Here is a 72,089-nt window from a genome sequence, read left to right as displayed (position 1 = left end):
ACTGTCTGATTGCTACTAAACCTTTTATATTTTCGTCATAACCCTGACAGTCCTGCTAACACTAATACTAACGTAATCCTATGTACCCTTTTTCCTATAATCTTACAATCTATAAATTTGCAGCCATTTAGGCGCCAACATGAAACATAAGTCGAAAAAAAGAGTAGAAATGGAATTCGAACCACGTGCGATATCATATTTTTGTAGTTCAATCTTACATTTATGGGCACAAAAAACACAAAATGGATTGAAGCAAAAGTGAACATTTCATTTTTAATGTTTTTAAGTACGCAATTGGGATTGGATCTAAACATGCTGTATATGAATTAGCGGCACCCTAATTTTTTAATCCACTGCACATCCATACATTATTCAATGAACACGTTGTTGAGGTTACTACTTAGCTATGCTTTCCATAAAATCACGCCGATAACTAAAAAATGATAATCCAAAAAATATACATTTATGTCAACAAATGCCTCTGAACGTACTGAACAAATGCCAAATGAACGTATCAGTTTGAAAAATACAAAATTGCATGACTTGGCTCAAAAGTAGCCTCATCGATATTTACCGGTTCTGCAAAGTACAGTAAGAACTGTCCAGGAAGTTACAAGGTTAACACATTCGTGGTGTAACACATAAGAACAAATAGGTGTTTGAGTTATGGTTGTTGCCACTGAACGTGGAGAGTTTGAAAATAATTCGAAATTTGAAATCACTAGCAACCAGAACCAGAAGTTCAACATAAACAACTAAAGCCCGTGTCTGCACCTCATGAAGTCGAACGCGCTGATAAAATTTTATATGCAATTTGACAGATAATGTAACTCGGCGCTCTAGCAGCAATAGAACTCGACATCGAACAAGAAAAATGTATAGGACTTCACATGTTCGATTTGTGGGTTATCACATCGAACATGTAAAATCCCATATATTTTTCATGTTCGATGTCGCGTTCGATTGCTGCCAGAGCGTCCCAATCATTTGTTGGGTTAAATTCCCTAGTACAATGTTCAGATCGACACTTCAGAAAGGCCTTTTGGCTACCAGAATAAACGGTAGACCATTTTTAGATTTTGAGATTGCCAAGATTTATTTAACTTTGTCGAATGGTTTATAAAATTGGATGTGTTGATGACAGCGCCGCATAATTAGGTCATCACGGCCTGGGAACTGACCGACCGAACGAAGGAAAGGAAAGATGTTGGTCATAAAGGAAGGATGTTGGTCAGTCGTGAAAGAAGAGAAACCGGAACCAATAACGGCAGCTTGGAGTAAACTGGACGAGCTGGCCATGGCTCATATCGGATTATGCGTGGAAGACAACCAGTTGATTCATATAAAAAAGGCGGGCAATGCAGCGGATGCATGGAAGAAACTGGAAGACTTCCATGTGAAGAAAACTATGACGTCGAAGGTATCAATAATGCGAAAAATCTGTGGCTCGCGTTTAGAAAAAGATAGCAGAGAAAATTGGGCATTTACAACCAGAAAAATATCTCTGTCAGAGAAACTGTGGCTACTAGATTCGGGCGCTACTTGTCACATCTCGAATGAAAGAAGTTTTTTTTGAGATTTTGGATGAAACTTTCGATGAAGAAGTAAGCGTAGCGAATGGAATGAAATCAAAATCAAAAGGACGTGGATCAGGTAGGCTGATCGTGCTGGATGGAAGCGGAAATGAACGAATTGTGACGTTGAAGGATGTGCTATTCGTGCCGAGTATGAAATCGAATCTAATATCAGTGAAACGTCTAGTGCAAGAAGGATACACCATTACATTTAACCAGGCTGGTGCACAAATCCAAAGTGGTGGAATAATTGGTGCAGTAGCTAAGATTTTTGGTAATTTGTTCGTATTATGCCTAGGAAGAGAAGAAAATTCAGTAGCTATGGTTAATTCAACTGACTGTATACACGTTTGGCATCGTCGTTTGGGACATGTTGGATGTCATAGTATTTTAAAAATGACGGAACTATCAAGAGGAATTATATTCAAGAATTGTACTTGTTCGGATATTTGTGAAATTTTCCTGAAAGGAAAAATGCAGCGAATTCCGTTCCCGAAGCAATCTGAACGAAAAACAAATGCAGTGATGGATCTAGTTCATACAGATATATGTGGACCTATGCGCAATGCCACTTTGGGAGGAAAAAGGTATTTATTAACATTTATAGATGACTATAGCAGATATACAGTCATCTATATGTTACATAAAAAATCCGAGGTAATACAAAAATTTGAACAATATGTTGAACTGGCCAAGACTCAATTCGGCAAGAAGCCCAAAATATTACGATCTGATCGCGGTGGTGAATTTACTGGAAACATTTTCAAGGATTTTCTTGCAAATCAGGGAATAATTCAGCAACTAACAGCCCCTTATTCCCCGCAGCAAAATGGTGTAGCGGAAAGAAAGAATCGCACGTTAGTTGAAATGGCAAAATGTATGCTTATTGATGCAGGTTTGAACGAATGTTATTGGGGTGAAGCAATTACACCTGTTTCCATCTACGTTCGAATCTCGTGCCGTTTGTATCGAATCGCAAACCGCCTGCTTCGAATCGCATGCCACTACGATCGAATGCGTGCACCCATGGTTGAATCGCGTGCCAGTACGGTTGAATCGCATTCCACTATGGTCGAATCATATGCCACTACGATCGAATCGTGTGCCGCTACCATTGGATTTCTGAAAGCAAGAGCATAGTGAACTGTTTGTTTACGTTGGAAATCTGTTTCCTTCTTCGCGACGGCATTTCATTTGTAAAATACTAATAAATGGGATTTATTCTCTGATTATAGGTAAACCCCACGAATATTGGTTGAAACCAAGGATTTTACCATCAACAACGAACACCGAATATTAGTTGAACACAAGGATTTTACCATCAACAAGGGACCACGATATTCGTCGATAACAAGGATTTTACGTGTAATCAGTGAATAACTGCCTTTTATTAGTACTATTTTACAAACGAAATGCCGTCGGCGAAGAAGGAAACAGCTTTCAAACGTAAACAAACAGTTAACTATGCTCTTGCTTTCAGAAATCCAATGGTAGCGGCACACGATTCGATCGTAGTGGCATACGATTCTACCATAGTGGAACGCGATTCAACCGTACTGGCACGCGATTCAACCATGGGTGCAAGCATTCGATCGTAGTGGCATGCGATTCGAAGCAGGCGGTTTGCGATTCGATGCAAACGGCACGAGATTCGAACGTAGATGGAAACAGGTGTAATACAGCAAACTATTTACAGAATCGCCTACCAAGTAAAGCTATAGAGGATACCCCGTACTATAGGTGGTTTGGACGAAAACCTGATCTTGGACACGTGCGAGCATTCGGAACAGAAGTATATTGTCATGTACCAAGTTTGCATCGTGGTAAATTGCATGATAAGGCGGTAAAGTTAAGACTGATGGGCTATAGTGTCCAATCAAAAGCTTATCGTTTAATAGATACTACAACTGGTAAGATTACTATAAGCCGTGATGTTAAATTTATAGAATCAAACAATTACCAAATACCTAAACCCAATTTAGAAAAATCAAAAAATAGTAATGAAGTAGTAGTGTCACTACTCGATAATTCTCAGGAAACTAAATTTCAACCTAATGAAGATGATGAAGCTCAAGGGGATGTAATACTAACTGATAGCGAGACGGACTACGATACTATATCCGAATCGGAAGAAAATTATTCAGATGAAACGTCAAATGAAGAACAATTGCGTCGATCTACAAGAGTTACACGTGGACTTCCTCCAGCACGATACGCATGTACAGTGAAACCAGAAGAAAAAGAACCACGAAATTTTAAAGAAGCTCTTGAATGTGACGACAAAGAAGAATGGAGAAAAGCAATGCTAGAAGAACTAAATGCATTGAAAACTAACGACACTTGGGATTTAGTTGAATCACCAAACAGAAGACGTCCAATTGGTTGCAAGTGGGTATATAAGATAAAACGAGATGAGAAAGGTAACATTTGTCGATACAAAGCACGATTGGTGGAAAAAGGTTTTAGTCAGCGTTATGGAGTAGATTATGATGAAGTTTTTGCACCAGTCGTTCGGCAAACTACTTTTAGGACATTCTTGTGCATTGCCGGAAAAAGACGAATGCTTGTAAAGCAATACGACGTAAAAACAGCTTTTCTACATGGCAACCTTAAGGAGGAGATTTATATGGAACAGCCACCTGGCTTTATAATTAAAGGTGAAGAAAATAAGGTATGCCATTTAAAGAAAAATATTTATGGATTAAGGCAAGCAGCTACAATTTGGAACGATCGTTTGAATACAGTTTTACAGCAGGAAGGATTCAGTGCTTGCGATGCAGATCCATGTTTATATCAAAAATTGACGGATGAAATACACTGTTATGTGTTAGTTTATGTTGATGATCTGCTAATTGCTTGTAAAGATGAGACAATTATCAATCAAGTAGCTCAAGCACTTTCAAGATCGTTTGAAATAAGAAGTTTGGGTGACATTCATTATTATCTTGGAATTGAAGTTGAGCGAAATGAAGCTGGTAATTTTTACATAAATCAGAAAAAATATATTAACGAAGTAGTTGTATCGAGTGGATTAGAACAAGCAAAACCTTCGAATATTCGATTGGATACGGGATACGAAAAACACGAACAAGGAGAATTTCTAGAAGATAACGAATTATATCGTAAGTTAGTAAGACAATTGCTGTACATTTCAACCAATACTAGGCCAGATATATCAGCTCCTGTATCGATCCTGAGCCAAAAGATTTCGAAACCCACGAAAAATGATTGGATGGAACTGAAAAGGATAGTGAGGTATCTCAAAGGAACAACTGATCTAAAGTTACGTCTTTCCGATTGCAATACAGATTCTGGACTTTTTGGTTACGCAGATGCAGATTGGGCGGAATGCAAAGTTGATCGGAAATCAAACAGCGGATACATATTTAAATTTTGTGGTGGAACAATATCTTGGAGTTGTAGAAAACAGACCTGTGTTGCGTTATCAACTGCAGAAGCAGAATTTATTGCGTTATCTGAAGCGTCACAAGAGGCAATTTGGCTACAAAAGTTGTTGAAAAATCTTGGAGAAGAACATTTTAACATTATCATGTATGAAGATAATCAAAGCTGTTTGCAGATGCTAGAATCAGAGAAATATAGCAATCGGACGAAACACATTGATACTAGGTACCACTTTGCGAAACATTTGAAGAAACTCGGGATAGTGAAATTTGTGTATTGTCCGACTGAAGAAATGCTTGCTGACATGTTAACGAAACCCTTATCAAGAATCCGCATCCAGACTCTGAGACCATTGTGTGGTTTAGTATTTGCATAGTGAATATTGCAAGTAAGAACACAGCGTTGAGGAGGAGTGTTGGATATATCATAGAGTACAACGTTGTGTTGTTGGATCAAAGTAGACTTTAGTTTAGAATAAAAGGTTTTAGTTTTGTGTGTAACTTAAAAGGATACAGAACAGTTTAAGTTGTGTCAATTATTTTATTTGAAAAATCTAACACAGACTCGGTGCGGAAAATATATGGTGGCTCCAGAGAGGATTAGTAGAGACCTCGCAACGTACAAGTCGGAGGTTAACTTCCGATCTTGAAACCCAGAGTCGGCAGGAACATACAAGTCGGAGGTTAGCTTCCGATCTTGACGAACGTATTCCTGACCGATAGAGAAAAACAACCGGCGCTCCAACGGAGGAAGGTTCGTAAAAGCGGAAAACATCGCGAATGTATAATAGTAGCCAAAAACGTAAAGTGCAACAAACCAAACGAGTGCAAAAAAAAAACGCCTGAAACAGTGCTTAAGAAGTCCAAGGTACAGAGACAGAATTCAGTAAGGCGCCGTGCGATCACCGATATATTGTGATTGAATAAAGACACCGGTGGTAAAAAAAAACGACGTTCGCTATATCGTTTCGGTCGTACCACAGGTTTGTAAACAAAACAAAAAGGGTGTGTGTGTGCAGTGAAACGCAACCTCAGAAAGGGCGTTTAAAACGGAAGACCTGAGAAAATCTGATCGAAAATCATTACGTAGCGTACTAGTAACAAAGTGCAGTGTAAACAATTACGCGTGTGGCACACATTCGCAGTGAGAACGTAATAAAACCCACAAGACGCTAACGACCGCGGTTACGGACGTTCCCGTAAAGCACCGGCAGTGTACTCCAATTACAACAACACAAGTAGATGTGCGGATCAAGAAAAGATCAACAGTTGGGGAGTGTAACAATACGGGACGTGCATACAAAAAAGAAATCTTCGAGCTAAACCGTATCCGGCTTTAGCATTTCCGGGAAACCACAAACATAAAGGTGTTGATAAGAGTGCGAACTAGTGGAGTAGTACGTGTCCAGCTTATTGACGTGTGTTGATACGGTGATCGGTAGCCAATGGTCATCGCCCCGGAAGACCCGATTATCCAACGAAAAAGCGTGGCGGCAATACTACCCAAGCAGCGGATCTGAAGGCGACCAGAAGACAGGGGTACTGACGACACCGCGGGGGATCACCTGAAGACGACCTCGAGCAGGACAAGCAGGGGCGTTGTAAGAGCAGCAACGACACGACGACACCCATCCAGATCGGCAGCGACAGCCCAGTTACTTTATCCACCGGTTACGCAAAGTGAGTAGTATGGATATCATATTTAAAAGCAACCCGAAAGGCAATTGCAAGCTATGCAAGAACCCCGATGAGTGGGACACACAAGTTAATTGTATCGAGTGTGACATATGGTTACATCTCAAATGTCTGAAGCTAGAAGGTCCCGTTAAAAAATATGTGTGTCCAAAATGCTACACAATAGCTGAGGAACGCAAGGGAAATAGGGAGGCCTTAATGTAAACAGAGAGGCTACTAAAAGAAAAAACTGAAGCGGAAAAAAGAACTAGAGAAGAAAACGAAAGGTGTGAGAAGGAAATCGAAAGACTAGAAGACATATTAAGAAATGAAGAAATACATAACCAATCCGACACAACTCACCTACAAGACGACCTACAGACACTTACAACAAACGTAAATAAAATGGCAAACTTGGGTTTTGCTCCACGCAAGAAGACAGTTTTAAAACTTCCGGATTTCTATGGCAATTATAGAACATGGCCTCGTTTTAAACTACTGTTCGAAGAAACCAATCGAACAGAAAAATTTACGAATTTGGAAAACCTTACACGGCTCCAAATTCACCTTAAGGGAGATGCATTGCGATCCGTTAGCGGGTTGATGCTGAACCCAAGTAACGTGGATGCAATCTTGGAAAGCTTGGGGAGGTTATATGGCAACCCAGTTAGCATTTTTAACGCCTTACTAAAAGACCTTATGGTGGTTAAACGGGCATCTTTGGAAAATCCATCTTCGATTATTGAGTTCTGTAACGCACTGAATAACATGTTGGAAAATATGACCATGTTGAACCAAACGGAGTACTTGATGGACCAAAGGCTCCTTACAGATCTGGTCGCAAAACTCTCTCCGGACCTTAAAACCAGGTGGCTCAGAGATTCACTTAACGAGGAAGGTGACAAAATCAAAACCTTGAAAGATTTCAGCAAATGGTTGAAACCAACAGAAGACGTGGCGATCACACTTCTTGCTATGGAAGGTGGTCAAAGAGACAGACCGGCGAGGCTGAATACTCACTATTCAGCCAGCCATCAAATTTCAAATAAAAGCTGTCTAATTTGCAGCCGTCCTCATGAAACCATATCTTGTTACAAGCTAAAGAATGCCTCAGTAAACGAAAGATGGAAAATGCTGAAGGAGAAAAACGTTTGCACTAACTGCTGCAAATTCTCTAACCATGCGGCCATTAACTGTCGCTCAAGGCCGCAGTGTACAGTGGATGGTTGTGGACGACGACACAACACCATATTGCATGAAGGAAAATTCAACTCAATGGGCGCGGCGTCAAAAGCACATTTAAATTTTCATCAAAACTCGGAACAATACCTATTTCAAGTTCTGCCAATAACTGTCTATAACGAAAACAATTCCATCGAAACATTTGCATTGATAGACCCAGGATCCTCAACAAGCCTCATGACAGAAAGCCTAAGACAGAAACTAAATCTGCATGGAAGCCGTTAACACTTTCGTGGACAAATGGATGCAACCAGGTAGAGGATACAAGCACGTCGGTATCTCTGAAACTCAGAGGTCCAAACGGCAGGCTGCTTTATGTCAAGGACATTAGGACAGTAAATGAACTGGACCTACCCACTCAAAGCATCAATGCAAACGTGTTGAAGAGAAAATTTGCCCACTTACAGACGGTAAATATTTCAAGCTACAAAAATGCTAAACCCACCATTCTGTTAGGACTTCCACATGCTTATTACACGTAAGCTGTGGAGTCCAAATCAGGAGCGCCCAATGAACCAGTGGCACACAAAACACACATTGGTTGGGTCGTATTTGGAAAGTGCAGAGATGGTGATGCAAAAGAAAATCAACATCTTTTCACAATACAGGATAAGAAAGAGGAGGAAGAAAAGTCAATGAGGGACCTGATGAAAAGGTTTTTTTCAACAGAAGAATTTGGCGTAAGGGAAACCAAATTCACCCCAAAATCAAAGGACCATGAAAGAGCCCTAAGTGTAATGAATGACACACTGAAATATACAAATAATCAGTATGAGATTGGCCTACTTTGGAAAGATCCCAATGTATCCTTACCAAGCAGCTACGCACAGGCGCTAAGAAGGCTCGAAAGTCAAGAACGGAAAATGAAAGGTAATGACGAGATGAAAACCTGGTATAAAAATCAAATTACTGATTATGTTCAGAAAGGTTACGCTCGTAAACTAACACCATTTGAATTGCTGAATAGAGATCCAAAGATCAATTACATTCCCCATTTTATGGTCATCAATCCAAATAAGCCAACTCCAAAACCAAGACTGGTTTTCGATGCAGCTGCAAAGAACGAAGGGATTTCACTTAACTCTACTCTCTTGTCCGGACCAGACGCCACTATGTCAATTTTTGGAGTATTAATCCGCTTTCGCGAATACCCTATCGCCTGTTCAGGGGACATCAAGGAGATGTTCCATCAGATACGGATCCGCAAAGAAGATCAAGTGGCTCAACGATTTTTATTCAGGGATAATCCACGCAACGAACCCCAAGTATACGTTATGAACGTCATGACCTTCGGTGCCACATGCTCTCCTGCTTGTGCCCAGTTCGTTAAAAATGAAAACGCCTTAAAATATAAAGACAAATACCCCACTGCAGTGGAAGCAATAGTAAAAAACCACTATGTTGATGATTATCTTGATAGTTTTCGGACTATCAATGATGCAATCAAGACTATTAACGAGGTTTGCCTCATACATGATAGAGCGCATTTCTTTATGAGAAATTTCGTTTCTAACTGTCAGGAGGTAATAAGAAGCATCCCAGATGATAGATCCTCACAACAAGAGCTGCTGCACATCTCTAATAAAGATATGAATTTTGAGAAAATTTTGGGGCAATACTGGGACAAAACAAACGATGTGTTAAGGTATAAGCTTAAGCATACCCCGTGTTCCATAATTTCAAAAAGAGAAATGCTAGCCTACTTGATGAAAATATATGATCCATTGGGGCTAGCGGCAAACTATACTACGCAAGCGAAGGTCATCATCCAAGAAATTTGGAAAACAGAACTGGATTGGGATAGCCCAGTACCAGAACGCATAATGGAACAATGGCAAAGATGGAAGGAAAGAATAAAGGAACTAGAACACATACAAATACCTAGATGCTACTCGGTGGCTAGCAATATCGAAGTAACTGAGTTACACACTTTCGTTGACGCTTCGGAGAAAGCGTTCGCAGCAGTAGTGTACTTAAGAACATTAACAGAAAAGGGGATTGACGTAAACATAGTGGCGGCAAAAACGAGAGTGGCACCAATAAAACCACTCTCAATCCCTAAGCTGGAACTTCAAGCTTAGGCAGTACTCGGAGTCAGACTCGCCGAGACTGTTAAGGAGGAATTAAGAATTACCACTGATAGGGACTATTATTGGTCAGATTCCAAAACCGTCCTAGGATGGATCAATGCCGATCCACAAAAGTACAAACAATTTGTGGCGGTAAGAATTGGAGAGATTTTAGATACTACCAATGCTAGTCAATGGAAGTGGGTCTCCTCCGAAAGTAATCCTGCAGATGAAGCAACCAAGGTAGTTACAAGAAAATCTATATGGCTGAATGGCCCAGTATTTCTTAAACAAAGGGAAATTGAATATAGGGACCCCAAGCTAATCATTACTCATGAAGAAATCCGTCCAAATCTTATGATTAAAACCATAGAGAAGAGAACATTCAACTTTATAAAAACCGAATGGTGTTCAAATTGGCTAAGACTGAAGAGATCACTGGCAATCAATTTAAAATATATAGAATTTTTGAAAAGCAAGGTCAAGCGATTAGCATTTTCCCCGATAGTAGAAAAGGAAAACCTGGATAAAGCAGAAAAACTCCTATTGCAAAAGGCACAATGGGAGATATACGAAGATGATTTAGTTCAGCTTTCACTCAATGGACAAGACTCTAAAAACAGCACAATAAAGAATCTCAATCCACAAGTAATAGAAGGACTACTACGAGCAAGGGGACGATTAGCAAATATATGCTACCTCTCCGATGACGTGAAACAACCCATAATATTACCCAAGAGGCATCACGTGACAGAATTGATCATACAGCATTATCATGAACGCTACATGCATAAAAAGATGGAAGCAGTTATTGCGGCAATCCGGCAAAGGTTTTGGGTAATCGACCTTAGGGCCGTGGTAAGAAGCGTGATCAGCAAATGCCAGCGTTGCAAAAATGAACGCGCACGTCCCATTGCCCCGATGATGGTCCCCCTTCCAGAAAGCCGAGCCGCTGTGTTCAAAAAACCCTTCACCCATACAGGTGTAGATTACTTTGGACCCATGACAGTGTCAATCGGAAGAAGGGTAGAAAAAAGATGGGGAGCGATATTCACGTGTATGACAACGCGCGCTATACATTTAGAAATCGCTAAAGACTTAAGTACAAATTCCTTCATAATGTGCCTAAAAAATGTGCAGCATAGGCGTGGAAAGATTTGTCACATATACAGTGACAATGGTACAAACTTCGTTGGGGCAAACAGGCAAATAACGGAACTCATCGAAAGATGTGCAACCAACGGTATCAAATGGCACTTCAATCCCCCGGCCGCGCCTCACTTTGGAGGTGTATGGGAGAGAATGGTCCGAGAGGTCAAGAGCTTGTTGCCAAATAATGATAATGTGCCAGAAGAAGTATTAAGATCGGCCTTTATCGAGATCGAATTTATTCTCAATAATAGACCTCTTACTCACATCCCCCTCGAAACTGAAGACGACGAACCTCTCACACCGTTTCACTTCTTGATAGGGTGTTCCGGAGAGGCCGAACCTACGCCAGCCGGGATTTCAGCAGCTGAAGCTAGCAGAAACAACTGGAAGAAGGCACAAGTTATCACCCAAAACTGTTGGGAACGTTGGTTGAAGGAGTACCTCCCAACATTAGCCAAACGAGAAAAGTGGATAGAACGCTCAGACCCAATACAACCTGATGACATAGTCGTCTTCCCAGACGAACAACGCGTGGGTAGGTGGTTAAAGGGCCGGGTAGTAGAAGTTTATCCCGCTAAAGACGGGCAAGTTAGATCCGCAAAGATTAAAGTTGAAAACGGCGAATACAAACGCCCTGTTATCAACTTATCAGTACTAGAAGTAAAGGGCAAGAAAATTGCAGACGTACCTTCGTGGGGAGTTAAAAGACCGGTCAACATCGCCTTCTTCTTCTTTGGCTCAACAACCGATGTCGGTCAAGGCCTGCCTGTACCCTCTTGTGGGCTTGGCTTTCAGTGACTAATTGATTCCCCCCCATAGCAGGATAGTCAGTCCTACGTATGGCGGCGCGATCTATTTGGGGATTGAACCCATGACGGGCATGTTGTTAAGTCGTACGAGTTGACGACTGTACTACGAGACCGGCTCAACATCGCCTACGTCAAGAAATTAGCTGAACAATTAAAAACTCCTCCTGCAAAAGGAGGAAGCATCTCGTAAAACCTTATAATGGCCCGGTATCTATGCATTATAAGCCTGTTAGCCGCATGGAAACTAACAGACAATCTTTCAGTTAAACCAGTTGAAGAAGCTGGTATATTCTTCGACCACGAAGGAACGCTTCTCTTGAAAAGGGGTGTGTGGGAAACAACCTTCCACACGAAAATACACCCCGAAAATGACACAGAGACTTTACTGACAATGGAGAAAGAGGTGACCACAGTATTCAAGGCACTGAGCGACATGGACACTAATCTTCTAAATTTGAAATTGACATTACAACAATACATTCGACACGCACTTCAACTCTCACAGACTGCAGTAAAAAGACGAACCAAACGATCTAGCGGCATATTTGGATTTTTGAAAGGTATTCTTTTTGAAGAAGACGATATTGACGAACAGTTAGCCCTCTTTAGAGCTTCTGAAGACCAGAAATTGAAACATATATCGGAAGACATGACTAATAAAATCAAGCAGGGTGACAGACTTAGAAACGAACTTAATATGAAAATAGACCACATGAACGAAGGTATTAAGAGTCTTAATAAAAGCTTCAATGAAAACAAAAAAAACGTACTTATAAAGCATGTCACAGAAACAATCATGCTAGCTGAAGACATAGTACAATACATTACGACAAGGTATCTAGAGTTAGAAATCCAGCCCCTTAGCATATTCGACTCGACGAAAATTTCCGAGAAGATACAATCAAGGTTACCCGATGGGTATATAATTCTAGACCACCCCCGAATTTCTAGCAAAGAGTTATTTAGGGGAGAAATAATAGTACATATTGAAAACGTCATCGTTTCGCAAGAGAGATTCGAAATATTCGATATCACTGTAATACCAAACCTAAAAAACTTTACAACTCTGGACTTAGATGAAAATGTAATAGCTATAAACGATATACACTATATATACCCTACAGATATTACGCGATATAATAGCACTCATCACGTGTCCTCCGATGTAGCCGTTAGAAGAGATTTGGATTGTATATCCTCATCTTTCAGACATATAAAAACAGAATGCTTGTGTGGTATAAAACCAATTAAAAACTCAATAACCAAATTTGTAAAGCTCTCCCAGCCGAACAAAATCCTATACTACTCTTCTCATCCTAACGAAATATACCTCAAATGTAACAAAACACTGACACATCCCGCGTATCAAGCTGGGGTAATAACACTTAGCCAAGACTGTAAAATACAGACCAAGAACATAGAAATCCAGCCAACCATGAAAATTGAAGCTGTAGAAACAAAAATGTATTTCAAGCCGCTGGCCAAAATACTGAATTTAAGCGCAGAGCAAAAAGAAGAAACAAATAGGGATCAGCTCTACTTCATAATAATTACAAGTACAATAGCCTGCGTCGCCACTTTAATATTATGAATAACCATAGCATGTATTATCAAACAAGTACGAGCTAAAATGTACACTTTACGCCCCCCGCCGTTTAAACCGTCACCAAATAGTAACCCCTCTACGAGGAATTACGGGGGTCAGGATGTTGATGACAGCGCCGCATAATTAGGTCATCACGGCCTGGGAACTGACCGACCGAACGAAAACAATTGTAAGCAAATCTAATGTAAACAATATCGACCAAATAAAAACTGCTGATCGCGATCGATAAGCAGAAAATTAGTATATAAGTTAGGAATAAGCATGAATAAATCGACTTTCAAGCACAAGAACTCAAAGACTAAGTTGTTTGTCTGTTCCAAGCCAAGTCGGACGGTAAAATCCTCCTGTCTTGGCGCTTCCCAACGAGTTCAGACTCGGTGCGGAAAATATAGGATGTGTCTTTGAGAAGAGAGTAAAGGGAAAAGAGATCGCGTATAGTGTTCGCTGGGTTTTTATAAAAGATGAGGCGGAAGTGTATTGCGCGGCCTCGTGGCTTATGTCACGTTGACGTCTTTGGTTAATCCGTGCGCGGTGTATGTCAGGCTGACGTTTCCTGGATTAACCGTGTGCGGTGTGTACAACCGGAGGTCAGCTCCGAACAGTGGTAGGGCCACACCGTGGTCGCCACAGCCTCATGTGACCGCTATGAACCAAATCTAAACTATCACCTTTTAATAAATGAAAGATGTTATTTTCTCGTGCTGCTCTTCATGAGACAGATTAGCTTCCATCTCCCCCCCCCCCCCCCCGCTCAACACTTCAAAGCCTACCGAAAACTACTGAAAAATCTTAAACTCCTACCGAAAACTACCGATACAATTTTTAAGCGCCTACCGAAAACCGCAAAAATAATCTGGCCACTCTGATTATCTCAGCGAAAACGGCACATCTTGGTTTGGAAATGTGCAGTACCCATAGCTTCGTACGTCTCCAAATAATCGACGGCTTCATCCTTCGACTTCATCACATAAACAATGACTGAAGTCGTCCGTGAAAGTGATGAAGTACCGCATACCGTCCCACGTCGAAGGTGAGATGGGACCACAGACGTCGCTATGCACTAACTCTAACGGACGCATAGTCCGCTTTCCTTCACGACTTACAAACGGTTCTCGAGTTTGTTTTCCAGCCAAGCATGGTTCACATATCACTGATTTCGAGCTTTCATAATTTTCGCTGCCTTCTAGATCCAATCCATCAACCATTTTCTTATCGATGAGCTTCATCAGATTTCCTTTCCCAATGTGACCGTAACGTTGATGCCACAGCTGCAACTCCATGGAAACCTTTCCCGTTACCATAGCAGCATTTGGTGTTGCTAGGTAATGAAAGTCCATCGCGTACAGCGCACCAACCTGCTTACCGGTAGCAACGACACCTTGATAAGCATCTTCAACGGTTACTTTGCCTTTATGGAAAACCACCTTCTTTTACGAATTTTCCAGCCGACGTAAAGACATCAGATTCAGCGTCAGCTCTAGAACAAAAAGAACGTTTTCCATGCGGATTTCAATTTTCTTACCATCAACAAACGAGTAAACGTTGATCTCTCCGCGTTGTTTAGCAACCAGGTTGACGCCTTTCTTCGCAGTTGCTATGCAGACGGGCTCATCTAGCATTTCCAGGTTTTTGAATAATTCTTTTCGATTCACCATATGATCTGAAGCTCCACTATCCAGATACCACCGTTGCTATTTTTCATTCAACGTCGACTCTGATCCTGTCACAAACGATACAGATGTCGTAGCAGCATTTGCCTTCATAGGTTTTCTTTTCTCAAAATTTTCTGCATGCTCTTCGCGATGTTCGTTTTTCGGACAATCAGCTCTCTTGTGCCCGAATCCACCACAGTTGAAGCACTTCAGACGAAATTTTCCTCTGGTCTTTCCAGCAAAAGCAACTTCTTCTGAATTTTGAATGCTCGAACTTCTTCCTCTCCGTTTCGATTCGACATCCAAATACTTGCTTTTCACAAATTCCAGGGTCAGTTTCTCTGATACTGCTTCCATCGCTGTGTTCACAGACTCGTATGAAACCGGCATCGTCAGCATTAGGTGACACACAATGTCCTCCTCGTCCATTTTCGCACCGGTCGACTTGAGCTCCCGAATCAGTTTGTCGAAACAAAGGAAGTGAGATTCCAGACTTGAAGATTCGTTATGCTTCATCTCCAGAAGTTTTCGCTTAAGCATGAACCGGTTGGTCAAGCTCTTCCACTCGAAAACTTCATTCAGTCCATCCCAAATTTCCTTCGGACTCCTCTTGTCCTTTATGTATTCCAGGTGACTATCGGCGACAGCTCCGTTCAGGACCGAACGACACTTGTTGTCCTGTTTCTTTCGGAACGCCTTCTGCTCCTCCTTCTCCTTCTTTACAGCCGCTGTATCCTCATGCAAGATTTCCCAGAAGTCTTCCTCCTCCGCTTCCTTCTCGACACAGTGCGCGATTTCCAACTGTTCCAGGAACGCCAATATCCTGAACTTCCAATTATTGAAACCCGTTCCGTCGAAAGGCTTGATCTTGAGGAACTTCTCTTCGTCTCCCTGTCTCCCATTTATTCGAATGGCTTAAAGAATCTTCTAGGCTTGAATTGGGTTATCCTGGGTTATACTGGGTTATACTGGGTAATACTGGGCCCATAACCTATTAACAGAGCTAAAACACCTTTAGCGGAATTTGGGGCAAGTGTGCCATACGGGGCAAGAGTGCCACCAAGCATTTTTCCTTAAAAACTTTAGTTTAATGATCAATTGTGTATACAGTTGGTTCCTTTCCAATGACTAGGTATACTGAGCCGAATTTCATATAGACCAATCGATATTCCCCATTGTTTTGAACTGATTTATATTGAGTTTCAAAATTGAGCAGAATATTATATTTTTTTAATCCAACCAAATAAGCTCTCAAAAATCATGCGAACAATCAACCGAGAAAATATTTACACCACCGTATAGCTGAGAAAACGTGAAATTTTTTGTGGGGTTAGTTGAAAAAAACTTTCTTTTTGTCACTGAAAACTTCAATTTCAAAAAAGTTACAACTTTTGGGGCAAGTGTGCCATCTCTGTTTGGGGCAAGTGGGCCACCATCTTTCATAGGCGCGAGCTGTCAAAAATGTAAACATTGTTGTGGCGTGCTGCGGAATGGTGCGCTATTGTGAGCGGATTCCACGCCAGAAAAACAGAACAGTAAAAAAACCATATTGGGGTACAGTTGGTGGTCCAAAAGGGTTCATTGTTGACTAAATACATGTAGGAATACATACACTAGAGGTACAAACGTAATAATTTCCAATTATCTAAGAAATACGGTTATTTTAACCACGTGGCCGTCTTGCCCCATACGAGTGGCACTCTTGCCCCATAGCCCAAAAAACAACGTCTTTTTGGACCCTTTTTAAAACGCTTCAAAAACTGTTTTGTTTGCACTTTTTTCAAACGAAACTCATTTATAAGTGAGGAAATAGATGTAAAATGGTTATGAGATTTAAACCGGCTTTTGAAAAACACGTTTTAGTGAGTTATAACTTGAAATGATTAAGGTGGCACACTTGCCCCAAGTTCCGCTACTGGTTGATGGTTGAAAGAGGAATGAACATTTTATTAACTACATTCTGTTAACACTATTTCATAGAGTACTATGATCAATTGTAAACCAGTATCTCATAGTATACTTAAATCAATTGTAAACTTCAACAAGCAGCACATTAAATGTTCTAAGAAATCTGCCAATACTTGCATCAAAGTCGCAAGCGAAGAACGCTGCGACACGCGCGCACAGCTCAAATCAATACCTCATCATCGTTGGCGCAAAGTATTGGACATAGCGAAAAATCGTCAATTTTTGCTGGTGTGGATGGCCTGTGCACGAGACACCCAAACCCAAAACCACGCAGAGCAACTTGCTGCTAAAATGAAATGCACAGAACGCTGCGCTTAACTACCACCGAAAACCCGTTACACAACACAAGCATACAACACACCCAAACAAAAATTCAAAGGCCCTGAAACACAATATCAATACACCGGCTCGAAGCCGGTTAATTTAGCAGGAAAAATTGACTAACATCAAGCAAGCAACGGTGCTCCAGTGGGTAGAGGTTTCATTCGAGAAACGATTCCATCGATATCGATGTGTGCGCTTTTCAATTTGGCTTGGATGAAACGTGCCTATTAGACATGGGCAAGAAGAGCGGGAATCATAAGGTTCGCTCGCTCCCATTAGAGAGCGGGCGCTCGCCGCTCTTCATTCCAGAAAAATATGATTCGCCCGCTCGCATAGAAAAATGTAAAAAAAGCTCGTTTGAAACTAGTTGCCCCGAGAAACAAAAAATCTAAATCTATAATACTGTTGGGCTTATACGGAATGTAAATAGCCGCATGTAAAAAATCAAATATATTTATTGCGGTTAAAACTAAAACTCAAATTAATGTTTTTATTAAACAAAAAAAACATCACAAGCTACTGTCGTCGACCCACACTGGCTATTCCAAACACACGTATAAAACATCGTAGAGCGCGAGCGCATCGTATGTGCAAAACACACAGAAAAAAACAGTCTTGCTTGCAAGCGCACTGCTTGTCCAAAATACGTAGCGAGAAGATCAGGGTAGCTCGCGAGCGCACTGCCTATCTAAAATCCGTGCAGAAAAAAACTGCCTAGCTCGTGAGCGCACTGCCTATCCAAAATCCATGCAGAAAAAAACAAGGTAGCTCGCGAGCGCGCTGCCCATCCAAAATACGTAGCGAGAAGAACAGGGTAGCTCGTGAGCGACCGGTTGGCCCAAAATCCATTCATAAAAAAACAGCCCAGCTCGCGAGCGCCAATATGCATAGTGAGAGGATCAAGCTAGCTCGCGAGCGCGCTGCCTGGACAAAATACGTAGTGAGAAGAGAAGGGGCGCTCGCGAGCTACCCTGATCTTCTCGCTACGTATTTTGGATGGGCAGGGCGCTCGCGAGCTACCCTGTTTTTTTCTGCACGGATTTTGGATAGGCAGTGCGCTCGCGAGCTACCCTGTTTTTTTTTTCTGCATGGATTTTGGATAGGCAGTGCGCTCGCGAGCTACCCTGTTTTTTTTTTGCATGGATTTTGGATAGGCAGTGCGCTCGCGAGCTAGGCAGTTTTTTTCTGCACGGATTTTGGATAGGCAGTGCGCTCGCGAGCTACCCTGTTCTTCTCACAACGTATTTTTGATAGACAGTGCACTCGCGAGCTAGGTTGTAGAGTCGCTGATAAACAGCTGGTTTTTAAAAAGCAAGGTATATTTCGACATACACAAATCGGATTTATAGTGGTTATAATACATATTACCTAGTTTGAATTTCTTCGTTGTATTCGCTGCACAAAACCAGTGATTACGATAAAGAATATCAATTGTTTTGTAATAGAAAAAAAAGTATTCCAGTTGCCGTACGCTATGTTTTTTTTTTATACAGGAGGACAGCTTTGCCTTATTGCTTAAAGACTCACTATAATAATGATTTGTGTAACATTCGTTCCCATCGAAGATGTAAAACATGTGTATTTTTGTGTATTGATTTTTTCTCACCATTAACTGTATACTCTATTATTCGAGAACAAACTGCATTAATTAAGCAATACCTCACGAAAAATATCACCTATATCTCCTGTCCAATTAAAGGTATGGCTAGCGCGAGCGGACGAATCACCGCTCGCTCGTGATTTGCCGTAAGCAAAAGAGCCAGCTCGCTCGTATCGTCGCAAAGAATCATTTTGCCCATGTCTAGTGCCTATGCTTGGCTGGGGGCCCCTATACTTGTTTTGCAGATGTGTGCCGAAAACAGACAACTGTTTTCACGCGAAAAATGGTATTCACATCTCAAACCTGAGATTGTGGAGCGTGCCTGCTTTTAACGCAAAACCTTAAATTTTCACGCAGGGCGCTTCTCAACTTTTGTGGTCAACTGACAAATAGGGGAAATCGACACGGGGTGGTATTCATATGTCCAAAAAGGAACTGGGCCATGTTAATATTAAAATGATGTTTTATCATTATTTACATACAACTTTTTGCGTTAAGACAAGATAAAAACCCGTTACAGCTATACTGAAGCCAAAACTCAAAGGTGGTTTACGGGCCCCAACGATTATGTGGACTCTTCGATGAAGGGGCCCCGTCGGTAAGGGTCCCCATCGGTAAGGAGGCCCCGTCAATAAAGGGAACCGTCTATAAGGGGCCCCGTCAATAAGGGGCCCCGTCAATAAGGGGCCCCGTCGATTTGGTGGCTTGGTGTGGATGGTCGGTGCACGAGCTCACCAAAAAAAAACGCGGAGACACTTGCTGCTAAAATCCAATGCACGGAACACAGAACAGAACGCTGCGTTTAACCACAAAGAAAACCCATTACAACAGCCACAAGCACACATCATACACAGACAAAAATTTAAAGGCCCCTACACAAAATTTCAATACACCGGCTCGTAGCCGGAGAAATAAGCAGGAAAAATTGACACCAAGCTCGCGTCGCTTTAAAAAGCCTAGGAACGTCGTTTGGTCAACGGTGCTTCAGTGGGTTGAGGTTTCATTCGAGAAATGGTCAAATCGATGTCATTGTGTGCGCTCTTGGCTGGGATGAACCGTCCTGTTCTTGTATATGGGGCTCCTGCTACCGTTTTGCGATTGTGTGCCGAAATCAGACAGGTGTTTCACACGAAAAATGGTATTCACTTTCTTGGCCTGAGATAGTGGATTCCCAACGGCCATAAATCCTCTAAACGACCACTAAAGGGCTTCTAAACGACTCAAGTTCTCTACCTAAACGGAATATAGAATGACTTCGTTTAGCAGACGGCAAACGACTCATGCATTCTAAAAATAGCAAAAAAGCTGGTGGCGCCATCTGTTGTGGGATACCCAACCAGTTGAGTTTCATCGCTTGGAGGAGAGCTTTCTCATTTCCTCTGTACTGTTGTATGGTTTCGCATTGAAGTTATGCATCGCTAGAACTAGAACGGCGATACGATTGTGTAAATACTAAACTCCTACGGAAACCACCAGCACTGAAGCAAGTGAGATTTGAGTAATGGTCGTTGGTGTTGATACCCACGTATCTGACAACACGACCATTCATATAGATTTTTGCTCAGAAAGTTAGAAGGCTATATAGGTCATGATAAGATGAAACTTGTCGAAACACATTGCAAGAAAAGGATAGCAATATAATGATGAGTTGTAATACGCCATCTATTGATCAAACCAATGAAGCTGTGGAGCTTTCATTTTTTTCTATGGATATTCAATTTTCCAGTCGTTTAAGCTTAATCTGTGGCGCTTGGGTTGTGTGTGTCTTCTAATGCAAAAACTAAAATTTTCATTCTTGGCCCTAATCGAGCACATCAAGTTTGTGGACCGAAGAGAAGGGGAAATGGGAAAGGTTTCAGTTAGAAGGAAGGGGGGAAGAGTATAAAAATACTCAAGAAACCTATGGACCATGTTCATTTACACATGGTTTTTATCGACTATTTCAATTTTTGCGAATACAACAAGACCAAAAACCGTTACAGCTGCATCTACATACAGCCATACACAGCCATAATACGAAGAACAATCTTCATTGCCTCGGCCATTTGGGGCCCCGTTGATGATCCCGTCGATTGAGGGTCCTGAAATTGGCCTAAAATTTGAACTAATTAAGCTGTCGGTAGCGGTCGGCAAAGTCGGGCCCGCCACAATATGCAGTTAGGCCCGAGGAAATATTTGCGCGATTTTGAAAGATAGGAAGATCCTATTCATTAAAATTAGCTGAACATATTTTAACATGACAGTTCATATCGTTGAACTCTTCGAAATTTCATCACCATAACATAGATTGTCGGACCAATCAATATGGTCAAATTTGAGGAGAAGTTAGAAAATAGAAACGAATAATTCCATAAAAACCTGACTGTTGATTGTACGAGAACAATGGTTACACACTATTGCTTTTTAAAAATGCAACGATTTTCTAGGAGCTTTTTTATTCTAAAGAAATACGCTATCAATTTGTCTGAACTGGCCTTATTTGTCCGTAAAGCCTCGTAATAGTAATGAACGATTGTACGCTTGTCTCGATAACTTTTCAGCTGTTAAGGTTTTTGTACCATCTTCAGATATATCCTGAAAACAATTTGCAACACGGAAGGAAGGGTACATTAAGAAGCTATATTGTGATTTTGCTTAATTGTTTGGAACTTTTTATGACTTTTGCACACTATGCTGCTGACTATTAATTGAAGAATCTTTACAATCAATTTTTGTAATTGTAATTTAATAAAATGAATTTGAAACTTGCTTGGATGATATAATAATTTAAGAAAAAACAACAATATAACTAATTGCATTATTTAATATTATAAACCAGTTATTTTGTGTATTAACTGTAATAATATAATAATGTATGTGTAAAAAAATGCATTGTCCTGACCCTCAACGCTCGATCATTTAGAAAGCAGCTGATCTAAAGCAGTGGTCTCCAACCTATGGTCCGCGGATCACTTGAGACAAACATACTTTCATTCCAGTTACTTTCGAATAAAAATTTTGTTTTTCCCGCGTGCAAGAAGTTATCGCTCTGACCGATTGAAAATGAAGTGGCCGTAATTCGAAGCAAGACGGTACTTCAGTATTCATTGTAAAGGTAAACACCAACTTAAAAGCAAAATATTGTTTTCATATTAGGCCGCGGGGCCACGGGGCTTTCTCAAGCTGAGAAAACGTTCTTAAGCACTCATTTAAGTTTCTCAAGCACTCAAAACTTGTTCTCAGACTCAAGCCCGTGGCCGTCGTCAGTTTTTCTCACTCTGAGAAACTGATATAGACACTCAAGCTTTATTTAGAGCTTTAAATAGAAAAACAGTTTTTAATCGCATATTTTTTTTTAACGTTTTCAATTATAAACATTGAATACATTTTCCAAAGTGATTTCCGATAAACAAATAGCACAATTCTCCATATTTCAGTTAGCCGATCGCTGCTTTCTCAAAGATTCTCAAAGATTCTCAAAACCGATTTTGTTCCGATTCGACAAACGCTGAGAACGAGGATTTCTCAAAAGCACTCATGAGAGCTTGAGAAAATGAGCTCTGAGAATCCCCATGGCCCGCGGCCTTATGCTCACGATGACGATTTTAAATCAAATCGTCCGTATTATGAAACACGAGCTAGGAAAGAAAATATCGTTTAGAACCATCGTTCTTGTCAATAAAAGACAAACGTAACTAGCTTAGCGAAAACGATAACTTTCCGACCTTTAACTTCTTTTGAGTATAGATAAAACCAACTCCGATCATGGCAGGTCAGATTTGTTCGGATTGTCAGGATAGGACTAAGCCCATCCATTATCTATCGACTTCTCATTTAAGGAGTTTACTTATGACCTCCTACCCAAGGTAAGCCCTCTAAACTCCAACGTCCTAAAGATTTTTTATGATCGCCTAGACGATCAAGTGTCGAAAGTCCGCTTCGAAACAGTATCCACAGTACCCAAAATTTGAACATACCAAAAAGCCTTTCTGATATTACTGATTGTTTAGTCATTGATATCGATTAAAAATTGGCGAAAAAAAGTATTGAAATTGGGGTTTTTATTGATGCGCGGGTGGTAGTCCATTCTGCTCATGTTCATCTCTGTTTCATAAAGTTTTATACAGATGTGAACTGTATTTTGTCGAAACAGTTGATTTGGTATGCACTCACGGCTACCACGAAATTTTAGCAAGAACAACAAAGTGGTGTGAAGATTTTTCTCAACCAAAACGTTAATCCCGCAAGCCGAATACGCACCTAAAATTTTATCGGGGTGCCTGTAAGCGGTTACCAACTCAAATTTTTATGTTCATTATCATTATGTTTTCTTTAGAGGCTCAGGCATGTCGTTTTGACAGAATAAATAGCTGCATTTTCAGTAATTTGTTTTACTGATATTCAGTGAAACGACAAAACCATGTATTACTCAATAGCTTTCAGTAAAAAAATTAACTGCAGCAAACTTAGAAAATTTGCAGTGTATTATTCGTATCACCATTTCATCACCATTTCTCTTCATCTGCAGTGTATTATTCGTACACCATTCGTACTTCATCTTCATCTTTCGTATTATTCGAGATACGACTGTATTTGGGACCGAAAAAATGTCGCAAAGCAAGGCGTAAGTCGAAAAAGTCGTATGTCGAATATCTATGAATATAAAGTTTATAACCGAAGTTGAAGAGTTGGAATCTATGATATCGTGTATTTTATTTAAAATAATGTTCGATAATGTAATAATTATATTTTAAAAGACGTACACAATATAGATATTCAAAATAGACACAAGCGCCACAGATTAAGCTTAAACGACTGGAAAATTGAATATCCATAGAAAAAAAATGAAAGCTCCACAGCTTCATTGGTTTGATCAATAGATGGCGTATTACAACTCATCATAATATTGCTATCCTTTTCTTGCAATGTGTTTCGATAAGTTTCATCTTATCATGACCTATATAGCCTTCTAACTTTCTGAGCAAAAACCTATATGAATGGTCGTGTGGTCAGATACGTGGGTATCAACACCAACGACCATTACTCAAATCTCACTTGCTTCAGTGCTGGTGGTTTCCGTAGGAGTTTAGTATTTACACAATCGTATCGCCGTTCTAGTTCTAGCGATGCATAACTTCAATGCGAAACCATACAACAGTACAGAGGAAATGAGAAAGCTCTCCTCCAAGCGATGAAGCTCAACTGATTGGGGTATCCCACCAACAGAGAGCGCCACCAGCTTTTTTGCTATTTTTAGAATGCATGAGTCGTTTGCCGTCTGCTAAACGAAGTCTTTCTATATTCCGTTTAGTTAGAGTGCTTGAGTCGTTTAGAAGCCGTTTAGTGGTCGTTTAGTGGATTTGTGGCACTTGGGGAGTAGTTGTGGAATCTTTGGAAATGTGTGTATAACTGTTATTAGCCTAGAAATTCAAAAAAATACATCAATTTCTTGTCAATGACAACTTTTAACTGTCAAAATCAAAATCGTCGTATCTGCGAATCGTCGTAACTTGAAGGGGTCGTAACTCGGGGGACGCCTGTACGCGATTCCTCTAAATTTGACAGCTCCATGCGTTTTTTGAAAATATTTTAATTCTTTGAAATATTTTATGCTCATTTTGAATTTCCTTAATGTTCTTAATGCATTTAGTATTAAATTTGAGCAAAAGATACCTGTTTTATAACAAAAATCTTTAATGCAGAACTCTGGCGATATACTTCAACCCTCGAACCGGTAGTGTAAACTATTTTTCCATAGGAATCCGCTATACGCGAAAACTCGAGATACGCTATTGCGCTCGGTCCCGTACGATACCGTATATCGGATAATGACTGTACTTACAGACTGTTTAAAATTACGATTAATGCACCAAAAAATCAGAAATTAAAAGTTGGGCGGAATATTTCAGGTCAATAAAAGCAATGAATCAAAAGTTATTTCAGTTTAAATTTAAAAAAAAAACCCGGGTATCCGGTTGCCGACTTAAAGGTTAATCAATCTTTCACTCAGATCTGCGAAACAAACATACATTTATTGATTTTTCATCATTACATCATTTGCATCAATTGAATGTTTCTTTTTTATACTTCACTACAAGTTATATGTCGCAAACCGAACTACACTCTATTAATAGCGATGATCTTCTGCTGGAATAAGAATATGAAAGAGTTACATAATTCTACACATTGAAAGTTTCTGTTATAAACAAGCGTACCATAAAACACCTTGCAATTATGTAATGATAATCATCGTGCAGACGATTTGCCAACATTTAGTGGTATTTGTAGTTACGGTGATGCTTCAGTTTTCCATAGTTAATGGTATAGAAGAACACCATTCCTCCGACGATGACTTGAAAAAACGGAGCAATTCCCGTTCGCTTCGGCTGCATATACTTGTGCTGCCATCTCCAAAAAGCGCGACTAAAAACTCCTGCTATGGCACGAGGATTTTTGTCTCGTCGTCCAAACCAAGCGCCCAAATCGCCAAGTTTTACCTGACCGAACGGAGCATCAGCCTTCCCGTAAAAACGGGCTGGATCGTAGGGCCCATGGACCTTTGGATTGTACTCTGCCGGATAGTCACCGATAGCCATTTCCACTTTCCTTTCTTTTTCCTTTGCTGGACAAGTTAGACGATAATAAAAGAAGATGTTAAATATTTAAACGTATCAACGTTTTTATGTAAGCAATGATCCAAATCAATGATGAAACTAACTTATTCTCAGGATTATGACTTATATTCCGTACGGCAATCGAAGAAAACGTGAAATACAGTGAGAAAGATAACTAAGTTTGGCAGGTTGACGACCAAGGTCTGGGTAGGAATCAAGGTGCATAAAGTAGACCAGGTGGTTGAAAATGGCTTGTGGAAAATTTAGCCAGCCAGGTAGCCTTCTGTTAACCGTCATGTGTACGACCTATCTCTAAGTAGCTGTACAACTTCGAATTCGACTTTCCTTAAACTGCAGCCTAAACTTCCCTTAAACTGAAACTTAAACTTCCCTTAAACTGCACCAGAAAAAGTCCTGTAAAATTAACTGTGATGCAACTTTTTTGTTCCTTTCATCCAAATTCGATCGGAAATTATGTTTCCTATCGCTATAGTGGGTCATGTAGCCATTTTACACATAAAAAATATCGATTTTTTTTATAAAATAACGCCACAACAAATTCGATTTTATTTTTCATGAAAAATCAACGTTACGAATGTAAAATGAGCTCGACGGCATAGTCCATCGATAGAAGAAAGATAAATTTACGAACACGCCAAATCTTAGCGCTTTCCGCACATTTGATCACACACAAATCCACAATTTCAAGCGTATCGAGTACTAATCGAGCAGATCTGGAAAAAAAAACATTATCGAGCAAATGTCACTTGGGTTGCGTGGGTGTACCAGCAAGGTGTGTATATTAAGAAGGTGAATTATTAGCGGATTTTCCGGGCGCCATCAAGGTGGAATGTAGAGGAGGTGTCTTCTTAGCGCTTGGCATGTTGCCATTTTGAGATTAAGTTTAACAACAGCCATCGATATTTGTTTACAGGCAGCAGCTGAATTATAACGTGTAAAATGCCGATTTATGGAGTGTGGATACAAAATACAAATTTTTAATGCTAAACAAATGTTTCTTGAACGAAAACAATTCATTTATGATATCCAAATACCAGCAACATTCGTCGCATTTGGCGACTACCGTCGATCCTGGTTTTGTGCTTTTTTCTAAAGCCGTGATGCCCAACCCAAGCGCCACAGATTAAGCTTAAACGACTGGAAAATTTAATATCCATAGAAAAAAAATGAAAGCTCCACAGCTTCATTGGTTTTATTTATTTATTTATTTATTTATTTTTATTTTTTATTGATGGCGTATTAAAACTGATTATTATATTGCTATCCTTTTCTTGCAATGTGTTTCGGCAAGTTTCATCTTATAATGACCTATATAGCCTTCTAACTTTCCGAGCAAAAATCTATATGAATGGTCGTGTGGTCAGATACGTGGGTATCAACACCAACGACCATTATTCAAATCTCACTTGCTTCAGTGCTGGTGGTTTCCATTGGAGTTTAGTATTTAAACAATCGTATCGCCGTTCTAGTTCTAGCGATGCATAACTTCAATGCGAAACCATACAACAGTACAGAGGAAATGAGAAAGCTCTCCTCCAAGCGATGAAGCTCAACTAGTTGGGGTATCCCACCAACAGAGAGCGCCACCAGCTTTTTCGCTATTTTTAGATGGCATGAGTCGTTTGCCGTCTGCTAAACGAAGTCTTTCTATATTCCGTTTAGGTAGAGAACTTGAGTCGTTTAGAAGCCGTTTAGTGGTCGTTTAGTGGATTTGTGGCACTTGGGAAGTGTCCTACATGACGACACCTCCTTTCTACCCACTTTGGGCGCTATCATTGAGTACAGTGGAGCGCCGTTTATCCGGGTACCTTTTATCCGGCTTTCCGTTTATCCGTGCTGTTGAGAAATAACAGCTCAATACAAAGGTGACATTGCGTTACGAGGAGGATATTTGCAAAAGCGGTTATAAGAGCACATTGTCATAACAAAAAACACTTTAATTCATGGCAAATTTCAAATATTCTCGTTGGAAAAACATGAAGTTAATGAAAACTGGGTTATTTTTATAAGAAAATAAGAAAATTTTCCAAAACCTAATCAGGAATTGGTAATAAAATAATCATTTGACTCATTACTCGTGTTATTCGCTTATCCGAGCGAGTTCAAGTCCCGAGAAGCCCGGATAAACGGCGCTCCACTGTATTGTTATGTCACCGCTCAAATAGACATACAGCGACAACGACGCGCGCGACAAACAGTAGCTCAATTTCGCAAATAAAGCTACTCGTCGCGCGCGACAATTTTGCTTCATCCGAAATAATCGAATTATCTAATTTTTTACAAGCCAGATTAATGCCAAACGCAAAAAATTAGATTTGAACACATTTTAACCTATTTTTGTGTGTTTTTTTTTTATTTTAAAACAAGTTAGTTGACTGAGTCAAATGAGCTACTTAATCTACACAGAGAGTGAAATTTTGAGCTATTTTTCGTCGTACGCGACGCTGTCGCTCTACAACAAAGAGGGTTTAAAAATATCAGGTGGTGGACTCTAGTGCATTTTGACAATTCGTCACTTGACCGTAGCAATAGACGATGCGCAATCTCAGATTGCGCATATATTTATCTGTCAAACGGGTCGGTTTGATATATTTATCTGTCAAAAAAAATTATATATCTCGGACACATAATCTTGAAAATTTATGCGCAATCTTGGCACAATCTGAAAATGTATGGAAATGACGTTTATAGCTCAGGGTTGGCTTCGCGAAATGACTTATGTTTTGATCAAACGAATATATGCGCAATCTGAGACTGCGCATCGTGTATTAATACGGTGACGTAAGGTCCCCAGGATTCAAACTTTGTTTGCATTTATTAAATTTGTTCATATAATTTATCTACCCCATTTTTTCGATTAAAGATTATTTAAAAATATATTTTGGACTTCGCGAATTCTTATTTAACATTAAAACATGGATTAAAGTGTGTTATTTTATGTTATTCCGTGAATTTATTCTATAATTCATTGTGTTTTCAACATTTTTGATGATAAAAATTAATAAATCATTATTTTTTCAATGTTCACATTAATTCCTCACTTTCTACGAGCCACATGGACAATTTACGTGAGATTTAAACTCTTACTCACATGATTTCAAATTTCGTGCATAAACAAATCATCAAATCTTTTGTTAATATATCTCATTTTTTCGATAAAATCAAAAGACACACAAAAATGCATATAATAACAAAGAAATCTGTTCTATTTGCTAAGCTTTGCTAAGCTAAGTATGCGGAAACCAATGGTTAACGGTTTTAAAATGACGTAAAGTCCCTTAGCTATGGCGACCCCCCAAAGGCCCTAATCCACCACCTGATATTTTTAATCCACCTTGCTCTACAAGGTGTTTGGATACAAGACAAGAAGTCAATGCTGTTAGGAAATGAGGTGCTTCATAGCAAATTAACATTTCACGACTTGACTTAACAATACTGTGAGCTCCGGTATTAAAATCAGGAAGGGCTGGAGGGGGGTATAGAACATTGTATGCGATTTGACATAACAATACTCAATAATGGCGCCCGGAAAATGCGCTAATTATTCACCTCCTTAATAAACACACTTTGGTTTACTCCTCGAGTTTTCGGGTCGTGTAGCGGGGCCTTAAGGCGGCGCTCTAGCAGCAATCGAACACGACATCCGACACGAACAAACCCATATACATATACACTAGTTTTATGATTAATTTACTTTGAATCAATCGATTAATCGTTAGTAGAAAATTATTTTAATCAATAACTATAGGTTTTACAACTGTTCATGAACAAAAATGAATTTCGAAAACACCACTAGACACTATAGAGCTGTACAAAAAACTGGTTGCCCACTTGGCTAACGCTGCAAATGTTCGCTGTACGCTTGAACAGCTGTCACATTTATGGGCACGGTTAAACCGCCCGCCGGTTAATCCACCCCCGGATAATCGACGTTCTACTGTAATCATATGGAGGTGCACTGTCAGACACAAACAAACAAACAAACAAGACAAACATGTCAAATCCCATACATTTTTCATGTTCGATGTAGCGCGTGGCCACGGAGCTGAAAAAATGTTGAAAAAATTTTCAACTTTGTCAAAATTGCTTGTCAACTGCAAAAAAGAGCTTTTCTCGTGGCCGCACCAAAAACATACACAAGAGCGACAAAAAGCTCCAACATCTGAATATCACAGATATTTTGTTTAAGAAGCACTAACTAGGTACATAAATCAATTGCATAAATCATGCATTTTAGCATTATTATCATAACAATGGGTCACAACTGCGCCAAATAGCTGTTTGTTTATGCTTTTTCACGAACGTCAAATTTTGTCAACTTTTGTCAACTTTTTTTCCTGACTGCTCCAGGTCACAAAATTTTGACAAAAGCTCAAAAAAGTGACAAAAGCTCACATTTTGAAAAATTTGTCAGCATTTTGTCACTCCCGTGGCCTTTCGCTTATTGGTGCTAGAGCGCCGGGTAAGTTGTTTATTGGGGTTGGTTAATATTTCACTTCATTTCTATATAGACCTTGGTATATGACTTGATGAAGCGTATTTTGACAACAGTTTTTTTAAGACAGAATAGTGATTCTTCTCCTTATTTCTTATTTTAAGAAGGGTGATTGCATTAGATATAAAAACTTATAATATCGTGTTGTTTTATGATGTTGAAGCAAAAAGTTTCACTGGAATGGAAGAAACGCGTTAAAAATGAATACATGAAAATTCGGCTGAGTAAGCGTCATAAAAAGGTGGATGATGTTCGATCGGCTTGGAATCGAAACCGGTAAGTTAAAAGCTCTTTCGTGGTTGATTATAAGGTGGTAATGGGCAATTCCACTTAATGAAATTGAGTACTCTATCCTCAGACAAGCCTTGTTAGGTATGTTGGTTGCGGAAAATGATGCGTGGCTCTCTACTAATGCTACATGGTTGCAATGCGAGGTGGAGCAGCTTCCTCATGTTAACTGCATGAAAAAAGCGGTGGTAATAGATCATGAAGGAAATCATCAAAATGTATCAATTCGAGTGGTCAATGCTGTTACAACGATTCCAACTATGTATACATGGGCTCCAACGCAACAAAACTTTATGGTTGAGGATGAGACTGTGCTTCACAACATACCGTATATGGGCGACGAAGTTCTCGATAAAGATGGTTCATTTATCGAGGAGTTGATTAAAAATTATGATGGTAAAGTACATGGTGATAAGGAAGATAGCATTGATGATGCTATGTTTGTTGAACTGGTACATACATTGATGCAATACACAAACCAGGAATCAAATATCGACGAAAAAACCGCACACTCTAAATCGCCTATTGGAGAAAAATCGCCCATTTCGATTCATAATTTCGATCAAAGCATTGGAAAAGCTTCGTCGAGTAAAATGGAAAAAGACAACAATTGCGATGAAAACTTGACATGTAATGATTTGAATACAAATAAGGAGTTAAGATTGCTCCAACCGAATGCCATGAAAAAGAATCGACTCAATGTAAAGGCTTTTCCTGCACCGATTATATTTCAAGCTATCAGCTCACTGTTTCCTGAGAACGGAACAGGAGAAGAACTGAGAGATAAATATATTGAACTAACTGAGCGTGTTGATCCCGAAAGACCACCAGAATGCACCCCAAATATCGATGGCCCAAGGGCGGAATCAGTTTCGCGGGAGCAAACTCTTCATTCTTACCACACACTATTCTGTCGACGATGTTTTAAATATGACTGCTTTTTGCACCGTAAGTATGAGTAACTATCATGCATCCATTACATGTATAACACGTAAAATTTCGCGATTTTGAGGCATTAGTTTTAATAGTACAATTTCAAATTTCTGATGTTTGTTATATTTAAATTAGAGCACATAAAACCTGTTTTTCGTAAAAACATCCTATCTTTCCCTGAGTTACGCAAATAATGCGTTCCGGAGACATTCGCGTAAGTCGAATAACGTTTACCAACTAAATTTAACATGTATTTTTGATATACGTTTTAAGCGATGTACGCGATTATCGAAATTTGACAATTCTTCAAGAAACTTGTACACGCGGTCTCCGAGATACACTGTTAATTCCCATTAACCGAAAACGGCCGCAAAATACCGCGTATCTTGAATTTACGAGTAAGTCGAATATAGTGATTTCCACCAAAAATATCACTAACTTTCGTATAATTTTACCGGTAGTAGGTGGTTTAAGCCACTTAATTAATTATTTGATATGATTCTGACTGAATATACCAGTTTTGAACCTTTTGATTTTGAACATTCGATCAAAAGGGAAATTATTTGGCATTTTACAACTGATGTGTAAAAGCAGTACTATTTTCACAAGGAACTGTCAAATTAAGAAAATCGCGTATAAGTACAGGCGGTCCCCGAGATACACGGTTAATGGGGACCGAAAACGGCCGCAAAATACCGCGTATCTCGAATTTCCGCGTAAGTCGAATCTCGTGATTTCCAGCTAAAATATCACTAATTTTCGTGTAATTTTGCAAGTAAGGGGTGGTTTTAGTCACTTTATGAATTATTTGATATTATTCTGACTGAATATATCTGTTTTAAACCTTTTTAAATAGTTTTTAACATTCGATCAAAACGGAAATTATTTGGCAATTTGCAATTGATGTGTCAAATCAGTACAATTTGCTCAAAGAATTGTCAAATTTAGAAAACCGCGTATCTCCGAATCCGCGTATAAGAGGTACCGTGTATCTCGGGGACCGCCTGTACCGTGTATCTCGGGGACCGCCTATACTGATTTTTGACTTTAATTGTTAAATGCAAAAAAAAATATTTTTGGTCGAGTTACAAAAACATTTTCAAAAGTACAAAATTGTAATATTCAGCTGAAATTATATCAATCAACCAATTTAGTGACTACTACTCAACCTACTACTTGAAACGAAATGATAAGAAAACTAGCTATAATTTGATTGAAGTCTTCGAAAATTTATCTAAGTATCATCTAGTATTCAGGATACGCGATTGCCTCCGGTCCTCATTCATAGCGTATATCGGGAAATACCTGTATTGTAAACTAGTCATTGATTGTTGTTATGTATGACTTAGACTTTTAAACCCTCAATTGGACACTTTAAAGTCTTTTTTGACCTTGTAAAGAATGAAACTGTCATTGTCAAGTTTGATTCCGGCGTATTAGGTATGTTTTAGGGTTTTATTGCTTCGGAATCTTAAAGCTACAAATGAATTATTTGCGTGCTATGTAAATAACTGTAATTAACTAAAATTACACAATTTATTAAATTACACAATTACACAATATTACTTAAAATATACCAGTTAAAAACTAATTTTGCCGGTAAACATTAAACAAGAAGCAAAAATTTTTTTTAATACTCAGGAATTTATTTTTATGTCATATGGGGTCACAACGCACAGTTGCACACTATAAAATTGTGGGGTCTCACTTACCATGTTACCACACAGTTACTGTGCTCCGCACAGCTTTATGCTCCGCACAGTAACTGTGCTTTACAACAGTAATTGTGTTCAACAGTAAACACAGAAAAAAAGTGCTACTTGACCCATCACTAATTGTTGTAGCGTGCAGCGGTATGGTGCGCTATTATCAGCGGATTCCACCCCAGAAAAACAGACCAGTAGCAAACCTGTATTGTGGTATAGTTTGTGGTCACTAGTGCCACACACGTAAAAATTTCCATTTTTTTTAAAGAAATACAGGCGTCCCCCGAGTTACGATTCCCTCGTGTTACGACGATTCGCATATACGACGGTCTTGATTTTGACAGTTAAAAGTTATGAGACGGAATTGGTTTTTTTTAATTTCTGTGCAGATAACCGTTACAAACATATTTCCTCAGATTCCACAACTCCCCGATTTTGACTATCTATATCTTGCAAATGGCTTTTGGAGGGAAATTAATGCATTATCGTACATTATTTTAAATAAAATATACGATTTCATAGATTCCAACTCATCAATTTCGGTTATAAACATTATATTCACAGATATTCGACATACGGCTATTTCATCTTACGCCTTGCTTTAGGACATTTTTTTGGTCCCAAATACAGGCATATATCGGGGGATACCTGTACGTTTATTTTAACGTACAGGTTAACTAAGAGATTTAAATCGGCTTTTGATTAACAAGTTTTAGTGAGTTATAACATGTAGGGTAAATGTACCTATAGTGGTTGTAGTACCAATAGTGGTGGTATTGCACTAAAATGCGGTCCATACGGTAAATTAAAAGTTATTAAGTTATTTTTGACAGTGTGAAATGTTCTTTAGCCTTTTACAAAGAATTTAAAAGATAAATGGGACCATTCCGTTTCTTCGTGACCGAAAAATCCATTATTTTGTGAAATATGTCAACATTTTTCCAAAATCCTTAGGATTTCATAACGAAACTCATATTTCTGTTAACGTTCTAAATGATCACTTACCCACGCAATTACTAGTTTTTCAACATGACTGTTATGAAATGTTATTGTTTTACTGAAATTATTGATCTTTTGACCATATTTATGCATTTTTAAGTGTTTTTTACCATAGTGCCATTATAGGTACACAAAACAGGCATGTTCCTATAGTGGTTATATTTATAAAATCAATAAAAACAGTTCGTTTCAGATTTGTTCGATGATATTTTTGACATGTCGTACTTTTGTCATTAAAATAAGCAACAGAAATGAGTTTTCTGTAAGTAATGTACCAAACAAAGGCCAAAATTCGCTTATCTGGCTGAGTGAAAAAATCAACCTCAAATCAAGCTTTATCTTCCGGGTGTAGGTTGACGACAGGTGTTATTCAGTACTTTAGTCAATATTTTCTTCAACCAAATTCATATATTTTTTACGATCAAATTACGAAAGAAATCATTATTATGGCAGCTATCCTTGCTATTCATACAAAAACAACTTCGAAACTAAGTTTCATTGATATTATACATTGTTTTGGAGGTATCTTTGTTTACCACCACTATAGGAACACAATACGACGACTATAGGAACCATACCACCATCATAGATACAACAAATCAGTCACAAAAATATGTATTTTTTCGTAAATTTGATGTGTTTCATGGTAAACATGGTTGTGATTGCGAAGATAAAACATATTCTAATTGCTATGTGTTAAAATAATCACAAATTGACCTTCCTGACAATGTAAACCCATTAAAACACATCTGTGTCACTACAAATTGCACCACTATTGGTACACTTACCCTAATGCTTAAGATAGCACATTTGCTCCAAATTCCGCTCGTGGCTTCATGTCTACAATGGACCGTCCCCCGTTGCAATGAATGACTATCCGGCTGCGTGGTCTCGATATCGATCAACAAAAAAATCTCAAAAACCTGCATAGGTAGGCATGACCACGTTAGGTCTTTAGGCTAAAAATAAGAAGAAATTCAATTGTTCATAGAATTTATTTAATTATTTACATAATAATTATGGGGATGGCTGAAGAAGGTTTTTTTAAAGACAATGCAATTCTTAAATTGTAAAATCGTTATATTGCGCAAAATTGATGGCTTTAATTTGATCTTAAGTCTTAAATTGCGCAAGTCGTTGTTAGCTCAATAAAAAGGAGAAAGAAAAGCGCGAGAGAAAGTGTGCAAGCGAAATCAGATCCAAGTACAGGCGACACTCGAGACACAACCCCCTCGAGTTGAGACGATTCGCAGATACTACGATTAAATTTTTAATAGTTATATAACTGTAATTCAATAGAATTTCTAGATAGTAATGCAATAGATATTTCTTGCTGATATCCGTTAGATACACACTTCTAAAGATTCTCCAACTATCCAATCTTGAATATTTATATCGTGTTATCGAGTTTTTGAGCAAAATTAATACATTATTGGGCATTGTTTTAGCTAAAATACACGACATTAGGCCGAAAATACACGGACCGGAATTTTGCAGCAGCAGAATTCCGCCTGCTGAAAGAAATGGATATAAAAGTTTGGAAATGTTGCCGTTGACAGTTTGTACCAGTCCGGCTCCAGCAGTGCTCGGGGAATCATCTCTTTAAGCAGTGAGAATGAAACAAGACTTGAATGAATGAAAAGACAAGTGACGAAACAAATACACAGTCGACACACAAAGGTAAAGTACTGACATGTGTTAGACACACGCGACAGAAACAATACAGATGAAAAAGGAAGCAACGACATTATGAAGGGGGGGGGGGGGGGGGGAAATAAGGCTTTCGGGTCTGTTTATGGAATGTTTGGAGAAGATTACTTTAAAACTAAAAAAAATGTATTTTTTGATATTTGATTGTAGCTAAAGACATTTGCCTGATCACTAAAAAACAAATCTCGGAACTTCTTATAGGAGGCATCACAAGACAATAGAATCAAACATCTCAAGACAATAGAATTTACAATACAATAGAATAGACAATAGAATCAAACAATAAAATACAACCAACACATGCTTACCATAAAAAATATATATATATGACCAAATTAAACAAAGCGGCCACACTAAAATTAAAACAATTTAGAAATGCTCGAATAAAATGAAAAAAATCCAAAGCTAACAATAACCACAAGGTAAAACATAAACTCAAATCCTGATGGAATATACAACTACAATCAGCTTTTACAAAAGAAACAAAGCTAGGGAAATATTAAACAAACAACGCTCTCTAGAACATGCAATAGGACACAGAAAAAATCTGGAATATTTAGACAGCACATTAAAAAAAACGTAAACAAACACATTTCAAAAAAAAATTAACAGCATAAACAAGCAAACAAATATCAAAGATCTATGGGACCTAGCTCACAATTATAACAACACCAATCGGCAAAACAAGGAATCGAACATAATACACAACGACGAATTAAAAACCAAAGAATTGCTAAAAATAAACTTTGAAAATAACAAAAAATTCAAATTTCTCAATACAAACTAATCAAACTAACACATCAAACATAAATTTAATCACCAAGAAATATGGCATAGTATACTAAACAACAAGAAAAACACAGCCACTGGGAATGATAAATCACAAATAATATGCTCCGTAACTTAAATCGAAACATCCCAAAATACAATAAAACTGCAACGATATTTTGATTAATATTCCGGACAGTTGCGAGCTCATGTTTCAAATTACGGATGATTTGATTCATATTCCGAACAGCCTCAAAATTCCTTTGAGTACATAACCAATTAATTTACACACATACTACACCTTTTTAGTTTTTAGCTTGTTTTAAGGTATAGATACTTGTTTCTGTGTGTTGGTGTCCTTCAAGACCTACAGAACGACGGCCTTAAAAGCAACTGTTTTTCTCTTGTACTCGTAGATGAATAGAAAACAAGAATTGCTTCGCGAATTGACGGTCTTTTCCGAACGGCCATCAATACATCTTCTAATATCGTTGTTTTCTAGTTATTATCACTGTCTAAAAACATATTTTTATACAACAAATCACAATTTGCTTCGGCTGTCCGGAATTAAAAACAAGATAAAAAAACTTTCTTTGAATTCCGGACAGAATGAAATACGTGTTTTTATGAAATTCAGACTACAATATGATAAAATACTGTTGTTTTCGCGTCCACTATAGATTCCGATGTATTTAAATATACGTGGACGCGTTTAAAAAGAAATTTTTGAAGAAATAACACAGGTGTGGTTTTGAAGCAAATCTGATTAGAATGCCTCTGGTGGTGAACTGACCGACAGAAAATATTTATTTACTACGGCATCAGGGCCTACTAGGGGTCAGATACATTTTTAATTTATTCTAGTAGATTATGGCATTTATTAAAACAAAAATTAGTATAACCAGTGCCTAGATATGAAGATATTCAATAAAAAAACATGTCAAATGTCCGTAATTTGAAGCATTACCCGGAGTTCTTATAGCATTTTCTAGGAGTTCTCATAGCTGTGGGACACTTTATTGACTCCTTCTTACGTAAAATGAAATTAATGTAATGGGAAATGGACTCTATAGCACACTTGTTGGACACATCCAATAGGAATTTCCAAGAAGTCTGGATGCCATAGAGTCCAATTTCCATCATATAAAGTTCACTTTACATAGGAAAGAGTCAAGGAAGTGTCCTGCAACTATGAGAACTCCTGAAAACCCCTGTAATGGTATTTGAATAATTTTTATATGTAATTTAACTTAAAATAGTGAATTTTCTTACAGATCTGTCAAACTACTCGCAAAAAGTATTGTTTTACAGCTAGACAGCAAGAAAATATAGAGAAGGCTGCATTTATGTTGCACTATGCCCGATTCATACTTCACAAGGCCCGAATAGAAATGGCAGTGCCTTGAGGGTTTATGTCGCCCGAAAAATAATTTACGGCGACTGATAACGCTTTGACGACGCCCGATTTGCTTGGTGAACCCTATAAAGACCAAAACAATTTAAACAACTCAAACCCATTGCTCGCATCCTACTACCTAGCTCCTAAAAATGTGAACTCCGCAGTGCTAATTAAACTAAATAAACATATAGAATCAAAACACATATTATCACCTAGATCCATCGGTTTTAGAAAAAAACGAACCGTGTATATTAAGTTGCTAGTGAACGAAGTGTACAACAAAAAAAGAAGCAAAAAAAGTTTCGGAGCTATATTTCTAGACTTAGAAAAGGCATACAATAGAGTCAAAGCAAAAACAATAGTTACAAAACTAATAGAAGCTAATACTCCACTACAAGGTGTAACGTGGATTACAGCATTCCTTAAAAACAGAAGCTTAGAAATTGAAAGTACAAAGACAGTTAAAATGTTGGTAACCGATGGTTTACCACAGGGGGATGTAATGTCACCAACACTCTTTAACATGTACACCAAGGACATCCACAATAAACAAATAGAAAACAATGACACCTCACTAATCCAGTATGCAGATGATTTTGTGATTATTGGTAGAGAAAAGGACTTCAACGAGTTTCAAAGAAATCTTTGATTTAATCAAGAACTTGAAATATTAAATCTCCCCATAAATACTGACAACATCAACTTCGTTATTTTTGACAAATAACACACAATATCAACCTAAACATACAAACCAACCCAATCGAGGAAACAAGTACTTATAAATACTTAGGCACTACAGTGGACAAACAACGGAAATTTTATAAACATATAGAACATCTAAAAAATAAAACAACTACAGTAGAACGTCGATTATCCGGGCAGCTCGGGACCGGACGATTGCCGGTTAATCGATTTGCACGGATAATGGTCCAAGAAATGTCAAATTCATATAAACATTATAAAATCACTAGTTTTATGATTAATTCATCTTGAATAAATCGATTAATCGTTAGTAGAATATTATTTTAATCAATAACTATAGGTTTAACAATTTTTCATGAACAAAAATGCATTGCGAAAATACCACTAGACACTACAGAGCTGCACAAAAAACTGGTTGTTCACTTTACTATCGCTGCAAATGTTCGCTGTCACATTTATGCACACGGTTAAGCCGCCCGCCGGTTGATCCGTCCCCGGATAATCGACGTTCTACTGCACCAGAATGAACATCTTAAAAATATTATGCTCAAAAAACAATAACTTAGATCCAGAAAAGGCAATAACCACAGCGAGCAACAATAAGAGGCATACTTGAAACAGGGACATCATACTTGAAAAACAGCTCGAAAACTAAATGGAAAAACCTCCAAAAGCCATTTGAAATTAGAAGCGCATACATAACCAGAAAAGAACTAGCAAAAGATATAGTATACAGGCGGTCCCCAGATACACGGTTAATGGGGACCGAAAACCGGTCGCAAATACCGCGTACATCGAATTTTCGCGTAAGTCGTATCTCATAATTTTCAGCCAAAATATCACTAACCTTCGTGTGATTTGGCAAGTACTGGGTGGTTTTAGCCACAAAATTAATTACAGGTATTTCCCGATGTACATTAAACCTTTTGAAATGGTTTTTAACATTCGATGAATAGGGAAAGTATTTGACATTTGACTTTGGATGTGTCAAATCAGTACAAATGGCTCAAAGTACTCTCAAATTTAGAAAACCGCGTATCTCCAAATCTGCGTATCTCGAGGACCGCCTGTACTCCAAACCAATAAGAAAACAACTTCACGAATAAAAAAAATCAAATCATATGAGGAAAAAATATATGAAAAAGACATAAGTGCCGATTATCTGATTCAAACGGAAAAGTGTCAAACAAAACCGCGCTAAACGAACTGAAACGAAATCGGTATTATACAAGCTTGTTAGAGACTTCTTTCGTTGATTCGAGACATTGGTACCAAATTGATTTGAAATGGCTATATTGTCAAAACAAACTGAAAAAAATATTTGTAAAAGTAAGGATGGACGAATCTTACCACACTTTTCGAAACTTTTGGAAAGAGTTCGGAATACGAAAAGAATAAGCCCTCACCCAACTACAAAAAAACGTAAATTAAAAAATGATAAACATTAGGCCGAAAATACACGGACCGGAATTTCGCGGCCGCGGAATTCCGCTTGCTGAAAAACGTATGGATATGACAGTTCGAGAAAGTTGCTGTTGACACTTTGTATATGGGTTTGACAGCAGGCGGAATTCCGCGGCCGCGAAATTCCGGTCCGTGTATTTTCGGCCTAAGGCCAGAACAGACAGAACAAACAAACAGAACAGGAAAAAATAAATAAAAAAAAAACTGCAAAAAACAGCAGTAGAAAAAAACTATCTATATTTTGCTATGACAAAAAATAGTATATGCACAATACTACGACAATAGCAATAAAAAATCAATGAAAAAAACAACCAAACAATATGAACCTATGGTCATAAGTTTAAGAATAGAACATATCATAGAATCGAAAAAAGAATCAAAAGAAATGTACATGAGAGATTAACGACAAACGACAAACGATGAAATCACACCAAACCAATAACCAAACCAACAAGACAAACTGTGATACCTCAACTCTGTGATATAGACAATATGACAACCACATGAAAGAGAAAAAAGAGAAATAGGTCGAAAAGCCTCCTCTAACAACAGATAGTCTCCTCTAACAACAGATAGTCTATCCTCTGATTGTGCTCGACCAATCATTTAGCATAGGAGGGACATCTATCGCCTTGAAGAAGAAGAAGACCGTTTGTATATGAGTTTGACAGCAGGGGGAATTTCTTGGCCGCGAAATTACGGTCCGTGTATTTTTGGCCTTATAGACTCGAAGTTGAAGAGTCAAATCAACTTCGAATTTCATGTTGACAGATATTATACATACGACCTTTTCGATATACGCCTTGCTTTGGGACATTTTTTCGGTCCCAAGTACAGTCGTGTCTCGGGGGTCACCTGTAATCTGGCTACAGGGTTTGCTCCACTGTTTCATAGTTTGGACATAGTCGTTGGTTTTCAAGCAAAATTGTTTAAGAAGCCCTGCAGTAACGCACTGTTAGTAGCTGCTAAAATATTGTAGAATATTATAGAAGAAACAATCATAGAGATTAAATTGTTTGAAGTATGCGTATACGGGAAGAGCAACAAAAAATAAGTAAAATTTTAGCAATGAAAAACAATTTTATTGGTTTCAAGCAAACGTAAATGTCATCAAAATTATATTACTATTTCTATGGTGTGCAGGTCTGCAAGCTTGTCATCCTGGTCCTAATCTCCAAAGACGTAGATGGCCTGAGTTAAAACCACCTGGCAAACCATGCGGTGAAGCGTGCTATCTTCTTTTGGTAAGTTATATGAATCCTTAATAGTGTTTTTACATCTGTTAGATGGAATTGGAATCCATATGTCAAAGCACATTTGACAGAACTACCGTGACTCAAAAACTGAATATGGTTTGCCCTATGTACATTCTGTGCCAATAAGAATTAAACTGCCAGAATGTTGAACAAAATATCAAGTCCATAGTAATTTAAATAAAAGGTAGAACAAAATAGACGTGCTTTCATCATCGTTTTGTCGTTTGAAAAAAAAAATGAATACAATTCAATTTCTTATTCCCTGCATGTTAATAATACGCAAGAGCGACGAATTCGTAAAAGCCGCTGGAATTGAATTCGTTAGCCGAATTCCAATTCCATGAAATCATCTAGCTGTCATGTTTGGACTGCCATCCGTATGGCCGGAGAAAAGCTATCCGGAACTTCAGCTATCCTCGTCGTCCATGGGGGCCTAATCCAGCACAAAGCACATCACAGGACTATTTTTATGTACTGGGTATGTGGTGGATTTCTTGGAGGTGGAGTCATGGGTTCTAGCCCCTAATGGACCGTGCCGCCATACATAGAACTGTTCCTATGGGGGTAATCCATAAGTAACTGAAAGCCAACCTCACAATTCACAGTGGGCAACAGCCATACAAACGCCGGGATGAAAATCAACTCCTCGTGCTATTGCAGTTTTTCGTCATTCTATGCAATTTCTCTTACTATACAGGGCAGTCATATACTAAAATTGTCAAGACAGCGAATAAAAAATAATAATTATCGCTCACAACATTGTACTAATGCGTAGTAGTCAACAGCATTAACAACAATTGTTAGGAATTAAAACGAAGGCAGAATAAGTTTCCTACTGAAAATGAATTTTTAAAGTATTACGCGCTAAAAAAGTTGTGTTTTTTTATGGATTGTTTGGAAAAGAGCTGATTCCTATCTTACGACCTTTTTCAAACTGTTTTTCCTCTCTTCAGCTTTGTTTTTTTATGACTGTTTGTTTCAAATACCCGTTTATGACAGGTAGTTTGATACTTGTAGTGGATGGTTCCTACAACAACACATGTCAAAATCGCTCGAGCTATTTTCAAGAAAAAGTTTAATAATTTTCGGGGTCGCGAATGGTCGCAGCTAATTTTAACGACAAAACGTAGGAAAAATGTTGATCTTTCTTATGATATACGACTTACGAGTGAAATCGAGTCGAATCATAAAAAGAGAGTGACTCCAAAATGAAAATATCCAAAAATTCAGCAGTGATGTTTGGTTTTCAATCATTTATGAACTTAAAAAAAACAAGCTTTTGGAAAACATTCAGACATAACATCAAAGTATGATGAAAACCTTACCAACGACACATTCATTCAAAATCTAATCATCATATTTATACTAAAATATTATGGTTTATGTTCAATCGAAAAATATCTCACTTTTTGTGCAAAAAACACAAAGTTTGTACTTTGATGGCCTATAGCTCAGTAAGATTAAGATAAAAACGTAAAATATTTTGGTTTCAACTAAGTTAAGTATCTATTTTAAGAAAATGTTTATGGTGTTAACCTGCGACAAAGTTAGTTTTCCGATTTTTATACAGGTGTTTGCCCAATGTGCAATGGTACAGGTAGGCTTTGACCGAAAACGGTTGTTGAGCCAAAAAAACATGTGGTGGATTTATCACCCACAGGGCCTTTTATTTGATAGGGCTCCTGCCCTATCCGATTCCGGTTCCGAGGAGGGACCTATCCGATTCCGATTCCGTGATCGGAATCAATTTTGAAGCCGGTTCCGATTCCGTGCTCGGAATCAATTCCAGAGCCGATTTTGATGCTGGAATCGATTCCGGAGTCGATTCCGTAGCCAATTCCTGAGCCAATTCCGGAGTTCACTCCCGAGCCGATCCCGCAATTGACTCCGGAGCCGATTCCAGAGTTGACTCCGGAGCCGATTCCTTAATTGATTCCGGAATCGATTCCGCGATCAGAATCGGCTCCGGAATCGGAATTGACCTGGGAATCGCAAATCACCCCGAAAACGGAATCAGAATTGACTTCAGGATTAGAATAAGTTTCGGAATGGGAATTAGTTATTGAATTGAAAAAAAGAAGTTTCAGAAGCGAAATCAGTCCGGGAAGCTCCATGAGAATGGATCGTTTACAAGTAAATTGTTATTTTTTGCGGTTATTAATTGGACCCAAACGCTTATTTATATGGCGATGCCAAAACTGACTCCGTTGGAAGCCGTTTCCAATGTTTACATACGAAAGTGGTTTGGAAAACCCTGTAATGGACAGAAAAACCTTCCAACATTAACGATTTTAGAGAAAAAATAAAAAATCGTAGATTTTAAACTGTATCTGTGAGTCGCTTTCTAGGATCAAGTGATAGATTGTCAATATTGGCTTGCTTTTTATGCCATCAGACCAACAGATTAATCTGCAGTTCTATCGATTTTCGAATATTTTACCGATTCACAGACTTTACAAGTATTGCTATTTGCAAAAGAACGAAAGAACCAAAATCACGTTCAAGTTCACAGCAATGAACGACTCAGTTTACTCACGTTCACGTAAAAGAACCGGAATGCCCACATCTATTATGGAAACTTTATTTTCGACTTAAAAAGTAAAAATAATATTTTGATTTAAATAATCAAAATAGTCAACTTTTTGCTTTAGTCTTTACAAAGCCATCGAGGGATGCATATCTTAGTTTTATACCCATTTTCTAAGCCTGGTGGCTGACAGGGTTTCTCTAACCAGCTCAACATAGGAAACGAACAATTAAATCTCGTAAAATACATTTCAACAATAAAAATGGAAACTCGAATGATCTGTCATTGGTTGCTCGGTATACGCACGATATTCATTTGACAATGTTGAATAGGGATTTTACTGATTGGAAATGAAACTTACAGTGTTAAGCTGGCTAGAGAAACACTGTATAGCAGGCCTGAACAGATTATGGTTCTTAAGCCAAATAAGAAGAAATTTGTTGGCTTTACTACAGTACGATCTATGTCAGTTCTGAGCAGTGCATAGTACTAATTAATGTACAAAAATTAAAAATACTTTCATTACTTTTCTAGGATGGTGTAAAGCAACTCATATCTTTCGATAACATAGGCAAATCTCCCGTAATGCTGGATTCCGGAAATGAAGCATGTTCTGAAGATAGTAACGACAGTAGCCAATGTAGCAAGGATGCCACGTTAACAAAATCATCGAAAAATGGAAGCAACTTATTTGAAATCTTTGACCCAAAAGATACAGAATGGAACGGTTCAGATAAGTCATTTTTTCGCACGTTGCAAAAAACATTTCTTAACAACTACTGCGCCATCGCTGAAGCAATGTTGACAAAAACATGTCAACAAGTGTATCGTTTTGTTCAACAAGAAGCAGCTGCTTGCCTACCAATTGAGGTGAACAAGGATAATACACCACCGCGCAAGAAGAAGAAGAAGCATCGTCTTTGGTCTGTGCATTGTCGTAAAATTCAGTTAAGGAAGGAAGATAGCTCAAATCATGTTTTTAACTATTCACCTTGCGATCATCCGGGACAATGCGATGCGAATTGCCCATGTTACAGTGCTCAAAATTTTTGTGAGAAATTTTGCAACTGCAGTAGCGACTGTCAAAATAGATTTCCTGGATGCCGCTGCAAAGCTCAGTGTAATACAAAGCAATGCCCTTGCTATTTGGCCGTACGTGAGTGCGATCCAGACCTTTGCCAGACATGTGGGGCTGAGCATTACGAAATTGGGAAGATAACTTGTAAAAATGTGAGCGTGCAGAGAGCTTTGCGTAAGTATTCAATATTAGTTATATTGCATTATTTTAAAGCAAAGTGACTTTATAACCATCGTTAAAATATTACAGACAAACATCTTCTGATGGCACCATCTGATGTGGCTGGATGGGGAATATTTCTCAAAGAAAGTGCACAGAAAAATGAGTTTATCTCAGAGTATTGTGGAGAAATAATATCACAAGACGAAGCTGACCGCCGCGGCAAAGTTTATGATAAGTACATGTGCAGTTTTCTCTTTAATCTAAATAACGGTAGGTGAAGTGTTATTTCTCTACGGTAATTATAAAATAATAATCATACATAATGTAAACCTGTTTTTTTTTAGATTTTGTCGTTGACGCTACAAGAAAAGGAAACAAAATTCGTTTTGCGAACCATTCTATCAATCCAAACTGCTACGCTAAAGTAATGATGGTGAATGGAGACCATCGAATTGGTATATTTGCAAAACGTGCAATCCAGCCTGGGGAGGAACTTTTCTTTGATTATCGCTATGGTCCAACGGAGCAGCTAAAATTTGTGGGAATCGAACGAGAAATGGAAATCCTATAAACTCCAAATACTACTTTTTTCTAATTGCTAGATTCTTGATTTCACGGTTGTCATCTGTGTCGTGCGAACTTAATAAAAACGACCTGGAACTCTGAAAGGCTGGTACGATTTTAATTACAGTGGAGCGCCGATTATCCGGGCTCATTTGGACATAACCTTGCTCGAATATGCGAATAACACGGACTGATAAGTCAAATTTCTTATGTTTTTTTTTGGAAATTAATCGTATGTTTTGATAAAAATTACCCAGTTTTAATTAACTACATTTTTTCAAATGAGAATACTTTAAGTTTGGTGTGAATTATATTGATTTTTTTAAGTCCATGTGCTATGATAACCGATTTTTTAATTATCATCCTAAGAACGCAATGACACCACTGTATTGAACTGTCATTTCCCAACAGCACGGATAAAAGGTACCCGGTTAATAGGGGCTCCGCTGTATTTAAATAAATTTGTTTTACCGTTCGTTACGAAAATTTACAAACAGGAAGGATTTTGTATCGATGTTATTTTTATTCTTGTATCATGAGGCCACCCAAGAGATTTTCACAACAAACATTATTATATTCCATGGTTTCCACATCTTGAAGCACTGTTAAAATAGCTCGTTCCATTTCTAAAAGAATTGCAGGTTTCTTAACCTGCAAAAATATATATCTGTTAGTAAAACCAAATTGATTATTGCGTCACATGTAATACAAACCGTTATTATAAGAGTTGCGTTTTTGTAAACTACATTCAAGTGTTCCTGCTTTGGAAGAAAGTTACATCGTTGAAATTCTGGCACATTTATTTTTTTGAAATACTTATTGTTAGAAGTTTTAATGGTAAGAGTTTTTTCGTTCTCGCTACATGTTATAGTGTAAGTTGTAACAGGATACGGTAGATTTCTGATTCTCCATTCAATAGCATTACGCGTCACTCTTTTGGTAAGCAAAGGTTCGGTACAACATTCTTTTAACATTTCTTCATTTTCTTTAAGTCCTGCAGGTATTGATTCCCCAAGTTCTAACACCCAATCTTCTTTATGCAGTAGAGTACTTTTATTTTTCCAGGCGCGCCGCAAAACTACACCGGTATCTGTACTGTATTCTTCGGCCATTTCCCTGCCATCAGGAAATCGATAGTGCACTTTTCGCACATTTCCTTGTATGACAGATGACTTATCAGCACTTTTTACCAAATTCAACCAATCCTCAAAGGACATGCTAGGATTGGGACAATCCAATAAAACACCGTCAAGTTATATTAAAATGTGCTGTAAAAAACACAAAAATAAGCAAATTCAGGTGATCTTAGCTACAGAATTTGTGTTTCTATTAACTTAAGTGGGTAAAAAGGAGGTTTCGTCATACAGAACATTTAGCCATCAAGGCTTTAGAAAAAAGCACAAAACCAGGATCGACAGCAGTTGCCAAATGCGAAGAATGTTGCTATATACGGGTATGATAAATGAATTGTTTTCGTTTTATAAATATTTGTATAGCACTAAAAACTTGTATTTTGCATCCTTTCTTTATATTTCAGCATTTTTCAACGAGATATTGCGGCTGCTGCCTGTAAACAAATATCGACGCCTGTTGTCAAACTGAATATCAAAATGGCAACATGCTAAACGCTAAAACACGCCTCCTTTAAATTCCATCTTGGTATTAACCAAAGTGAGTGCATATATCAGATGTCCAGTTCAATTTGACCGTTCAAATAGACAAAGAGCGACAACGTCGTACGCGATGATAAAAAGTAGCTCAATTTTGTAAACAGAGCTGCTCGTCTCGCACATTTCTGCTTCAACAGAAATATTCGAATTATCAAGTTTTTATACGAGCCAAATTAATGCCAAACGCTAAAAAATAGAAACACATTTGAAGTCATTTTTTATGTATTTAAACATTTATTTTTTAAGCATGTAGGTTGACTGGGCCAAATGAGCTACTTTGATCTACGCGGAGTGAAATTTTGAGCTATTTTTTGTCTCGCGCGATTTTGTTGCTCTATATCTATTTGAACGGTGACGTCACAAACAAGGAGGTTTAAAGAGATCAGGTGGTGTAAGCAAAGCGGGTATAATCAAGGTTGAATATACAGGAGGGTCTAAGGCAGCGGTCTAATCTTGTTGCGCGCAACATTGTTGCTTGGAAACATATTGCTGAGGTGGTCTATGAATGTTGCAGGCAACATTTCGCTTTGACACTGTTTAGCGTCAAAAAATGCCAATTTACAGCTCAAGGTTTATTTTGTATCATTCACTTATTGAATGAAGTGTTGAAAAAACAAAATATACACCAAAAAATGTATTTTAAATGCTTAAAATCCAAATTTAGCGAATGTCAACAAAACGTAAACTGCTGCTGTGTCATTTAATACATCCGATCACCATGACCAAGGTAAATAGAAAATGTTGCCAAACAAAAATCAAATTGGTTTGAATTTGGCCGACAACAAAGTTGCGCTAGCTGTCAAAATCCATACATTTTGCCAGCAACAATATTGCGCGTAACAAGATTAGACCACTGCCTTATCGACTGGATCGACCACCACTAACCCACGTGGGTTTGAAGTGGCTTTACAGTGGGTTTAGGCCGATTAAGTTATTTGGGAAAGAATATATTTAAGCACAAATTCTTGATTATGGTTTAAAATACAAATTAGCAATATTTTTTTAACTTCATAATTTTCCAATGAGAATATTTGAATATTGCCATTAATTATAGTGTTTTTTTTTTGTTATGACAATGTGCTCTGATAACCGTTTTTTTTTAAATATCCTCCTCAGAACGCAGTGTCATCTCTATATTGAACTGATATTTCTCAACAGCACGGATAAACGAATAGCCGTATAAAAGGTACCCGATTAAACGGTGCTCCATTGTTTACAGGTGTGCATCAAGGTGGATTAAAAATATCAGGTGGTGGATTAGGGCCTTTGGGGGGTCGCCATAGTTGAGGGACTTTACGTCATTTTAGAACCGTTGACCATTGGTTTCCGCACACAAAGCTTAGCAAATATAACAGATTTCTTTGTTATTATGTGCATTTTAGTGTGTCTATTGATTTTATCGAAAAAACGTAATATATTAACAAAAGATTTGATGATTTGTTTATGCACGAAATTAAAAATCATGCTAGCATGAGTTCTAATCTCAAGTAAATTGTCCATGCGGCTCGTAGATAATGAGGAATTAATGTAAAAATTGAAAAAAAATAATGATTTCTTAATTTTTATCATCAAAAATGTCGAAAACACAAAGAATTCTAGAATAAATTCACAGAATAACACAAAATAACACACTTTAATGTATGTTTCAATGTTAAATAAGAACTCACAAAGTCCAAAATATATTTTTAAAGAATATTTATTCGAAAAAATGGGTGTCGTAGTGTGAATAAAAAAACAACGTATGACAGTCAAGCTACACGGACCGGACGACATCAGACGATGCCATAATACATAGGACCGCTGGCAAGAGATTCGCGTCGGACCGAGCCGTTTCGGATCACAGTGGGCCGATTTTGTATGGGATTTGACAGTTTTGGTCGCTAGTGTTTTCCATATTACATATGGAGTTTCATTTGAATCATTCGGGCAATGGCTTTATGAGTTTTCGGTCAGTATTATGAGAAAATCTGTGATTTTCGGAAGGATAAATGAAAAATCGGTAGTTTTAGGGTGATCATCAGTGAATCGGTAAGCAGAACAAAAATCGGTAGGAATACAGATAAATTGGTATTTCTGGTCACTCTGTGTGTAGCTTGGCCGTCACAATCAAGGTGTTTTAATATGAAAAGGTTAAGTTTTTGAGATCAAAATGAAATACCTCGACGTGACAAAGCTCTTCCGTGGACACTGGTAAAAAATTAGGGAGTGATCCCAAGCTCCCGACCACGCTGGTTTTCGCTGGTCTTTTCGGGGATAATTCGTTAACGAATTATCCCCGAAAAGACCAGCGAAATACAGATCATTTTCGGGGATAGTGAACACACGTGAAGGATGAACCCATGCAAAAAAGAGCTAAAAATTTATTTATTTATTTATTTCATATATAAACCGACGGACCATCGTGTCTAATCGGCAACCTTATAATTAAATTAAGGAGCATATAAATAAACATCTAGTTATAAGCAAACATTACATGTGACGTAGACGCAATTTCTCCTTGAACGTGGAAGTAGACATACTAAAATCGAACAAATCTAACACTTCATTGAACTCGAGGGACATACGTATAATAGGGTGTCCCTGGCTATGGTTGTTGCGGGTACGCGGTACACGGAGATGGAAATTGGATCTAAGAATCCGACAGGGAGCGAACAAATTGATGCTGGCTAGTAATGCCGGGGAATCGATCTCTCCGTTAAGGAGCCGAAATATGAAAAGGCATTGGGCGTTTTTACGTCGAGAGCAGAGTGGTTCAAGTCCGAGAAGCAGACACCGCTGATGGTAGGTGGGCCGAGCGTGGTGGGATTGCCATGGAAGGAGTCGAACCGCGTACCTGGTGAGTCTCCGTTGAATGGCTTCGAGGCGATTGATGTCACCAACGCCAAGCGGGCACCAGATCGGACAGCAGTACTCCAGGCACGACCTTACGATGGCACAGAAGATCGACTTGACGCACATGGGATCGGTAAACTCGCTACAGGTCCGCGTAATTAAACCAAGTAGCTGATTTCCCTTCGCAACAACGCTATCAATGTGAGGGCGAAATGACATCTTCTGATCGAGTAGCACCCCCAGATCACGGATACATGTCGTGCGAGCCAAAGCCGTGTTGAGCATAGTGTATGTAAACGTGATGGGGTGACGGGCTCTGCTGAATGATATACACTGGCATTTATCAGCACACACTTGGAGAGCGTTTCTGCTGCACCAGCTATCCAGATTCTCAAGGATCGTTTGAAGGCGTACACAGTCACTGTCGTTTCTAACTGGAGCGAATATTTTTACATCGTCGGCGTACATTAGGTGTTGGCCTGGCGGTAAAACGAAAGATAGATCATTTATATAGATGAGGAAGAGTAGCGGTCCCAAATTACTCCCTTGAGGCACACCGGAGGAGCTGGTGAAAGAGTGAGAACGATGAGATCCTATACTTATGTAGTACGAACGACCAGTTAAATATGAACGCAGCCAGGTGATGTGCCAGTCGAGGAAACCGAGTTTTTTTAGCTTCGAAAGTAGAATATCATGAGAAATACTATCGAACGCAGCCCTGAAGTCGATATATACTGCATCAACTTGAGTACCACGATCCATGTTGTCGAAGCAGTAGCCAACAAATTCAGCAAGATTTGTGGTGGAAGATCTCCTTGGGAGAAATCCATGCTGACTAGGGCTCATATAGTTTTGAACTGCTGTGAGTAGCGGATTGTATAGAATGAGCTCAAACACCTTTGCACAAGCGCATAGGGAAACAATGCCACGATAATTACTAGCATGAAGTCGACTGCCTTTTTTATGGATAGGAATCATTCGCGCGTGTTTCCAGGACTCAGGATACGTGCCACGCATAAGGGAATCATTAAATATTTTGGCAAGAATGGGTGCGAGTGATTGACGGCAGTGCTTCAAAATGTATGCGGGAATATTGTCAGGTCCAGATGATGTAGATGGTTTTATATCGTTGAGTGTGCGCGCAATTAATGCTTCGTCAATTGTGGGTATAATAAAATCGATAGCATCCGATGGAGTATTGCGGGTGGCCTCTGCTAGTGTGTTAGGATTGAGAACAGGAAGGGTGAATGCATCAGCGAAACGATTGGCGAGAGTGTTGCAAATATCGGATGTATCGATACTAGTTTGGCCATTGTAGCTCATTGACGGAGGGATACTTCTTATATTGCGCCGTTTGTTCCAGAAGCTCCAGAACCGTGTCGGCTTAGAAAATAGCTGCCTTTCAGTACGGCGAATGAAGGAGCGGTAGAGCACACGATTATGTCGACGATAATTGTTCAGTGCATCGAAAAAAATTCTCCTATGCAGCGATGATCTCGTTCTACTGTAATCCGCGTAGGCTTTTGATTTTATTTTTTTCAACCGTCTTAAAGATGCATTAGACCAATCGGGGCCAGGCTTTCGTTGAGCAACAGGAACGCAGGAATTAATCGCTGAGCGCATAAAAACGCTAAAGCAATCGGCGGCTTCGTCGATAGTGGAAAAGTTGGAGCAGTCAAAATTACGGTCAAACGACACAATAAGGGCATTCATACGTTCCACATTCGTTTTGAAGAAATTTCTATTGACTATACTGCGAGTGTGACTGTTGGTGGTGTGGGATAGTTGTACGGGATAATAAATCATCATATCCAATGAAGGATGATGAAAGTCCTCACTGAGAAGTGGAATACTACAGTGTGTTACGTATGGGAGGAAGTTCTCTAGAGCCGAAGTACCATTCACAGAGTGCAGAGGTGTGATTGAGTCGCACAAAATATTGGTTGCGGCAAGGTTTGCGAAGACCAGATCCAATTGACGCCCAGATTGATTTGCAATACCACTCAACTGAAATAATCCGGTACTATGCAACCCATCAACGAAATCGGTATTAGCCACGGAATTGCATAAAGGTGCATAATGCATGACAGAATAACATGGAGAGCAATCGGTGGCTTCTGATGTATTAGTCAGCTCCCATCTGATATCAGGTTTATTGAAATCTCCGAAGACGTATAATAAATCGCTCTCTTTAATGCGGCTTGAAATTTCACGTACACTATCATGTAAAGCGTTCATCACTGCGGGGTCATTCGCATGACTAGGCGGAATGTAAACAACGCCGATGTAAACAGAGACACCTGGCAGCAATGTTTTGATCCAAAGTTGTTCCAGTATGGTATTAGGCGATGCGATTTCACATGTCGGTATTGAAGAGGAACTTGCAATTAAAACACCCCCACCGCGTGAGAGGGCACTGTTGGAAAGATTCCTATCGCACCTGTAGATATGATAATGATCGTCAGTGAGGAGCGAAGAAGGTATGGACTGAGTAAGCCAAGTCTCGGTAAGAATGATAAAATCATATTCTGATTCTGATAGCGCCAGGCGAAGATTTGTAGTTTTCGTTCGTAGACCACGTACATTTTGGTAGTAGATAGAGAGACTGGGATGAGCTGAACGAGGTGCATCGCCGGATGCGGTGCAAGATTGCTATTCATCCGACGGGCCAGCGTCAGCAGGAAAATAGAAATGAACATTCGGATTTATTCCCTTCCCTCATATTCCAATCAAGGTGGACTTAAAAATATCAGGTAGTGGACTCTAGTGCATTTTGACAATTCGTCACTTGACGTAAGGTCCCCAGGATTCAAACTTTGTTTACATTAATTAAATTTGTTCATATAATTTATCTACCCTCATTCTAACAGTGGTTGAAGGATCATCTCTTTTTCTCACAGTGAGTTTGATACGAAGTGACACAAATATACACGAACATTTAAACACTACACAAATTACACACAGTTCCAATATTTCGAAAATATTAAATATACAGAAAATAAGGTGGTAAGAAAGAACATAAGTGACGAAGATGGGGGGGGGGACCCCCACGGGGGGAGTAGGATTTTCGGATCCTACTATGGAATCCTTGGTGAGGATGCCGGTAAAACAAAAAAACGGAAAAAAATAACAGAGGTGAGCGAATTATTATAAACGATTCATATGAACCGGAAGAAATCTTCTTAATCGTGGAAAGTGTAACAAAAGGCAAAAGCTTAGCCACATACAACCCTTTTCTTTTTGCAAAGGCGACAGAAAACGCCATTGGAAATGCGCCATTGCAAACTACATTACTTAGAGATGGGAAGATTCTCATCAAGGTGAAAAACAGAAAAGATGCAGAAAAATTAAAAAAAATAAAGCTTAGTTGGGGAAAAACGGAAATACTAGTAAAAGTAGAAGAACACAAAACCCTTAATTCTTGCAAGGGTATAGTGAGATGTGATGCCTTCAAATTTATGACGGAAAATGAATTGAAAGAGGGATTAATCAACGATCATGTGTCAGACGTATATATTTTCAAAAGGAAAAACTTGAATGGTGAACTTGCTAATACAAGAACAGCCATCATAACATTCGAAAAAACTAAACCACCCAAGGATATACACATAGGATATTTTAAGGAAAAAGTGGAATTATACATCCCTCTACCAATGAGATGCATGAAATGCATGCGACTCGGTCACATTAAAGCGAAATGTTTTAGGGAAAAAAAATGTGCCAAGTGCAACGAAAATTTTCACGAGACATGTAACAATCCCCCCAAATGTGCAGAATGTGGAGGCAACCACTCTACCCTAGACAAAGAGTGCCCGATATTTAAAGATGAATATGAAATAAAAAGAATACAAACTATAAACAGAATCACACTCAGAGAGGCTCGAAAAATACGCAGAGACGCAGTGCCTGCAATTCCTAGGACGTACCTAAAAGAAACTTTCGCGAATACAATAGCTAGAAATAATAGGGAACATACCAACACAACAACTAACAACCAACCAGAACCAGAAAACGAAGAAGAACAAAACAACCAAAGAATAATCATAGAAAAAGTAACACAGACTCCAAAGAACCAAAAATCAATACAATCGATCGAACAAAACGAAACGGATCACATAACAACAAAATACATTGTAAACAGAACAGAAAATAACACAGAAAATGAAAATTACATAACAAACAACTACCAAGAAAATGAACAAACAATAAGAAAAAGAACAAGAAGCGAAACAATAAATTTCAGTGACACAGAGGTATATCTGAGTGAATCAGAAGTATACCAAAGTGACACTGAAAATTCTAGATACTTAAATGCAGCAGAAGAGTTAACCCCACCATATAATTAATAATTTGATTTGACAAGGTGTGAGCAGGAAAAATGATTTTTTTCAATATTATCCAAGCAAACATACAATCACTGAGAAAAAACAAAGAAGAACTTAAACATCTCACGCAAACACAAGACATTCATGGAATATGCCTACAAGAGACATCGACCAAAAAAAATAAGAATATTAAAATACCAGGGTACAACACCATTAAAACAGATAGGTCAGATGGCTATGGAGGAAGCTGTATCCTTATAAATAAAGGAATAAAATACAAAGAAATCAACATCACAAATCAAGTAGAAACAATTCAAACCACAGCAATAGTAACACTCAAAACAAAAATGACTATTATATCAATATACATAGCACCACAGGCAAGCAATATAGAGATAAAAAATACAATAGCCCAAATAATACACAATACCAAAGACATGAAAAAAGTTTTAATAGTGGGCGATTTCAATGCGCACCACAGATATTGGGGAGATGATAAAACCGATAAAAAAGGTGAAATCATCCTGGAAGAATTTGAAAATTCAGAATTAATAATCCTACATAACAATACATACACATACATTCCAACAGACAAAAACAAAAGAAAAACTTCAATAGACCTATCAATAATATCAAAAGATATATTCCTAGAAGCAAACAAACAAATCACATACTATCATATAGGAGGCAGCAACCACAAAGTAATAAAAATTACCCTAAAAATTAAAAACAGCTGCTCACCCACATTCGTTATAAATAAAAATAAAACATATAAACAAATAAATGAACTAGATCACACAAAAATTAACACAATAAAACAATGCATCAATAAAATCAAACAGATAACTAAAAATAATACTCACCGAACAAAACATAAACTAAAAGTATGGTGGAATGAAGAATTAAAAACTGCCTTTAAGAATCGAAACATAGCCAGAACTTCCTTTAATAATTCACGCACTATAAAAAACTCAATGGAATGCAAGAAAAGAACAGCTATCCTGATTTACAAAATAAAAAAAACATAAAAGAGAACTATTTTACCACACTCTAGATAGTATAAACTCCCAAACTAATACCAAAGAACTATGGGACTTAGTATACAACATTAACAATAACAAAAATCATGCCAAAGAATCGAGCATTATACACAATGATAATAAAATAGCCAAAGACTTTTTAGATTTAAACTTCGAAAAAAATAAATTATCCAAATTTAGAACAGATACAAACAATGCAACCCAAATAGACATGGAATTAATTAATAAGGAAATATGGAAGGAATTACTAAAAAACAAGAAAAATACAGCACCAGGAATAGACAAAATAACTTACGAAATGCTTCGTAGCATAAACGAAGAAACACTCAAGATCATCATAAAAGATGCAAACAATATGTGGATGAAAGGAAAAATACACAAAAATCTAAAACAAATCAAAATTATAGCCATACCAAAACCAGAAAAAGATCCAAACAATATAAACAATTACAGACCAATCGCACTCATTCCGACTCCTACAAAAATTCTAAACTCTGCAGTACTCCTCAAACTAAATAGACACATAGAATTAAGAAAGATTCTACCAGAAACCTCTTTTGGATTTAGAAAACACAAAACAATAAATCAATGCATAAATTACCTAACAAATCAAGTATACCAAAACAAAAGGAAAAATAACATGACCGGGGCAATATTTATAGATTTAGAAAAGGCATATAACAAAGTCAAAACCAAAACACTGATGCAAAAATTAATAGACGCTAACACACCAAACCAAATAACTCTATGGGTTACTAATTTCCTTAAAAATAGAACAGTAGAGATAGAAAGTAACACAAAGATCAAAATGCTAGTCACTAACGGATTACCCCAGGGAGATGTAATGTCCCCAACTCTATTCAATCTATATACCAAAGATATACACAATAAAGTAACAAATGAAAACACAAAATTAATACAATATGCAGATGACTTTGTGATAATTGCCAGAGGAAAGGACCAAAACGAATTGAAGACCAATCTTCAAACATCTTTAAATTCATTCATAAACGAAATAGAAGAACTAAATCTCCCCATAAACACGGACAAAACTAAATATATGATATTTAACAATAAAAACCAAAATTTCAACCTCAACATACGAAACACACAAATAGAAATAACCAACACATACAAATACCTCGGCACCATAATAGACAATAAGCTTAAATTTCATAAACACATAGAATACCTGAGAAATAAAGCCATAGATAGACTAAACATTTTAAAAATACTATGCGCAAAAAATAACAATCTAGACCCACAAAAAGCTCTAATAGTATACAGGTCAACTATGCGAAGCATATTTGAAACGGGCTCATCATACTTAAACAATAGCAACAAAAGCAATAGGAAAAAAATAAATACAACAATTAACCAAGCGATACGCAAAGCTACAGGATGGACAAAAACGACACCCATCAACACCTTGCACGCTATTGCAGCCGAGATCCCATTCCAATTCAGATCTAAATTCATAGCACGTAAAGAACTAGGAAAAATAATAGTATATTCACACATATTAAGAAAACAAATAAATAAGATAAAAGATAATAACTACAATAATAAGTCAAAATCATACCAAGAGAAAATATATGAAGAAGACTACAACATTTTAAAACATCTATCCATTAGCCAAATGAACAACATTGCAACAAAAATAAACATAGACACAACACTTAATAAAGAAATAGGTACCAAAGCAAACAAAAATAAAGAGACGATTAAATCAATAACCTTAGAAAAGATGAAAAACTACAACAATAATGGACCAACAATTTTTACGGATGGTAGCTTAAAAGATAATCAGGCGGGAATAGGAATTTACATAAAAGATAGAAAACATAACATATACAAAGAATATAAAATTAAAAACATAGCATCAATAGCAACAATAGAACTGATAGCCATCGAAAAAGCTCTGGAGATAGCTAAAAAATATAAGATGAAAAACATAATCCTATATACTGATAGCCTGACCTCATGCAACATCCTAAAAAAAGCACAAAAAGAACCACAAATAGAAGGAATTATATATAACATATTACAAAGATGCACCAGCACTAACACACAAATTGTTTGGATACCGTCGCACGTAGGTATAAACGGAAACGAAGTCGCAGACGAATTAGCGAATAAAGGATGCCTAACAAGTGTAGCATTAGACAATAAAATAAGGTTTACTGATGCCAAAGATTTGTACCGTAAGGAAATGGAAAAACAGGCTACAGAATGGTACACAAATGAGTCCATTACTAAAGGACAGAAATTCCTAAATTTCCAAACTGAATTCAAAACTGAAATTTGGTACAAAAACATAAAAATTAGCGGGAAACAAATAAAAATAATGAACAGAATATTATCCGGGCATGACTATTCAGATTACTGGCTAGCCAAAATGAAAATAACCCAAAAAGGTGAATGTGAAAATTGCAGAAAATCAAATACAGGATGGCACATGATCTTTGACTGTCCCAAATACAATAATAATAACAATAACAATAACAATAGAACAAAATTTGAAGATTTCCGAAAAACATGGAGAGAACCCTCTGGAAAAACAAAAAGGCAAATTATAAATTTCATAAAACAAAATCACATAGAAATATGAAAAGAATGAGAGGAAAAGGAGAAACATCTTTTATCTCTTCCTGCAATGGAAGATCATTTAAAGAAAAAAAAAATCTCCCTAAAACCTCAAAAAAAAAAACAAACAAACAAACAAACAAGAGAAAAAAAAAACAATAGCATAGATAACTATAATTAACTAGAGAAATAAATGGAACAACACAAACAGATGGAAACTAACTGAATTTTGTTTTCAAAACCCAGTATAGTTACCCACACACACATACACACCAAATTCAAAAAAAAGGACACAAGAACAACACCCAACAGACAACACAAAACAATCTGAGTATCAAACCCCGTGAAATAAACGATGTGACAACCAAAGACTGAAAGAAGAGAAAAAAAATAAAAAAAAAAAATAAAGAGAAATAGACTGCAAGGTCTCTCTAACAATCAAGATGGTCAACCTCTGATTATGGTGTCCCACAACATCATAGGAGGACAAACCCCATCACCCAAAGAAGAAGAAGAAGAATTTATCTACCCCATTTTTTCGAATAAATATTCTTTAAAAATATATTTTGGACTTTGTGAGTTCTTATTTAACATTGAAACATACATTAAAGTGTGTTATTTTGTGTTATTCTGTGAATTTATTCTAGAATTCTCTGTGTTTTCGACATTTTTGATGATAAAAATAAAGAAATCATTTTTTTTTTCAATTTTTACATTAATTCCTCATTATCTACGAGCCGCATGGACAATTTACTTGAGATTAGAACTCATGCTAGCATGATTTTAAATTTCGTGCATAAACAAATCATCAAATCTTTTGTTAATATATTACGTTTTTTCGATAAAATCAATAGACACACTAAAATGCACATAATAACAAAGAAATCTGTTATATTTGCTAAGCTTTGTGTGCGGAAACCAATGGTCAACGGTTCTAAAATAACGTAAAGTCCCTCAACTATGGCGACCCCCCAAAGGCCCTAATCCACCACCTGATATTTTTAATCCACCTTGATTCCAATTCATGCTCATGCTTCATCCTTGATGCTACCAACCACATCGCTAATTCTACTTCGAATCACTTTGCCAGTTGCGCCACCATATTATTATTCATGATCGTGCTATTTGCTTGTTTTGTTGTATGAAGGGGTACTGATACTAAATGAATTGAATGATAAATGAAAGAAATAAATAAAACAATAAAAATAATAGATTGACTATTAAACACGCATTTCTAACAATGAGTAAAGGGGTCTGAAGTTACTGGAGCTGCATGTTTTAAAAAGAAATCAAAACTTGAAATCATCAATGAAAACAATAAAAATGGAATTGAACTCATGTCGACCATGGTGCAAACATTACACCATTACCATTTGACCACTACTAGTTCATGAACATGAATCGTTATCTATCAGTTTTAAACCCTTCACCGTATTAATACACGATGCGCAATCTCAGATTGCGCATATATTCGTTTTATCAAAACATAAGTCATTTCGCGTAGCCAACCCTGAGCTATATACGTCATGTCCATACATTTTCAGATTGCACCACGATTGCGCATAAATTTTCAAGATTATATGTCCGAGATATATAATTTTTTTTTTGACAGATAAATATATCAAACCGACCCGTTTGACAGATAAATATATGTGCAATCTGAGATTGCGCATCGTCTATTGCTACGGTTACGGTGGCTCCGGTATAAAAATCGGGGAGGGCTGGTGCGGGGTAATGAAATTTGTATGCAGAGAGTGACAGATGTCCCCCACAATGTCGCCCAGCAAAAGGGGTAAAAATCAACCTTCTAAATACATTATCCTTGGTTTTAACCTACCGAAAACAACCGATAAAATTTTGATGCGCCTACCGAAAACCGCCAAAATAATCTGGCCACACTGGTTGCCACCGGTCAACGTCCAGGCCCTACCAGCCAAAATCCCACGGAAAAGACGACGCGTCCCAACAACTGTCTATTATCTGACACATATCTTGTTATTAGACAAACTGTCCCAATAACTGCCTAATAACAGTCTAACAAAAATTATTAGGCAATACGTCTAAATACCCAAGTGCCACAAATCCACTAAACGACCACTAAACGGCTTCTAAACGACTCAAGTTCTCTACCTAAACGGAATATAGAAAGACTTCGTTTAGCAGACGGCAAACGACTCATGCATTCTAAAAATAGCAAAAAGCTGATGGCGCTCTCTGTTGGTGGGATACTCCAACCAGTTGAGCTTCATCGCTTAGAGGAGAGCTTTCTCATTTCCTCTGTACTGTTGTATGGTTTCGCATTGAAGTTATGCATCGCTAGAACTAGAACGGCGATACGATTGTTTAAATACTAAACTCCAACCGAAACCACCAGTACTGAAGCAAGTGAGATTTGAGTAATGGTCGTTGGTGTTGATACCCACGTATCTGACCACACGACCATTCATATAGATTTTTGCTCAGAAAGTTAGAAGGCTATATAGATCATGATAAGATGAAACTTGTCGAAACACATTGCAAGAAAAGGATAGCAATATAATGATGAGTTGTAATACGCCATCTATTGATCAAACCAATGAAGCTGTGGAGCTTTCATTTTTTTTCTATGGATATTCAATTTTCCAGTCGTTTAAGCTTAATCTGTGGCGCTTGGGTAATGTCCGAAACCGTCTAATAACATTTTTTTAAGACGCGAACAATCAAAACCAAAAATCTCGGCCATTTTCAATTCGCTTGGTTTGTCGCGTCTCTTTACTGTAGCGGTTTTGGATTAAAGTTTGTAGAAATAAACGTTCTTTGCAAATGGATAATTTACAGCGTGTGGACAACATCAAGTATTCCGAACAAATTAGAAAGACTGGAATGCTCTATAAGCAAAGGGATAAATTGAGGCTAATTGAGAAAGACGCAGCAGATCATGGATCAACGTCAGGTAAACTAGCTAGAGGTTTTTCTGTAAGGTTGTTGTACAAAATTCATTAAATCATAATTGTTTCTAGTTGATGACGCTGGATATTCGAATATATCTCATGCGGATTGCAGCATAGCTGATCAGAGTGATAATATTGTATCCGATGAATCGACTGTATCCATCGAAGATTTTTTGGAAGATGAATCGGAAGAAGAGGTACGTATATGGTTGAATATCGATTTCATTACTTTCAATATTAAAATGAATTTAAAAACAAATTTGCATAACCTTATAGGTTAGTGGAGACAGTGATGCTGAAGAAGGAGATACCGAACGCTGTTCATCAAGTTTGCCGTTTGCTGATCGTATAAGAGGATGGGCATTGAAAGCAAATCTTTCACACTACAGCCTCAATCAGCTTCTGCAAATTATTAATACGTCAAAGATCGATAAACTACCCAAGGATGCCAGAACGTTGCTTAAAACAAATAGGGAGCGTGCAAGAGTAGATAAAATAGCAGGAGGAAAATATTGGTATAATGGAATACAACAGTGTTTTTCCAACAGTTTTAAGTAAGTTAAAAGATAATATCTCCATATAACTATTATTAAAAATATTTTTATTATTTATATTTTACCTTTAGAAATCAAAGCATTCATTTGGACTCGATATTGATAAACATATCAATCGATGGGCTCCCTCTGTATAAGAGTAGCCCTACTCAATTTTGGCCTATATTGATGAATATACATGAATTGCCAGACATCCCAGTGATGATCGTGGCTATCTTTTGTGGTTCTTCAAAGCCAGGCAGTATAGAAGAATTTTTAAATCCTTTTGTTGAAGACATTAACAAAGTCCAAGAAGATGGAATAATGATAAATGGAAAAAAAATAAAAGTAAAACTACGAGCAATTATCGCTGATTCTCCGGCTCGTGCGTTTATTAAAGGTAAGTTACAACATCCTTTCCATGATAAATGCTAACTAACTTTTTGTTTTATTGCAGGAGTAGCTTATTTCAATGCCAAGCATGGTTGTTTAAAATGTACATGCCATGGAGAATTTAGTGAGCTATCGAAAACAATGGTGTTTAATGATTTACATGCACCAAAAAGAATTGATAGGCTGTTTCGCAGAAGGAAGTACGGAAAACATCATAAATATGATTCGCCTCTATTACGCATAAAGAATTTAAACATCATAGACGCTATAATAATAGCAGATACTCTACATCTCATTGAATTCGGCGTTTTGCGGAAACTTTTAAATGGTTGGAAAGATCAAACCCTAGGACTAAAAACAAATTGGTCAAATGTAGGTCATATAATATCAGACATGCTTAGGAAAATGAAACTTCCTTCAGAAATTCGAAGGAAAATGAGAGGTATAGATTGTCTTGGACATTGGAAAGCCTCAGAATTTTACACGTTCCTTCGGTACACAAGCATTCCAATATTGAGGAAATTTCTTCCAGCTCATGCTTTCAAACACTTCTTGTTATTGTTTTCCGTGTAGCAGATTTACTGCTAACAGTTGAACCAACTCTTAAAGCCACCTCAACATAATCGTTGCTAACCAAAACCATCCAACTAAAAACACATTCAAATTAACCAGCAATCAAATCAGGTGAGACAGAAAACCTACCATGCAATAAATGCTTAGCACACACAAACCGTAGGACAGGAAGCGCGAACCGACAACTTATAAAAACATAACGCGACGGTGAAACGCGCCTCGCAACTCAGAACGGCTGCAAAACGATTGCGCAACAATAACACCAAGTGACAAACAAACAACCGGACATTGACTTTATATTTTGATGAACAAACCTCAAAACAGGAAGGTTAGCAACCACATAATGAAAGTAGGTCAATATTAGTCGTAAACATAAAATAAGTGTAAAAAGACATTGTGTCATCACTGTTTAAGAATGCGTTATAAATAAAGCTTATTCGAAACAGTGAGACAGTTCACTAGTTTCAGACACGTAGATCACTCGTGTTTAGTGTTTCTCCCCATTAAGCAGAAGCCGCCGAAGGCTCTGCCCAATTGGTAACCGCGTTTGGTTATCAGCTGTTCAGTCGGTTGACCGATCAGCAATACCCCTTCTACGGAAGAAGTGCAAGTTTGCACCTTAATCGGTTAATACTCCCGCAGCGTTTTAACGCCGCCTGGAATCCGATCCATCGCGCAAGTAAAGTCCCGTAGTTCCACCCGTCCGTTGCATAAGTGTAACTTGACCATCTCTTCCTAACGAAGTGAACGAATGATATAATTCATTCGCAATTAAACCAACTACGGTACGTTCTCGCCTCGATACCCCGCCTCGTTCTGCACTCTTCCTCCACATCCCGCGCATCGGCTTACCGCACACGGTTCTGGTAAGCAAAGTGCGCGCCGAACCTACCACATCCGCAATTACCATATTGAGCAGCAAATATCACTATTCGAAATGGAAATCAGCTAAAACAATGCTAGAAACGTTTGTTTTAGATTTTCAAACAATTTATGGAAAACAATTTGTAACGAGCAATATACATAATTTAATTCATGTTTATGACGATGTACATAATTTTGGCCCTTTAAACACTATATCGACCTATCCTTTCGAAAATTCACTCCAACTTTTAAAGAAAATGCTTAGAGGCCGTAGTAACGATTTAGAACAAGTTATCAATCGAATATCAGAATTGATACAATTTGAGTCATTAGATAAACACGAGAAAACGAATTATCCAAGGCTAGGAAAAAAGAAAAATCAAACTATGTTGCATTTGAGAAAAGACTTCGTCCTATGCAAGGAATTCAAAGACCAGTGGTTTGTAAGTAAGGACCATAGTGTTTATAAATTTTTGGGCGCCATTGAACAGAATTCCGAAATAACCGTTTTTGCCCAAAACATGGCTGTTGTAGAAGAAGCGTTTGATTCTCCATGCTCCTCCTTAGATTTACTCATATATGAAGGGAGCATAAAAGATTTAGCAATAGGAACAGTTACGCTTAAAGCAAGTGATGTTATGTGCAAATTAGTAGCAGCAGGAACAGATAACCCAAACACTTTTATCTTCAGCCCACTTCTCCATACTCTTATCGGATAATAGATCCTATGTTGAATTAAGTTAAACTCACTACTTGTTTAATAAGATGTCGCTCTTTACGGATAATAAAAAAAACATTTTCGTAACAATCTATGTGTTTGAAATTCATCTTATTTATTTAAGTTCAAGTAAATTGGAAGATCAAAATTAACGTTGAAAATAATTTCATATTTCATAATTAATAAACATTAGGTTTAAATTCTATGAGACGTACGTTGTACATCCTGTGCTTTTAGCATACTCTATTTCTTCATTATTCTTCCTATCTAATTCACGCATTACGTAGTTTTACAAACGCTTTTTTACTGTATGGCAGCTCGATTTGCGGATTCCTTTTGCTGCCATCCGTTCTTTAGCATGCCTTAGCTTATTTTTAAAAAAATCAGCTACCATCGCATCATCGGCTTCTACTGTTCTAGTACAAGCAATGTGCTTGAATAGGTTAATTACATTTCTATAGGTTCGCATGGCTACTTTTGAAATGTTTACTGTGGAAAGCCCTGTCCAACTGCAACTACACAAAAAACTTTTCTCGAAAATAAAGTCCAAAGCTTGCAACATTCTATTATTTGACAAGGTTTCAGTTACAGCATTGCCCAACCAATCCTGAATTTTTATGCGGTAAGATTCCTCGAGAAGATCCCTGTTGAAATTTACAAGCTGTTCTTCGGACGAGATTTTGACAAAATTTATCGATAAAACTGTTCTACGGGTGGTTTCCGATGGCCGTATGTTATTGGTTAATAAGTTGACTTGAGTTGTTAAAAGCCTTACATCCTCCCTTAAACTGCTAATTTCACTTATCATTATGTTAAACATTTGCCGAATAGCTTCGATGTTGCCGTTTTGTTCTAGATTGAATTCCATTTTGTCACGCTTTTACGCCTTTTCTGTGTCTGTGTTCTCTATTCGTTACAGGAAAGGCACCATCTGGCACAACACCGTACCACGATCAACACTCAGATCTGCACGGGAATTATAAAAAGTAAGTACAGTACAGTTATATGAATCCCTATCAAGCTACACATACCTTTCCACAAGTGTAAATAGTCCAAACTCCCCAGCACGCCTAAGAACGCGGGCACATGCAAGATGGCTACCTCATAGCACAGACAAACAATGGCAAATGAAACGCAGCAAGGGGCAGAGGCGAGTTGATAAAATAGGAACGTTCCGCAATCTGGAACGTTCCAGATTTTTTTCAGCTGCCGCTACGTACCACGAACTTTTTTCACCGGGTGTTTAATTTTCGATTTGACATTTACTGTCTAATAATTACTTCCATTCGTACACCTTATAGATGCCTATTAGACAGACAGTCTTTGTCTATTGGGCTTTCTATTAGACATCTAATAATGATTTTGGCTGGTAGGGGGAGGACGACAGTGTGTCACACACACTGTCGCACACACTAAGCAGCGCAAGGCTGAGCGCACAATCAGAGTGTGTTTGCGAGCCGATCGAGCAGGAGCTCTCGGCAGGGGCGCTCGGTGCGGCTGGCGCGCGGCCACCGTACCTTTATATTTTAAAGTGTATTGTTTGTGTCATTTATGTTCTATTTATTGTTGTACGTTTATAAGTGTGATGAATAAAAAGTAAAAGGTATCAAACATAACAATTTATGGATCAAAAGGTCAAACCTACCCAAGTGCCACAAATCCACTAAACGACCACTAAACGGCTTCTAAACGACTCAAGCACTCTACCTAAACGGAATATAGAAAGACTTCGTTTAGCAGACGGCAAACGACTCATGCATTCTAAAAATAGCAAAAAAGCTGGTGGCGCCATCTGTTTGTGGGATACCCAACCAGTTGAGCTTCCTCGCTTGGAGGAGAGCTTTCTCATTTCCTCTGTACTGTTGTATGGTTTTGCATTGAAGTTATGCATCGCTAGAACTAGAACGGCGATACGATTGTTTAAATACTAAACTCCAATGTAAACCACCAGCACTGAAGCAAGTGAGATTTGAGTAATGGTCGTTGGTGTTGATACCCACGTATCTGACTACACGACCATTTATATAGATTTTTGCTCGGAAAGTCAGAAGGCTATATAGGTCATGATAAGGCACTCGTCTAATCTTGTTGCGCGCAACATTGTTGCTGGCAAAATGTATGGATTTTGACAGCTAGCGCAACTTTGTTGCCGGCCAAAATCAAACCAATTTGATTTTTGTCTGGCAACATTTTCTATTTACCTTGGCCATGGTAATCGGATGTATGAAATGACACAGCAGCAGTGTGCGTTTTGTTGACATCCGCTAAATTTGGATTTTAAGCATTTATAATACATTTTTTGGTGTATATTTTGTTTTTTCAACACTTCATTCAACAAGTGAATGATAAAAAATAAACTCTGAGCTGTTAATTGGCAATTTTTTTACGCTAAACAATGTCAAAGCGAAATGTTGCCAGCAACATTCATAGACCACCTCAGCGATATGTTGCCGAGCAACAATGTTGCGCGCAACAAGATTAGACCGCTGCCTAAGATGAAACTTGTCGAAACACATTGCAAGAAAAGGATAGCAATATAATAATCAGTTTTAATACGCCATCTATTGATCAAACCAATGAAGCTGTGGAGCTTTCATTTTTTTCTATGGATATTCAATTTTCCAGTCTTTTAAGCTTAATCTGTGGCGCTTGGGTACGCAGACATACGCCAAACTACTATCACGCATTGATGCCGAAACTGCAGATGCACCCATTACACTGCAGAATTTGGTTGACGATTACCAAAGACTCGTCAATTTGAAAGCGGATATCTCCATCATTGAGCAACAGCCAAGCTCATTCACAACGGTAAACGCTCTGCACAAAAAGACGAGACATCACCATCACGAACAGTATCGCCAGCGGTATCAAGAGTCAAGACCATCAGATCAACCTCGCAGACCATATTGGCAGTGCGGTCAAATGCACTATGTTCGAGATTGCCAATACTCGACACACCAATGTAAAAAATACAATCGTATTGGATACACAAAGAAGGATACTGCGAATGTTTCCCGAAATAAGAATCCGCCGAGGAGGAGAAGATATATAGATACGAAGATATCAACACAACAACCATCAAGTGAACAAAAAAAATTTCAGAGGCATTCCAGAGGTGTCTATATTGTGAATCACATTACTCAACACTCAAAAAGCAACCGAAAATGTATTCCTACAACTATCAACGGCATTACAGTAAAACTACAGCTCGACACAGCTAGTGATATAACGGTGATTTCGCAGCAAACATAGAAAAAGTTGGGTACACCGAACATCCATCCAGCGACGATCCAAGCTATAACTGCATCTGGAAAACAACTCCATCTAGCAGGCGAATTTCAGTGCAACGTCAACATGAATAGCAAAAACCACAACGGCAGATGTTTTGTCACTACAACAGGTAACTTAAACCTACTAGGGATCGAATGGATTGAACTCTTCAAGTTATGGTCCGTTCCAATCGACTCAATTTGTGATCAACCGAAAAGGCCGAAAGAAGAATTCATGATAGCCGCACTCAGCATAGAACAGAATATTTCGAACTTAGTAGAGAATCTGTCCGATACCATAAAGAAGGTTTCAAATATTGAAGATACACTAAATACCTTCCTTCAAGAATTTCGAAACACACAGTCGAACGTATTTCGAACCACCAATCTGGACGGAAAAGTTACTGTTGGGAGCCACCCTGTACAAGCCTTGACAGAGTTCGTCATGCGCCCGATGTTAGGCGACCGTATGCGTGAAAGCACGATCGACGCTGTTCGGGATAGAGAGATCGTTCTCTTCTCTCCCGACCGGCTAAGGCAAAGGACGTATCGTTTGGTCCGTGTGTAAAATATTACATTATATTAATAAAAGTTATTGTTGTAGATCGAAGATAAAAAAGTGGCGACGAGAATAATTCTGGCGAGCTGTTACCCGTGATTTTATCGATTTCGATTTCTATTTTACCCGTTTTCTGTGTAAACGGAGGATCCGTGTCTTTGACCTGATGGAACGAAATGGTGAACCATCGCCATCGCGGAGCAGCCATGACCCAAGCCAGCGAACCGTCATCAATTTACCGTTGGACACGAATGCCTTCATCCAAGACATATTTAAGCAGCAGCAGGAAATTCTTCATCAGCAACAACAGTCCTTTTTGCAACAGCAGGAGCAGCTAATTACTAAAGTTCTAGCTTCAATTGGATCGCGACAACCTGTGGGAAATGAACACATTATTGATGCCCTAGCAAAACACATACAAGAGTTCCACTATGATCCGGAGGATGCTGTTACATTCAGTGCTTGGTTTGTGCGATACGAAGATCTCTTCGAAAGGGATGCGGAACGTCTGGACGATGCCGCGCGAGTGCGTCTTTTGTTGCGGAAGCTGGGTGCAGCAGAACACGAGCGATATGTAAGTCACATTCTTCCAGCTAAACTAAATGATTTCGATTTTAGATCGACGACTGGCAAGCTGAGAAAATTATTCCCCAACCAACCAAACCGTGCTCTTTCGAAGTAAATTTGCTTCGATATACCTTCGATAGAAGTTCTCTACCGAAGGTGTATCAACTTTGATAGGCAGTTCCTACCGAAGTTAGGCTCGGGTGTTTAGCCAAAATGCTACAAAAGAGAAAGAAAAAAATCTCTCGTATGCTGCCGCTTTCTCGCTCACTCGCGCGCCCTGCCCCCTTTTATTTACGTACGTGTTTATAGCCCCTCCTCCTCCTCCTCCTCCTCTCATCTATCTTCCTACCTTATGTGCAGTGGTTATGTGTTTTTAATTGAAATTGGAAGGAGAGATATTCGATTTATTTATTACGTGCGATTTAATCAGAGAATTGAAACATGGTAGCAGGTGAATCTACTGTTCATCACAAGCGGGCCTAACACTTTAACTATTTGTGAATTCGCGCGTGAGGACGTAAAAGGCGCAATAATAATGGAGCGGTTCTAACGTAAACAGACCAAATCGCTCAGCTGAAAATTTCATAGAGCGGAATAGCATTTCATTGTAATAGCATTGCTAGTATATCATCCGCGCACCCTATGAACCGTACTTTTCCAAATATCTTAAAAAGTACGCATTGTATGAAAAAACCGTCTTTACAAGATCGATTCAGAATTTCAAAACACATTTGGAAAAAGTTTTTTGCTAAAAGTGACTTTTGAAATTTTACTCAGATTAATGTTTATTCCTTTAAATTAATTCATAAATGGGGTAAGGGAAATAATTTATACTAATACTAATAGACCAAGACTCCATTGCCTGAAATATTTAGTGCCTCAAAGTAGTATATCCTCTTTGCCAAGCGTTTGAGTTAAACTGATTCTTCGCAAAATGTGAAGAGAGCGTTCGGCCCCCCTTCAGATGCTTCGACAGAGTGAAGCTCCTCCCCTTCCTCCATTCGTCATCCATCAATTTTTCTCCGCGCACTCACACATCTACACGCACATCTGTTCGCATGGCAACACGTGAGATGCGTGACATGCTTTCTCGCTCATCACGAAGGATTTGCTTCGAAAGAGCTCGGTTTGGTTGGTTGGGTCGGTTCTCCTGAATCCGTCATCGCCAAACGGTACCGATGCTTGCAGATGTGTAAATTGCAGGAAGAAGACTACATGACTTACTCGTGCCACGTGAACAAGGCTGTTATAGAATCCGAGCTGGGAAAGTTATCTGAAGAGGAACTAAAATGTCTAATTTTTGTATGTGGTCTGAAAGACGACAGTTATTCAGAGATTCGCATAAGGCTCCTAAACCGACTAGAGGAGAAAAGCGATAAAACGGTAACGGATATGGCAGAAGAGTGTACTGCGAGTCAGCTTTGAGATGGGCCAATAGAATGAAGCGATACGTGAAATAGGTGATCGTGAATAGGGTGAATAGTGCTAGCCGTGGCCGTGTAAATTTATTTTTGAATAACACCCAAATCCCGATGATGGTAGATACCGGAGCCGATATAAGCATAATCGTTTGACGTTTGACGTTTGACGTTTAATTGTTCGGCCGCATTTCCGTCGCGCTCCGTGATTTTTCAATAATTCTCTTGTGTTTTCTGCGTCGCATCGCATTGTTGCCTTTTCTACGGACTATTAAACTGTTTAACATCATCGCTTCGTCTTGGCGAATTGTTTAGTTGCATCACAACTGTGGTTTCCTGCTGTTTTTTCCTGCTCGGCTTAGCAGTGTTGTGCTGTGATTACGCGTGATTTCGCGATGGCGGCTATTTGCTTCTCGTGTGCTGAACCGCTAGAGGCCACCGGCTGCATCATCAGTTGTGCATATTGTGACGCTACGTTCCACCGCGGCTGTTGCAAATTGCCCCCCGAGCTGATTGACGCAGTATTGTCCAATGTCGACCTGCACTGGAGCTGCATTGGCTGCACTAACATGCTTAAAAATCCGCGCTGCCGTTCGGTAAAAGAAATAGGCGCCCAGGTCGGTTTCCAAGCCGCCCTCAACTCAGCTGTAGCAGCTATTGGCAAGCTCGTTGAGCCTATTGTCGCCGAAGTTCGCAGTGGTTTTACCCTCCTTCAAACTGCATCCACGCCTCACAATCGGAACTCTGATCCTCGACCAGCTACTGGTAGAAAGCGGAGGCGTATAATCGAGGATTCGGCATCTCCTGCTGTAAACAAAATTGTAAACAGTCGCGGCAACATCCTTTGTGCAGCGTCATCGCCAAAAGCATACACCAACACCACGATTGCCGTCCAGCCGGCACCTACACAACCGCATGAACTGGCGGGAACCGATCCGTTATCATCACCGCTTCAAGCTGCACCTCGTGAGCCATTCACAGATAGGATCTGGATCCGCCTATCCCGCTTATCAACGGCCGTCACTGTGGAACAAGTGGTCGCTTCTGTAAAGCGTCGCTTAGCCACCGATGACGTTATAGCGTATTGCCTGCTGAGAAGAGGGGTTAGTGTGGACAGCATGAATTGGCTTTCATTCAAAGTGAGGGTCCCGGCTATCCTTCGAGATGCGGCACTCACACCATCCACCTGGCCCGTCGGTATCGGTGTACGTGAGTTTTTTTCAATCCCGTCAACACGACCACCAAACCTCATCTCCTATAGCCACCCGAAACCGCTTTACAACACGCACACCAGCTACTAGTACTGAACACCGCTACACCACACGCACACCAACAACGACTCACCGTTTAGCCGCACGCACATCTACTCCACCTGGTCCTGAAACAACATCATCACAACAGTGTTACCCCCCGGTGAATGATACCTTGGAAGCACCCAACTCAACACTTGTTTCTGGACCGCCCCAAAACCACCGTGCTTCATCTCCGCACCTACACCAGTCTACAATCGATCGCTTTTTTCTCAACTAGACGAAGTTCCGCTCATTGCACGCAACAAACACGCCAAGCCTCATGCTCTGATAACGCAGCTCAATTGACTTACCGTATACCCGCTTTATCCAACCGCCACAATGACAACGCTACCGCTGAGTATTTAAGCTGCTATTATCAAAACGTTAGAGGTTTGCGTACTAAAACAAAAGAATTTCACTTAGCTGTATCGGAGGCTGACTTCGATCTCATCGCCCTCACGGAAACTTGGCTTGTTGACAACATTCCATCTGCTCTTCTCTTCAACAACAACTTCTCTGTTTACCGCTGTGATCGCTCTCTCATCCCGTTTCTAACGCATACGAGTCGATAGAATTACCTTCCCGTGATCGTTCTCTCGAGTATATTTGTGTGCGCGTCGCCTGCAATAACGCACATCTCTACGTCATGGTAGTATACATTCCACCGCAGCTTAGCTCCGAGATATCGACTCTTCGCTCTCTACATGATTGTATCAGCAGCTTCACTCTCACACTGAAGCCTTCGGATCTGCTGTTTGTTATTGGCGATTTCAATCAGCCT

The 72,089-nt window shown here is 38.5% G+C and overlaps 4 protein-coding genes across 6 annotated transcripts; 2 read left to right on the top strand and 2 right to left on the bottom strand.

The window, feature by feature from the left end:
* Positions 1 to 25,066: 25,066 nt before the first annotated feature.
* Positions 25,067 to 25,905, bottom strand: LOC120951397 (putative ATP synthase subunit f, mitochondrial). 2 transcript variants are annotated; one of them, XM_040370084.2, is made up of 3 exons: positions 25,772 to 25,905; positions 25,269 to 25,675; positions 25,067 to 25,200 (listed from the first exon to the last, which is right to left on the bottom strand). In XM_040370084.2, the coding sequence occupies exon 2, from the start codon at positions 25,647 to 25,649 to the stop codon at positions 25,326 to 25,328; it is 324 nt and encodes a 107-aa protein (XP_040226018.1). In that variant the 5' UTR covers positions 25,650 to 25,675; positions 25,772 to 25,905; the 3' UTR covers positions 25,067 to 25,200; positions 25,269 to 25,325. The 2 variants fall into 2 exon arrangements, with proteins under 2 accessions (XP_040226018.1, XP_040226019.1); XM_040370085.2 differs by having other exon boundaries at positions 25,067 to 25,197.
* A 4,301-nt stretch (positions 25,906 to 30,206) lies between these two features.
* Positions 30,207 to 45,843, top strand: LOC120948731 (histone-lysine N-methyltransferase E(z)). Of its 2 annotated transcripts, XM_040365408.2 has the most exons (6): positions 30,211 to 30,459; positions 30,542 to 31,419; positions 41,296 to 41,396; positions 44,470 to 45,187; positions 45,263 to 45,445; positions 45,520 to 45,843. In XM_040365408.2, exons 1-6 carry the CDS (start codon positions 30,335 to 30,337, stop codon positions 45,744 to 45,746), a joined length of 2,232 nt encoding a protein of 743 aa, XP_040221342.1. In that variant the 5' UTR covers positions 30,211 to 30,334; the 3' UTR covers positions 45,747 to 45,843. The 2 variants fall into 2 exon arrangements, with proteins under 2 accessions (XP_040221344.1, XP_040221342.1); XM_040365410.2 differs by lacking the exons at positions 44,470 to 45,187; positions 45,263 to 45,445; positions 45,520 to 45,843 and adding an exon at positions 33,675 to 35,040 and having other exon boundaries at positions 30,207 to 30,459; positions 41,296 to 41,383.
* Positions 45,844 to 46,242: 399 nt separating this feature from the next.
* LOC120948733 (protein DPCD) lies at positions 46,243 to 47,436 on the bottom strand. Its single transcript, XM_040365411.2, has 2 exons — positions 46,453 to 47,436; positions 46,243 to 46,390 (listed from the first exon to the last, which is right to left on the bottom strand). Exons 1-2 carry the CDS (start codon positions 46,954 to 46,956, stop codon positions 46,262 to 46,264), a joined length of 633 nt encoding a protein of 210 aa, XP_040221345.1. The 5' UTR covers positions 46,957 to 47,436; the 3' UTR covers positions 46,243 to 46,261.
* Positions 47,437 to 64,565: 17,129 nt separating this feature from the next.
* Positions 64,566 to 71,338, top strand: LOC125906675 (uncharacterized). Its single transcript, XM_049606539.1, has one exon. It carries the CDS (start codon positions 70,412 to 70,414, stop codon positions 71,315 to 71,317), a length of 906 nt encoding a protein of 301 aa, XP_049462496.1. The 5' UTR covers positions 64,566 to 70,411; the 3' UTR covers positions 71,318 to 71,338.
* The last annotated feature ends 751 nt before the right edge of the window (positions 71,339 to 72,089 follow it).

Source organism: Anopheles coluzzii, chromosome 2 (assembly GCF_943734685.1).
Source record: "Anopheles coluzzii chromosome 2, AcolN3, whole genome shotgun sequence".
NCBI lineage: Eukaryota > Metazoa > Arthropoda > Insecta > Diptera > Culicidae > Anopheles > Anopheles coluzzii.
This window is presented reverse-complemented; position numbering and strand designations above follow the sequence as displayed.

Coding starts and splice junctions, on each gene's coding strand:
- LOC120951397 (XM_040370084.2), bottom strand. CDS start 25,649: ATGGCTATCGGTGACTATCCGGCAGAGTACAATCCAAAGGTCCATGGG.
- LOC120948731 (XM_040365408.2), top strand. CDS start 30,335: ATGATGTTGAAGCAAAAAGTTTCACTGGAATGGAAGAAACGCGTTAAA. Junction 31,420..41,295: donor ATATGACTGCTTTTTGCACC/GTAAGTATGAGT, acceptor TATGGTGTGCAG/GTCTGCAAGCTTGTCATCCT. Junction 45,188..45,262: donor GAGCGTGCAGAGAGCTTTGC/GTAAGTATTCAA, acceptor AAAATATTACAG/ACAAACATCTTCTGATGGCA.
- LOC120948733 (XM_040365411.2), bottom strand. CDS start 46,956: ATGTCCTTTGAGGATTGGTTGAATTTGGTAAAAAGTGCTGATAAGTCA. Junction 46,391..46,452: donor ACGCAACTCTTATAATAACG/GTTTGTATTACA, acceptor ATATTTTTGCAG/GTTAAGAAACCTGCAATTCT.
- LOC125906675 (XM_049606539.1), top strand. CDS start 70,412: ATGGCGGCTATTTGCTTCTCGTGTGCTGAACCGCTAGAGGCCACCGGC.